This window comes from Triticum aestivum, chromosome 4D (genome assembly GCF_018294505.1).
Source record: "Triticum aestivum cultivar Chinese Spring chromosome 4D, IWGSC CS RefSeq v2.1, whole genome shotgun sequence".
NCBI classification, from domain to species: Eukaryota; Viridiplantae; Streptophyta; class Magnoliopsida; order Poales; family Poaceae; genus Triticum; species Triticum aestivum.
In genome coordinates, this window is record NC_057805.1 from 428542145 (window position 1) to 428614233 (window position 72089).

The 72089-nt window shown below is 44.9% G+C and overlaps 3 protein-coding genes across 3 annotated transcripts; 2 read left to right on the forward strand and 1 right to left on the reverse strand.

Moving 5' to 3' along the window:
- Nucleotides 1-11146: 11146 nt before the first annotated feature.
- LOC123098363 (endo-1,4-beta-xylanase 5-like) lies at nt 11147-15352 on the forward strand. Its single transcript, XM_044520334.1, has 5 exons — nt 11147-11376; nt 11486-11535; nt 13332-13554; nt 13644-13807; nt 13898-15352. Exons 1-5 carry the CDS (start codon nt 11298-11300, stop codon nt 15131-15133), a joined length of 1752 nt encoding a protein of 583 aa, XP_044376269.1. The 5' UTR covers nt 11147-11297; the 3' UTR covers nt 15134-15352.
- A 314-nt stretch (nt 15353-15666) lies between these two features.
- LOC123098364 (elongator complex protein 5) lies at nt 15667-24209 on the reverse strand. Its single transcript, XM_044520335.1, has 10 exons — nt 23921-24209; nt 23731-23823; nt 23285-23460; nt 23146-23192; nt 22531-22600; nt 22013-22239; nt 21826-21915; nt 21637-21712; nt 21250-21503; nt 15667-16060 (listed from the first exon to the last, which is right to left on the reverse strand). The coding sequence occupies exons 1-9, from the start codon at nt 24088-24090 to the stop codon at nt 21298-21300; spliced, it is 1155 nt and encodes a 384-aa protein (XP_044376270.1). The 5' UTR covers nt 24091-24209; the 3' UTR covers nt 15667-16060; nt 21250-21297.
- Nucleotides 24210-24222: 13 nt separating this feature from the next.
- On the forward strand, nt 24223-26795 carry LOC123098365 (yrdC domain-containing protein, mitochondrial). Its single transcript, XM_044520336.1, has 5 exons — nt 24223-24503; nt 25033-25254; nt 25650-25825; nt 25914-26205; nt 26337-26795. The coding sequence occupies exons 1-5, from the start codon at nt 24427-24429 to the stop codon at nt 26392-26394; spliced, it is 825 nt and encodes a 274-aa protein (XP_044376271.1). The 5' UTR covers nt 24223-24426; the 3' UTR covers nt 26395-26795.
- Nucleotides 26796-72089: the final 45294 nt, after the last annotated feature.

Below are 72089 nucleotides of genomic sequence, written 5' to 3' on the forward strand. Positions count from 1 at the left end.
TATTGATGTAAACATAACAACAATTATTCTCTGACTTAGATGAACTGTATTGCAATAAACATGATCCAATCATATTCATGCTCAACACAAACACCAAATAACATTTATTTAGGCTCAACACTAATCCCGAAGGTAGAGGGAGTGTGCGATGGTGATCATATCAATCTTGGAAACACTTCCAATATACATCGTCACCTCGCCCTTAACTAGTCTTTGTTTATTCTGCAACTCATGTTTCGAGTTACTAATCTTAGCAACTGAACCGGTATCAAATACCCAGGGGCTACGACGAACACTAGTAAGGTACACATCAATAATTTGTATATCAAATATACCTTTTTTCACTTTGTCATCCTTATTATCCGCCAAATGTTTGGGGCGGTTCCACTTCCAGTGACCATTTCCTTTGCAGTAGAAGCACTTAGTTTCAGGCTTGGGTCCAGCTTTGGGCTTCTTCATGGGTGTGGAAACTTGCTTGCCATTCTTCTTGAAGTTCCCTTTCTTTACTTTGCCCTTTTTCTTGAAACTATTGGTTTTGTTAACCATCAACACTTGATGCTCTTTCTTGATTTCCACCTTCGTCGATTTCAGCATCGTGAAGAGCTTGGGAACTGTTTTCGTCATCCCTTGCACATTATAGTTCATCACGAAGTTCTAGTAGCTTGGTGATAGTGACTAGATAACTCTTGTCAATCACTATCTTATCTAGAAGATTAACTCCCACTTGATTCAAGCGATTGTAGTACCCAGACATTCTGAGCACATGCTAACTGGCTGAGCTATTCTCCTCCATCTTGTAGGCAAAGTAATTGCCAGAGGTCTCATACCTCTCGACATGGGCATGAGTCTGAAATACTAATTTCATCTCTTGGAACATCTCATATGCTCCGTGGCGTTCAAAACGTTTTTGAAGTCCCGGTTCTAAGCCATAAAGCATGGCGCACTATTCTTTCAAGTAGTCATTATATCGAGCTTTATCAAACATTCATAACGTCCGCATCTGCTCCTGCAATAGGTCAGTCACCTAGAGGTGCATCAAGGAAATAATTCTCTGTGCAGCAATGAGGATAATCCTCAGATCACGGACCCAGCCCGCATCATTGCTACTATCATCTTTCAACTTAGCTTTCTCTAGGAACGCATTAAAATTCAGGGGAACGGTAGCTCGGGCCATTGATCTACAACATAGATATGCAAATACTATCAGGACTAAGTTCATGATAAATTAAGTTCAATTAATCAAATTACTTAAGAACTCCCTCTTAAATAGACATCCCTCAAGTCATCTAAGTGATACGTGGTCCAAATCAACTAACCTATGTCCGATCATCACGTGAGATGGGGTAGTCATCAATGGTGAACATCTCTATGTTGATCATATCAACTATATGATTCACGTTCGACCTTTCGGTCTCCAGTGTTCCGAAACCATGTCTGTACATGCTAGGCTCGTCAAGTTTAACCCAAATATTCTGCATGTGCAAAACTGTCTTACACCCATTGTATGTGAACGTAGAGTCTATCACACCCGATCATCACGTGGTGCTTCGAAACGACGAACTTTAGCAACGGTGCATACTCGGGGAGAACACTTTTACCTTGAAATTTAGTGAAGGGATCATCTTATAATGCTACCGCCGTACTAAGAAAAATAAGATGCATAAAAGATAAACATCACATGCAATCAAAATAGGTGACATGATATGGCCATCATCTTGTGCTTTTGATCTCCATCTCCAAAGCATCGTCACCGGCTCGACACCTTGATCTCCATTGTTGTGTCGTGGTCATCTCGCCAACTATTGCTTCTACAACTATCGCTAACGTATAGTGATAAAGTAAAGCAATTACATGGCGTTTGCATTTCATACAATAAAGAGACAACCATAAGGCTCCTGCCGATTGCCGATAACTTACAAAACATGATCATCTCATACAATAACGTATATCACATCATGTCTTGACCATATCACATCACAACATGCCCTGCAAAAACAAGTTAGACATCCTCTACTTTGTTGTTGCAAGTTTTACGTGGCTGCTACGAGCTTCTAGCAAGAACTGTTCTTACCTACGGAAAAAACCACAACGGTGAATTATCAATTTGCTATTTTAACCATCTTCAAGAACCGGCCGCAGTCAAATTCGATTCAACTAAAGTAGGAGAAACAGACACCCACCAGCCACCTTTATGCAAAACTAGTTGCATGTCTGTCGGTGGAACCGGTCTCATGTACGTGGACATGTAAGGTTGGTCCGGGCCGCTTCATCCCACAATGCCGCCGAATCGAAATAAGACGTTGGTGGTAAGCAGTATGAACATCACCGCCCACAACTTCTTTGTGTTCTACTCGTGCATATCATCTACGCATAGACCTGGCTCTGATGCCACTGTTTGGAATGTTGCATGGAAACCAAAAAAATTCTACGCACACGCAAGATCTATCCATGGAGATGCATAGCTACGAGAGGGGAGAGCATCTTCATACCCTTGAAGATCGCAAAGCGGAAGCGTTTATCAACGCGGTTGATGTAGTTGTACACCTTCACGATCCGTCCCGATCAAGTACCGAACATACGGCACCTCCGTGTTCCGCACACGTTCAGCTTGATGACGTCCTCGCCTTCTTGATCCAGCAAGACGGGTGAAGAGGTAGATGAGTTCCGGCAGCACGACGGCGTGGTGACGGTGTTTGTGAAGAACAATCTCACTACGGAAACTATGACGGAGGATAAACTAGAAGGGACGGGGTTGCCGGCACACGGCTTGGTGAATCTTGATGATCCTTGGGTGCTAGCCCTGCCCCTCTATTTATATGTTGAGCCTTGGGGTCGAAACTTGGATCAAAAGCCTCCTCATAGTCAGTTTTGCCCGAAAGGCAAGAGTCCTTCTCGGACTCCAGGGCTAGACGGCAGGGTTCCCGGCGTCTACCCCCTAGACGCCAAGGTTCCTGGCTTCTAGCCTCTGGTCTCCGCAAAACTCCCTTTTGCACTTTCCAAAAGCCTCATGTGCTTTGCCCTTTGGCCCAAATAAAGTGTTCTCGTACCCAAACATTTCGGGAAACATCCGGAACCCCTTCCGGTGAATTCCGGAACCCTTTCGGAGATCAAACACTATTATCCCATATATCAATCTTTACCTCCGAACCATTCCGGAGATCCTCGTTATGTCCGTGATCACATCCGGGACTCCGAACAACATTTGGTGACCAACATACATAACTCATATAATATTATATCGTCAACGAACGTTAAGCGTGCGGACCCTACGGGTTCGAGAACTATGTAGACATGACCGAGACACCTCCCAATAGCGGAACCTGGATGCCCACATTGGCTCCTACATATTCTATGAAGATCTTTATTGGTCGAACCTTATGACAACATATGTAATTCCCTTTGTCCATCGGTATGTTACTTGCCCGAGATTCCATCGTCGGTATCTTCATACCTAGTTCAATCTTGTTACCGGAAAGTCTCTTTACTCGTTCTGTAATACATCACCTTGTGACTAACTCCTTAGTCATTTGCTTGCAAGCTTATGATGTGTATTACCGAGAGGGCCCAGAGATACCTCTCCGGTACTCGGAGTGACAAATCCTAATCTCGATCTATGCCAATTCAACAAACATCTTCAGAGATACCTGTAGAGCATCTTTATGATCACCCAGTTACGTTGTAACGTTCGATAGAACACAAGGTATTCCTCCGGTATCCGGGAGTTGCATAATCTCATAGTCGAAGGAATATGTATTTGACATGAAGAAAGCAATAGCAATAAACTGAACGATCATTATGCAAAGCTAACGGGTGGGTGTTGTCCATCACATCATTCTCGTAATGATGTGATCCCGTTATCAAATGACAACACATGTCCATGGTTAGGAAACCTTAACCATCTTTGATCAACGAGCTAGTCTAGTAGAGGTTTACTAGGGACACGGTATTTGTTTATGTACTCACACATGTATTTAAGTTTTCGATCAATACAATTCTAGCATGAATAATAAACCTTTATCATGAATAAGGAAATATAAAATAACAACTTTATTATTGCCTCTAGGGCATATTTCCTTCATAACTTTATTATTGACTCTGCACATGCTCCACAAGTGTGCACAATATCACACTTCTTGATGCAGAAAGTTTTCTCACGAGCTATCTTAGAGGTAGTAATATAAAAGTCACATCCCTGGGCTCTCTCTGAGCACGAAACAATAATCCTATCTAGGGAATTTCTGTGGTATTGAAAATTCCTCAAAGTCCTAATGTGAAAATCCCTAAGTGCATCTCTGAACTCATAAACACTGGTGAAGCACAATCCCTTACAAAACAGTTCTTCTGGGTCTGGTAGTTTGGCATCAAACCATACCCATTCCTTCAACTTCATATTCCTTCTCTTCCTACCACTTGGTAGTTTATAGGCTCCTTCAGGCTCATCTTCTTCATCACTAATGCCATAATCACCAGGAAAACATTTTTCATCAGCTTCAGGCAACCAATCTGGGTTTTCCTTTTTCTCAACCTCATTGTGTGATCTAATGGTTGGACCAGGATTTCTCACTAGCTTCAGTTTCTGCGCCATTGGTCTATCTTCATCATCAGAGGAAGAAACTGCTTGTACTTCACATTGTTGCCATCTGAATGAGATAGAGATTCTGACACATCAGTGTCACCTTCAAAATGGTTGAGGCCAGCTTCTCTCTGAATAATACTTTTCTTAAGCTCTTCCTTTCTGTCCATGCTTGTATCCACCAACTTAGTGCAACTTTGTTGTGTGTTCATGCAATGATCAACAAAATAATTATCTATGTTCACAATCTTTTCATTTAGAGTGGAGCAACATCTGCTGCACATCATCTTCAAACGATATTTTCTCTAAGCCTTCTATTCCTTTATCATCATCACTAACATAGTGCATATAATCATCAGAGCAGCAACCCTCACTCCGAATAAGAGAAAGCAGAGTCACAAATGATATGTCTGACTGGTACATATTTCTAACCACAGAATCTCTGGCTTGGAAATGGAACCAAATTGCCCATTTTGGGTCATCAATACTGGACAATGATTGAATGAATTATTGTAAGTAATGCACAATGTTAAAGTTCCTAACAATTTACAATTACTCTGTTATCATACATTCTGGGAAACTGACCTAAAATACATCATAATTACCAATGTCAATAAAACTGAAAAAGGAGAAGAGATGTTGTACCTACCGCCTCCCGCACGAGGAAGCTTGCGCCGGCCGCGAGGTGCACTTCTTGTCATCGATGATGGTCGAGCCGCCGCCAACTCCTGGGATGGCTCAGATTCAGGCTGCTGCGCCACAAAGCTAGAGCTGCCTAGCCAGGTATCGACCTCCGACAGGTCGCCGCGGCCGCCAACCAAGTCAGGAGGTTGACCGCCAAACGAATCGCAGCTGGAGTTTGGATCCACAACCGCCATTACCACCGTTGCCTAGGAATAGAGTGGACAGAGCTTGGGGGAGAATGAGAGAGATGGGGTACGGCCGAGCCGGGCGACCGTTCTTATCTGGCAGGGCTGGTTCCGACCGAGCCGGGGCACTAACGGCCGCTAGAAGGGCGCCATTAGCCGTTAGGGCACCGTCGGCCTGCCATGTGGGCCAGCCATATCACGGAAACGATCAAAGTGGCTAAACGGTCATCAACACGACTTGGTAGTTTTTTGTCACAAAATTTAAAATTTTCGGTAATTATCAGTCACTTTTTTTAAACTGGTAGTTTAGTGGGACGGCAACCCATAATGTGGTAGTTTTTTGTCAAATACTCAAGATTGGAAGAAGAATGGGAAGCCACAAGACGGAAAACGTTGGTCCGGTTTAACGACCATAACTGCTGAGCCGAGCATGCATACGGTAATGGGAAGGCAGGACAATAGAGTCGAACAATCCCGGCAGGAGGAGTTTGACTATGTAAGGGTGACTCGTCTACCGAACATAGAATACAAAAGATAGAATCACATGAATAGGTGACTACACGTGGCCATTGCACTGGCACATTTGATATCCACCATGACTTGAATTTCCTCGCGCCTAACCTCTCCATTGCATACAACTTGCAATTAACTCTCATACTTTACTTTTTATGTTACTTGTTCTCTGCTCTTGCTACTTTATTTTACTCTTCAATTACTTGTCTTCTACCACCATCATAATCCCTGCAGATACCAAAAACGTTAACTCATATAAGACAGGTGACAACTTGTGTGCGACAGAAATATTCGCATTAACACTCGCCTCCCGCTCTTCGTTGGGAACGATACTATAATGGGATACTTATGTGAAGGTGTTACACTAACCTTGTGTGTCTTGCAGGTCATCACCATGTCGGAATGTGGTGAATACTCAAGGGCACCCCTTTCTGCGCAAGCCGCCGAACCACCCAAATGTCCTATGGTCAAACCACTCTAAGTATGTGTAAAAGCGCTTCCAACTAAACTCTTCGACTCTGATTGCCGGTCTACGCCCAAGGGCTATGATGGATCGTCGACAACAATAAGTGTCGACCTCGGCGTTGCCGAGCCAGTACCTTGCCGAATATGGGAACGATGCTATGAGCGGTAGTGAGCTTCGATTTCCCAGGCGGAGGCGAGGAAGTGGGTTGACCGTTGCCGGTCGAGGGGGTGTGTGCGGGGGCCGTCTCAGTTACTGGAGATCCGGGGGCAGCGTCCGCCAATCGCGGTGGACGGGGCGGGTCGTCGGTTGAAAGATGTGCGTGTGATCTGTGTTTTTTCTTAAAAAAAAGCCCTAGCTTTATTCATGAGAAATAACCATTACATCATTTATGATGATTGGTACAATTCCACTATTTGGCTCCTCGAATCAGTCAAATGAAAGAAAATCTAGCCAATTTGGCAAGTTTGTGAGCAACCTTATTTGCTTCTCTATTACAGTGCTCGAAACTACAAATAGGAAAATCACAAGCTAAATGAAAACAATCATCAAAAGTCCCGCCGCTGCCCCCGACAATCATCCTCGTTCCTTCATGGTATCAATCACCTCCATGTTATCTGAGTTAATAATAATGCGGTTGCATCTTGTCCTTTGCGCCAGCGGTAGACCCAATTTTAGGGCCAGAGCTTCAGCCATCATTACATTTGCACACTAGTCAATCTTACCATTTCCCCAGCAATAAATCTACCTCTGTCATCTCTTAAGATGCGTGATATGTTTGCGGGGAGAAGAAAATGGTTGGGAGGTTGAGGACAATCATCCATCCATCCATTTTGCATCAACAACTGAGATATTTGACTAACACTAAAAAAATGAGGTACATGAGATGTCAGCGGCTCCACATTTTTTCTATTCATGCGTTTCTAAAATCCTGTGAATCCAAGAGGCCCTCATCCTCTGATGAAGATTTGTGGCGTGCACGGGTTGGGGCACGTGGATTTTGGACCGCACGATTGCATCAAGTTTGGAAATTGGATTGGTCTTTGCATGGGCTTTATCCCTTAGTTACCTTCGATGGGGTCTACATGTACAACTTTTGGTAGCTCCATCCATTCCATCTCCTATGCCTTTTCCCACTTCCAAATTTGAATATATGATATCTTTTAAACCGAAAGTCAAATTTATATTTCGTTAGCATATTCGTGTTCGTTGTGACGAGTGCTTCGAAACAAGACCACTCTTGAATACGTTTTGACAAGTTCCAAGAACTTCACCAAGTTTCAACTAGTAAAACCTGATAGTAACAAATGATAAATTCACTAAGTTTCAAAAACTAAATCTTAAACCCTGAGCCCAAAACACTAAGCCGTAAACCCTAAAAGCACATGAAACTTGATGGAAGCTTATAAAAATTTAATATTACATCTATCAAGTTTTAATATTTAAAACTTAGTAAAATCTTAAAAGTTGTCAAAATGTATTCAAGAGTGATCTCGTTTGAAATTTCTCATCACAACGAAGACAAATATCCAAACGAAACGTAACTTCGTTGAAAAGTTCAAGCTAAAACAAGTTCGTGGATCGGGAAGCAATCGTGGCCGGGCAGTTCACCTAGGTGCCCCTGCCAGTTTCCGCCTTATCCTCGCAAGACAGTTCCTCTAGGATAGCTCCCAAGATAGACCACCCTCGTAGCACTGCCCATTTCCCAGCCCCTGGCCTGGTCCTTCGGTGTTCTCAGATCTATGACGAGATTTTGTAACAAAAAGGTCGTAGGATAAGATGGAAAAGGGGAAATGCAGTTATCTCCTTTCCTGGTCCTTGGGAGGTTTGGCGGAGCGGCTGAAACAGGGGCCCTGACGTCGATGCGGCTGCCCAACAGAACGGAGCGACGCAGCCGTTGCTGCATTCACGCAGATTCAGGTACCCCACGCGCGCGCGTCATGGCACGATCCCAGGATGGATAGTTTCGGCGGGACTCCCGTCCCCCTCCGCCTCCGCCCCCATTCCCTCCCTCTCCTCAAGCGCCGCCCGCCCGCACGCACGCACGTACGCGCGCCTCAAGGTCAATGGATCACATGCATTCATCAATTCCCGCCAACATACGTACTGGCTACTGAGAGTCTACACATACAGTGCTCTGATCCAGACAGGAGACGCACAGAAACGTATACTATGCTTGAAGCATGCTACGCCGGGGATTGGATAAGAGCCGTGCAGTCTGCAGTGATCCTGCAAGGATAGATTTATGTACAACTAACTAACACATGCATGTGCCATGCAGTCACCCTCCGTCACATTTCTCTAGTTTGCTTCTGGCTCACGGAACGGAACGCATCTCCTGGTAACGATCAGCATTCCACAGATTAGACTAGACGTACCCCCGCAAAATAAAAATAAAAAGACTAGAGTAGACGTACGCCGTGACCGGAAGGCAACTGGCCGGGACCAGAACGCCGGCCGCCGGCGGAACCTCATCCGGCCGGTCGCTTAACCGGGACATTTACTACCACCTACCATCGAGCTTGCTTGATTGCCGCTGCACCATACGTGCGGCCGATCGAGCTGCGACTTGATGGGCGGATTAATCGGGAGTGCAAGCAAGAGTGCGTCGATGGAGAACGTTGCCGCCGCCGGCACTCCACCCGCGCGCGCCGACGTACGGTCGACAGCCACGGCAACTAGCTAAGCTAGCTCGGGCGTGAAACGGGCTCGTGGTGTGGCGGCGGGCGGGCGTGGCTGATGTACTACCGTGCACGTTAACTCGTGCACCCGTCAGCAACCGTCGCCAGCAACTTGCAGCAGCGAGCTAGCCGTAGATTCTGCTGCACTAGTTTGTTAACCAGTAACCGCCATAAACAGGGCACGAAAGTTTCTCTGCCTAACGTCTGAAAAACGGGAGGGGCCAAAATCCCTTGCGCCGCCGGCATGATGGGCTGCTCATTTTATGTCCCGTTTTTTCCCTGGGGATGTGCATGTACCGTGTTTTTTTAAATCCAAAACATTAAAGGCTAATTAAGGACCTAATAATCAATCTAATACCGCACAATTTTTTTGGGGAAAAACTTCGCGTAATTTTCAACGGCTGTCATATTTATCTTGCACCAAGATAAAATTATATCGGTATACAAGGAGCAAACGTATGTGTGGCCTATGCATGCGATGTATTTTCTCTGTCCGGTTTATCGGTCTCCTTCGAGTTTTGTGGCTAAATTTGATCAGAAATTAGACCAACAAAATATGAGTTATATGCCTGAAAGTATATCATTGGATTCGTACTCAAAATGAGTTCCCACTGATATCATTTTCATGACATATAGCTCATAATTAGTCAAATTTTGGGTCAAAGGCTAACGTAAAATTTGATGGGAACTTATGGAAGAGAGACGAGGAGACCATTTGATGTCAGTCGGGATGGACATGAAATGGAATGGGGATAAGCTCTTGAAGAAGCAAACTTATTGCCCCATCCTTGTGACTATGAAAATCTCTAAGATTTAGGTCCATCATCTGTCTTTCTACAAGCAAGGCATCATGTGCGCCTTATTGTTTTTCCACCTTGACGCGAGGAAGAGGTTCATGGCTTCTATTTCGGTTGAGCCCCTTTGAGGCAAGCAGATGAACAAAAAGAGGCCGTGCGACCTAATATCTTAGGGTGGCGCTTGTCCGGCATAGTCGACTCATGCAATAGCCATTAGAAATTACCAGCTCTCGTGAATTTGTCCGGGTTAAGGGTGTGCCCAGCCCGCCAAGGTATCGTGAGGTTTGCACATCATAAAAACAAGTATAATAAAAGGCTTATGGCTCGCTTGACAAATTTTTTCTATGTGAAGGAGAGAAACAACAACAAAAATGAAAAGGCATGGGCCCTTATGCTCTACAAGTGCCGCAAACCAAACAGAATAAATATAAAGAAAGGGAGAAATTGGAAAAAAAATACATGTGTATTAGTCGACGTTAATAGTAGTTTTTTATGACGAAAAAGAATAATTAATGTTTTTTTATGACATGTCAACAACAAATGATCATCGGCTGATTATATAATTATCAGTCATGCTCTAAGTGACACGTCTTGCTAGGGCGGTGGAGTTACGGGGACGCATGTTGGAAACTTAATGCGAGCCGTGGATCAATTATCTCTGGCCTCTGGTGTGGTGCCACGCGTGTGTGAGCGCATGCATCCCCTTTCTAATCTGAAAACCGTTGCTAATCAAGCACTATTTTCCACCTCTATGTTAAGACGATACAAAAAAGATTAAGCAGCAAAGCGACCCTCTCCGGCCAAATCAGACGTTCTGACTTAACCAGAACCGGTCGCATGGACGACTGATGAGCCAGATCGATGAGTGGAGGCACCACGCACATACGAGTACGTACGAGCCAGGTCAAAAGGGGCCAAACGAGTTAGGATTAGTGCGTAGGGCGCCACACACACACACACACACACACACACACACACACACACACACACAGTGAGTTAATGCTTCCAGGGAGCCGTAGCAAATTAGTAGTTTATCACCACCGCGGCACGCACGCCCCGGCCGGCCGGCCCACGCACGGCGAGCTAGCCAGCCAGGGTCGTAGCTAGTCCCTTTCCGTTTGAACATAAAGTACTAGACGGAGCAACGACGCGGGAAAATGTGTGCTACGCCCTCTCTAGTCTAGCTCTAACAAGAAGTAAACCCGGCCCCCTCGCTCGGCCGCGCGCCTATATAAGCAGCTAGTGTGCCCACACACCGAGGCCACGGCATGCATGCAACGGCAACGGTGCAACTGCAACACACACTCAGCTTAGCCGCCGGAGCTGAGCCACCGTTATAAATATCTCTCCTCCTCGCTCATCCAACTCAAACCATCCTGGCCTTCGTCAATCGGTATAGAGATGAGAGCACCGATGGGGAGATCGCCGTCGTCGCCCGTGCTCTCCCTGGTGTGGGCTGCTGCTGCCCTGCTGCTGAATGGTAACTTGAGCTGGCCTTTGATCTTATGGCCGGTTAATTATCTCGAGCCTTTGATCTTACTGGTCAACCGCCTTGATTAACCACTCTTCCTCTTGCTTTCTCCACGCAGCCGCTCTCCTGGTGCAGTCGGTCCCTTACGACTACTCGTCAAGCTCCGAGGTACGTACGTACGTACGTGTATGTACACGTATGGTCACGTGCATGCAGCATATATTTCTGGCCGGCTGGGTTTTCTGTTGTGTTGCGTCAGCTTGATGCCTTTCGCAGCTCATGATCGACCGATGTCGTTGCTCACAAGCTATGGGCAGTGACACGTGTGCGCTAGCCCCATGCGTGTTGTGTGCACCGGCTATCGATCAGCACGGGGACAATCTCGTTGCCTCGTGGGATCGGTCTTTGCCGGCTGGCCGGCCGGAGTCCACTGATCCGGCCACTAGCGGGCGACGATCGAGACATGTGCATATTGCGTGCATGCGTTGGTACCTAGCTTAGCTTAGGTCTCGCGCGCACACACACACATCTAGCTAGCTAGTGATCGATGATGCCAGCTTAGAAAGGTCGTGACTAATGACTCTGCCCCATCATCGACCGCTACCTTTTCTTCTCCTCCTCCTCCTCCCATTTACTAATGTTCATCCGTCCATGTTGCTCAAACGGGTGATCAGATGGGAGCACTGCACCGGCGTGCATTGTGGAAACGAACCAAACAAATATCTAGGAAGTTAGGAATCGGAGTTAAAGCCGTGTGGAATGATGAGGTGACGCCAAGAAGAGGTCGATCGAGATGGCCGAAAGCCTCTACAGAGTCACGCCGAACTCATCGGCGTACCAGTCGCGCGCCACAGACAAACAGAGCTCCATCGCTCCGGCGTGCCGAACCCGCACCACACGCCGGGTCGTTTTGACCCTTGCTACGTTATTCCAGCGTGCTAGTTTGTTTCCAGCCTAACATTCAGTACATTTCCATGCACCTTGGTGGCTCTGGTGCCGTGGTGCGGTAGCAGCGTCTGTCAACAAGCCTCTCTCTACCTAAACTCTAATGTGGGTGACAGGAATTCCAGCTCCAGCAACTAGAAAATTGCACAGATCACACGCACTGCACGCAGTAGTATACCATTCATACATGCGTGCTGCTGACTTGTTCACGAATGCACTCACTATGAATGATCATGGAGTGGTTTGTGAACGCAACTTTGGGTGTGATCAGAGTTGAGTTGGGATCGATGATACATGGTGATGGCCATGCTTTTCGGCCAAGGCCACACAGGGGAGGGCGTGTGTAACCCAGTGTCCGCCACACACCGCGGCCGCATGCACGCCCTCCTTCCACTCACTTTTCCACTGCACCCAACGCAGAAATACTAATGCGCTTACTCGGGCACTTAGCTAGCTTTTGGTTTAACTTTTGCCGGTTGGTTGGTGAAGATAGTGTCATTAGCCCTCCTTCTGCATGTGTGAAATGTTCCATGCCAGGAGCTCAACCAAAGTCAAGTGCGCCCGAACAAGGGCCCAAGGCAATCACTAAGTGACTTATTTTACCTGTTGTTAAGTCTCATGTTAGGCGCTGTTAGATATGCGATCACCTGGACTTTTTCAGGCAAGTCGAACAATATTCTTCTAGGTCACTAGCGCCTGTGGTCAAGACGAAACTCGTAGGCAGCCAGCCAAGTGATAACTTACCAAACAAAAGATAATCTGGCATGCGCGTGCTTGTCTGAACACTCTGAATCCTCACGGTTTGGCGACGGTTACTATCAGCTGCAGTAGTTCTGAACGGTAACGACCTTTTGGTGACTTTCACCGAGACGTTGACATGTTCGGTTGGTAGTTTTGTCAGTTACTACTAGTGCTTTCTGCCGATTTTCTAATCTGGATTTCCGCACACTTTGACTTCATTTGTTACTGTTGGTAACTTTTTGTTGAGCTGACCTATGTATGATGGCGTGAATGCGCAGTGCTTGGCTGAGCCGCTGGAGGCTCACTACGGCGGCGGCGTGATCGTCAACTCGGACTTCAGCGCCGGCCTCCAGGGCTGGTCGGCCTTCGGGTACGGCAGCGTCACCGAGGGCGCGTCGCCGACGGGGAACAAGTACGCCGTCGCGGCGAACCGGACGCGGCCGTACCAGAGCGTCAGCCAGAAGGTGTACCTGCAGAACGACACGCACTACACCCTCTCAGGTCTGAATCTGATTGCCACTGCCACGTACACCTCTCTCTAACTTCAGAGTTTGTGGGGACTGTCGCTCACAAAGGACTTGTGGTTGCAGCTTGGTTGCAGGTTAGCGACCGGAGCGCCGACGTGATAGCCGTCGTGAAGACCGCCGACGACTTCATCCACGCCGGCGGGGTCGACGCCAAGTCCGGTTGCTGGTCCATCCTCAAGGGCGGCCTCACCGCCGCCGCCTCCGGCCCGGCCGAACTCTACTTCGAGGTAAACACAAACCTGAAGCAGTTGTTTAAAATGCTCTAGGGAAAATGAGTACGCACGATCGTTTACATGCTCTGCTTTTGGCGCGTACAGAGCAACGCGACGGTGGACGTCTGGGTGGACAACGTGTCGCTGCAGCCGTTCTCCAAGGAGGAGTGGAGCTCCCACCGGCACGCCGCCGTGAAGAAGGCCCGGAAGAGGACGGTGCGGCTGCGCGCCAGGGACGCGGCCGGCAACCCGGTGGCGGGCGCGCGGGTGCACGTCCGGCAGGTCCGGAGCGGCTTCCCGCTGGGGTCGGCGATGAGCAAGGAGATCATCACCAACGTCAAGTACCAGGAGTGGTTCGCCAAGCGGTTCACGGTGACCACCTTCGAGAACGAGATGAAGTGGTACAGCACGGAGTGGACGCAGGGGCACGAGGACTACACCGTCCCCGACGCGATGCTCCGGTTCGCGCGCAGCCACGGCATCGCCGTGCGCGGGCACAACGTCTTCTGGGACGACCCCAGCACGCAGCTGGGGTGGGTGAAGGCCCTGAGCGGCGACCAGCTCCGCGCGGCCACCGCGAACCGGATGAGGTCGGTCATGTCGCGGTACGCCGGCAAGGTGATCGCGTGGGACGTGGTGAACGAGAACCTGCACTTCGACTTCTTCGAGGAGAAGTTCGGGGCCGGCGCGTCGGCGGCATTCTACCAGAAGGCGCACGGCATGGACGGCGGCGCGCTCATGTCCATGAACGACTTCAACACGCTGGAGCAGCCCGGGGACCAGAACGGCCTCCCCGCCAAGTACCTCAACAAGCTGTCGCAGATCAAGGACGCCTTCCCCGGCAACGGCATCGGCGTCCGGATGGCCATCGGCCTGGAGGGCCACTTCGGCGCCACGCCCAACATCCCCTACGTCCGGGCGGCGCTGGACACGCTGTCGCAGGCCGGCGTGCCCATCTGGCTCACGGAGATCGACGTGCAGCGGGGGCCGGACCAGGCGTACCACCTGGAGCAGGTGCTCAGGGAGGTGTACTCGCACCCGGCCGTGCACGGCATCGTGCTCTGGACGGCGTGGCACCCGCAGGGCTGCTACGTCATGTGCCTCACCGACGACAACTTCAACAACCTCCCCGTCGGCGACACGGTCGACAAGCTCATCGCGGAGTGGAAGACGAGCTCGCACGTCGGCGTGGCGGACGCCGACGGGCACTACGAGGCGGAGCTGTTCCACGGGGACTACCAGGTCACCGTCACCCACCCGGCGGCGGCGGCCAACTCCACCGTGGTGCAGAGCCTCAGCGTCGACAGGGAGTCCGACAACGAGTACACCATACACGTCTAGTCTAGTAGTATGTCTGGGCGTCTTAGCTAGCGCCCATACGGTTATTTCAGATATGCCTGCCATTGATTGTTGTTGTTGATTTAGAGCATTGTTATTGGGATTTCATAGGAGCCCGCCCATGAGATTGAATTCTCAGTCCTGGAGAGGCGGTGGATCGTGTGTTCAATTTATAAATTATTATTAAATCAAGAAGAAGTTCGATTTGTTCTTCTTACTACTCCCCCCTATCCCAAATATAACTCTTTCCAGAGATTTCAACAAGTGACTACATACGGAGCAAAACGAGTGAATCTACGCTTTAAAATATGTTACATATATCCGTGTGTTGTAATCCATTTGAAATGTCTAAAAAAACTTATATTTAGGAACAGAGGGAGTACAAAAGTTTGCATGTCATTTCTGCCATCCTCGATAGTAAAATGAAGCATATGACGCGTTTAACGCTGGTTTAGTTCATGGAGATTCACCAAAGGCTGAACAATCGGTTTCTAGCCATCAAACATTAATCAACAGAAGTACATCCAGCAAACAAATACGTACGCAATTAGACGCCCCTCTGTATACTCTTATAACTGAAAAACAGTGTTACATCTCACATCCTCTTGTTCTGGACCTATATGAGCGATTGTGACACAGCATTCATCCACGTCACAAAAAAACACACACACTAGAAAATCGCATTGGGGGGATGACCTTTCACTCGATATGCTACCATCAACACATCTAGTCTTGAGCATTCAAGAAATTTCAAACCCCTACACAAAGGTTGCCCTCCAATGCTCTCGAAGCTATACACAATACATGTGCTTAAATTGTTCAACCATACATACTACAGGGGCTTAAATTGTTCAACCATAACTTTGCACTCGCTCAGCCGCCAAGGCAAAGTGAATCGCCTCCAAGAATTTCCGCGAGCACCTTATGTTCCTGACGAAGCAAAAAAAGGATTATTTTACATAAGCGCCCATCTAAGCAAAGATGCTGTTACATGCTCATACTATACAAAGGAGATATGAAGAGAAAAATGGAACTAAACGCCTAGTTGATGTGGGCAACCGAGAACTGCTGGGCAGACATCTACAGCTTGTAAATCACCAAATGCTAGCCCCTCTGTTCACTTTTATAAGATGTTCAAAACTTTTTTCTAAATCGGATGTATGTAGACACGTTTTAGTGTGTTTGTTGGAGACATTGGGACGATGCCGGTGGTGGAAAAAAAATACTAATTTTACGATTGATTTATCCAGAATAAATCATGATAATGACATATGCAATATTTAATCTTGTATTGATATTTAACCATGTAACCACGTACTAACCATACATCAGATATATCTACATAAAGAACAAGTACGACCAACATAGGAATAAATAAGAGAGGGATGAACGTATTACACCCTCCAGTTGGCCAGGTCAGTCGCGGCGGCGGCAACATGCTCGGTAGCCTTAAGTTCTGACACATGTCAAAGTCGGAGAGGTCGAGGACATAGTCAAAGTAGAGAACGAAGACGAACAGCAGCAAGCAGTCGCGTCAGAGACGCTCCCCAAGAACCTAATTGCCCTTCTCCTGGTGCAGGATCGCAAAGGGCAGGGTTCCAGAGGCCTGCTCTCTCGTACAATCATCCACACGGTTGACGGGATGGGATCGCCGAAAGCAGCCGCAACGAGCAAAATGACAGTGGGTTGTGCGCGAGGATGTAGAGCAGATGCGATCTAGGTGACAACTAGAGTTCCGACGCCTCCTATATATAGGCGATTGTGGCAGGGAGACGTGGGGCTAGAGTCGCTGGACCTACTCCTGAGTCGGCAACAACCCACGATCCGACGTCTTAGATTCATAGCAAGTTCAAGAATGACTCGTAATTAACTGCTAATTAATTATTTGTTCCTGACTGGCAAAAATTAAGCGCACACGTGACATAAGTTTCAGCTCAGCTCGGCTCGTTCACGACATGTGCTCGGGCGTGGTGAGGCGGGCGGCGGCGGAGCAACACGGGAAGCATTCCTCTTCTCAAGAGACACTCCTAAACTCACCTCATGAGTGGAGGGGTGTGGAGAGCCCCTTATAAGGGATATTCTTCTGCATGCTATTGGAGATTCAGATGAGAAGTGGTTCCCGCGCGCTCCTCCGCCGCTGTCAGCCTTGCCACGCCTGGCTGCGTGCGCGTCGGGTTTTGTGAACGAAACAAGCCAAGCTCAGATCTATGTCATGCGTGCGCTTAATTTTTGGCGGTCAGGAATGGATAATTAATTGGCAATTAATTATGATTCACTAATGACGCGCTACAAATCCGAGACGGCAGATCGTGGGTTGTTGCCGACTTGGACGTTGGTCCAGCCCCACGTCTTCCTACCACGACTGCCTATATATTGGAGGCGTCGACAACCCTAGCCGTCACCCAGATCAGATCGCATCTGCTCTACCTCATCACGCACAACCATTGTTCCGTTTGCTGCTGCTGCTTTCGGCGATCCTATCCCGTCAACCGGGTGCACAGCTATACAAGAGAGAGCAGGCCTCCGGAACCCCGTCATTTGCAATCCTACGCCGGGAGAAGGGCAATTAGGTTTTTGGGAAGCGTCTCCGGCGAGATTGATCCCTATTATTTGTCTTCGTCCTATACTTCGACTATGTCCTCAACCTCTCCGACTTCGACTTGGGTGAGAACTCTAAAGCCGCAAAGAAGAATGTTGCCAAGGATGCCGCGGCGGCGGCAGCTTTTGACCTTGCCAACTGGAGGTATAATCCGTTCATCCCTCTGATATTTATTCCTATGTTGGTTGCACTTGTTGTTTACCTAGATGCATCTGTTGTATTCTTAGAACGCGCTTACATCATAAAATATCATGACGAGATTAATACCGCATGTCATTAGCATGATTTATTTCTAGATTAATTTAATCGGAAAATTGCTAACTTATCCATCAATCCAAAAACCAAAGGTTTGTAGGCAATTGTCGATTCATGGCTTTGCTGCAACAATGAAACCAAACCGGATTACGGGTACACATTTTAAGCGTAGGTAGACCAAAACTACCTTGTGGCTCATAGCGATTAACGTCTTCTGGGTCGTTGACTTCTCTGATGAACCTGGCCTCGGGCAACTTGGAAATCTCCTCACCCATCGCGTGCCACTTAGGCTCGGAAAATCTGCGTGGGGTTTGCTTTACTGGTTGGAATCTAGGTTAGCTATTTATGGTGTGTAGTGAGTACCACTGGGGTTCCGAGCATGTCGGATGATTGCCACGCGGAAATCTCCCAGCTCTCACGAAGGAACACGTAGAGCGCTCTTTCTTATTTCGGATCCAGGTCGGCCCCGACATTCGTCGTCTTGGATGTGTTAGTGGGGTGGACCTGAATCTTCTTTGTATCCTTGCCAAGCTGGAACGCAGATGAAGATTTTTGCTTCTTAGCCATCGAGAGGCCGTCTGGGTCCACCGAAATGCGGATCTCCTCAAACTCGATGGCGACTAGTGCTTTCTCAACCACGGTCCTCCACATAGACCTCGCGACTCGTGATCTTCTGGGCTATCTTCGACTTCGTGGTGCAAAAGATCATATGAATGTTCTAGACCTCCACGGGGAATGGGTTATGCTGGGTTGTTGTCTCGGCTCTGCCGCAGGCACCGCCTCCAGCGCCATCGTGACATCTGCCACCGCCTCGGACGCCGCTAGGCGAATCCTTCCCGTCCTTGCTTCATTGCTGCCACTAACGCTTCTTTGGGCTCTAACTGGCGCCTTGGCGCTTAGCTCTGAATTCAGCGTTGACAAGGTCGGCGTCAGGTTCATCGTTCTTGCACTTTCTATTTCTGTTGTTGTTGTTGTTGTTGTTGTTGTTGTTGTTGCCTCATGGATGTCCACACTCGTGCATGGCGCCGGAGGTGTCGGCTCGCCGCGGGAGGTCATGGACTTCCTCGTCATCTTCTTAGTTTTCCAAGCCTTGTCACCGAAGGCAAACTCATTGGTGATCCTCATCAGATCGTTCCTTGTCTCGCGTGCGTCCATGAGGTTGCGTGTTGGGGTGCAGAAAGTTGCGAAATTGGCGGGAGTGGGACCGTAGATGGATGCACCCAGTCCAACCTCATCCCCTTCTCGCTAGAACCAACAAGTCGGCGCCATTCTTGGAGCCTGAAGTACTAAGTTTTGCTGATGTCACGCGTCTGGCCAAGTGAAGCGTCTCCATCATCAAGATTCAAAGTACTTCGCGGGAGATCGGCTTGCGGAAGCCGGCTTCGCAGTAAAAAAATATGCAGAGGTCAAATATCCACTTCAGCGACTCAAGGCCGAAGGTCGGTTGCCGCATCCCCGGTGGAACCGGCCTTGGAAGCCTCTGTCGACACGGAACCCATTTTTTGAGGAGCTTCATGAACCGGACAAGACCTCGTCATGCTAACAGAAGACGGCGCGCTCAGCTCGGCCTCAAACCAAAAGCTGGCAAGTCCATGGACCCGGTCAAGGGGCGGTGCTTCAAGTCACCGGAAGTCAGCCCACTAGGCCGGACCGAGACCTCCTAGGTCGCTACACGACCCTGATCATCAATCCGGCCTGTGGGCCCTCTATAAGGAAGGAAACAACATCCTTGGCATGCAAGACAAGCTCAGAACTCTGAGGACTCTCCAACCACCCTAGCCGACTAGGATTCATGTAACCCTAGGCCTCAACATCCTTTATAGCCGAGGTCGGGCTAGTCTTTAGGGCACCTTATCATCTTCCCTCGGTATACCTAAGATCCTTAGATCAACCTTGTACTACGTACAGTGTACACCCCATCAAATCAATACAAGAGCAAGAGTAGGGTTTACCTCCAAAGGGGAGGGCTTGACCCCGGGTAATTTCACTCCTTGTTTCCCCATTGAGCTTTCTGGCTAGTCACAACAGCCTACCGAGGGATCTACCGAATTTCACACCGACAAAGGGCATAGTGTTGTGGAGCGCCTACCATGCCAAGGGGTGCTACGTCATGTGCCTCACGGACAAAAACTTCAAGAACCTTCCTGTAGGGGATGTTGTTGACAAGCTCATCGCCGAGTGGAAGGTTGTGCCCAAGGACGCCAAGACCGATGACAATGGCGTCACTGAGGCTGAGCTCTTCCACGGTGAATACAATACAGTGAAGCACAAATTGCTCAAGGACCCCCTTGTGCATATGGCAGACCTCGACTCGAAGTCAGAGGCCACCATCAAGGCCAAGGAATAAACCACTGGCTGATGTGGCTAGAGGTACCAATTTTTATTTTTGCTATGTTGTTTTGTGAAGGGGAACCTTGGCGCAGTGGTAAAGCTGCTGCCTTGTGACCATGAGGTCACGGGTTCAAGTCCTGGAAACAGCCTCTTACAGAAATGTAGGGAAAGGCTGCGTACAATAGACCCAAAGTGGTCGGACCCTTCCCCGGACCTTGTGCAAGCGGGAGCTACATGCACCGGGCTGCCCTTTATGTTATTTTGTGATGTAGCTTTTACACTACCTTGGGATGTTACAGTATGACGGCCTTGTTCAATAATCAGTAATATGTTTTGGTTTGGGGGCTTGGTATTGCTTATGTTGCAGTAATCAGTAATATGTGTTGGTTTGGGGGCTTGGAATTGCTTATGTTGCTTGGTGGCAGGTGAAATTTTTGTGAGGCATGCGTCATTTGCTACATCCAAATTAATTTTACTATATCATTTGAACATGTCAGTTGTCAGATGTTAATTTCTATTAGTTGAAATACATTTTGGTGTTTCTTTTTTAGATAAGTAGATGGACACTTTTACTAACAATTCAAAACAGTGCAAACAAATTGAAGAACGTGTCAACAGCTTCCTTAGTGGGCCATCTGTGGTTCTAGGGCCAAATAGTGCCAACTCCTAAGATGAAATACATAGACACGGACTAGCCATGACTCGATTTGGTCTCCACTACGCTCCGCCACTGGGAGTGTGGGTAATATTCTTTTGATATTCCAGAACAGCGAGCTTTCTTTTGTGAGAAAAAGTAGCTTCTACGAAAACAACAACAGAAGACTTACTCCCTCACTCTAGCACTGTGAACGCTAAACATCTGTGATCAGCATAAGCAATAAGGAATGGAGAAGACCAATAACAACAAAATACCGCAATTCTCGGTAAGTGTTACCTTTGATTTGATAGCTGCCCACTAAGATAAACAGAGCTCATATTGTGGCTAAATATCCAAATCATCATCGGGGTCTTCATCCGAGTCAGGTCGCTCATCATCAGAGTCACGAAGGTAATGAATTTCACCCTTCGGGTTTGCAGATTTAAGAGCTTCTGTTTCATCCAGGAGAGCTGCCGTAGTTAAATTGGGATCTTGATGAGCCTCCGGGAGAGATCGCCGTCCATCGTATATACGGATTGGCTCGCCCTTTCCTGAAATTAAGGTAAGAGCAAGCAGCAATCAGTTACTGATTCTTCATCAATTCAGCTCAGGTAGCCAAATGTGACATATAAAACTTAAGACTGACACTAACTTTCGGTCAATAACTCCATTTTATGAGAGTACCTTGATGTTCGAAAGGAAGAACAACATTTGCCCTGTCACTGCGTTCCTTTTCTGACAACTCAAGATTGAACTGAACCTGTTCGCCAACATATCACAATTCATAACCAATATTTTTTACAGAAACCAAACCAAGTAATAAGGCAAATATGCTAATATTATTCAAATAGAGGTTGGGATGTATGAACAAACCTTAGGTAGTAGACTTTGGTTCACTTCGATACTTACAGAAGTAGCAGAAATAAATTTTACATCATATCCCTCGACACATAACTCCTCATACTGCATAGGTAGGGATAGTTTCAATCAAATATTATTCACAGTGTGGTATATTTAGAATAACTTGAAGTTTTGCCCAGCAAATGACCAAGAGCTTTACCAGATGCTTCACCCGTCCATTCCTTCGTTTCAGGCGCACATGGAACTTTGCTTTTGAATAGTTATGCTCAAGGAAAGACATGTCCCCCCTACGTTCTTCTCCATATACAGAATCTACAACTTCTGGCTCTACACAAGCAACCATGGTAGAAAGACATTCAAAAGCTCGGGAAAACTTGGTTTCATGGAGATCTGAATGCATTAGCCAGAAGATCGACGATATCTGATCTGAAATACAGAGGATAGTACACATTAATACTGTAAGCATCACATGAAGAATGGTATATCGACCTTTTAGACCATATGAATGCTTCATATTGATAGTATAGTCCATTTAGTTGGTGTGTTGCTCAAAATATCCTCAAGTGTGGTCCTTTAGTATATCCGTGTAGATTACAAGATATATACAGCATGCATTTTGTACAATATATGCTGCATCATTAATGTAAATGCTGAATTTCAATTGCATCTACTTTTTACCATGAGCACAAATGGAAAATATAAAAGAAGAAATAATACCATGGCTTCGAAGATTACTAAGAAGGCCTGAAATTGATTGCACTGAAGCATGCCTTAACATAGAGCTGATCTGAAATATCATGAAGGACTTTGCTGTTAAACATCAAAGAATTTAAATAATATTGTATAAGTGTGATGAACTTTTTTCGATCACAAAGAATGCAAAGACGGGTTTGCTTTACACAATATAAACAGTGTCAAGTTATAATCGTAAAATGCAAATGGTAGAATACTTGTAGGTGACATGTTGGTGTTATCCATATGTGGGTAAAGTGAGATATTGGTTTGATACCTTTGATTGATTGTTCCGGATGACCCAAAGCTACTGAAGTTCAATACACAAACTGCTAACTACAAGATTAAGGTGTACTGTTCAATTTTCACACGAACTTCCGGAATTCGCATTTTAATGCAGCCAGTTCCATAAGCATCAAGAGTACTAAACTATAGCAGAAGAACATATATATGGTAATTGTGGTGCAAAGCATGCCAGAGTTGCAATTAACACAATACAACCCAGTTTCATCTTTAGGGAGAACATACTTGGTACTGTATTAAAATCTGCCCTAAGTAAGCTTTCCATAGAAGAAAAAAAGTTTCCATCAAGATACATACTGAATCAACAGCAACAGAAAAATAGGTCTTGCCTTCTCCTTCAAACCCTGATATGCATAGCATACAGTGTGGCATTAGCTTCATGATGATAAATAAGGAAATTAACAAGTCAAAAAAGGTTATATGCTGGATTGTATACCTCTTCCAAGATCAATTATGGAGCACGACAACTTATCAACATCCTTCACACTTCTGAAAATTGTGATGGTGTCTTTGTTTGTTGAGCATGGTGTTCCACTGTCCTCTTGGTGCTGCTCACTTCGAATATTTTGCTTCCACCCCAGTGGGTCTGAGTAGCAATCCAATATCCGAACACTGTTGGAACAATGCAAAAATTCTAAAACAGGGTATTGCACATTCATGTAAACTCTACCATCACGAACATTTAAACTATGACCTGCATTGCGCCAACTTTGGCCTACATTAAGGAGATGCTATGTGAGGTTCACAGTAGAACATTTTAACAGAAAATAATCTCTGATTTCACAATCTAGCTCACACTTTAAAATGTCAACTCTACAAATTGTCTGTTATGCTAAAGCTCTGAATATGTTTTCCAATTTAAATTACTCTGCAAAGTCTTACCATCGACTCAGTGCATTTGAATCAAGGCCGTGCCGAAGCATGATATCCAGGTAAACTTCCGGGCTCCGATCAAACGCCACAACCACAAGTCCCCTGCACCACCACAATTTGCCAGCCAAACCAGCAACCCGCGTCATTATCCAGCCGAGGCCAAGCTAAAGCAGCATACCACAGAGGATCCCAGCAGTACCTGGCCTGCGCCTTCCCCGCGGCCGCGTTGGAGGCGACGGCGGCGGCGACGTGGAGCATGGCGCGCGCCGCGAGGGGGCAGCATTGGAGGGAGCCCTCCACGGCCAGCGCCGGCGCGTGCTCGCCGTCGAGGCGGCCGTCCCGGAGGCACCTCACCGCCGCGTCCGCCATCTCAGCTCCCCGTCGTAGTCGTCGTCGTCGCCGGCGGCGCCTCCCGACTCAAAGCCTTAAACCCTAGCGCGAGGGGATGGAGCTTTTGCACAAGGGCCCCTCCCTCCTAGCGCCTCTTCGCGGAACGCCCTCCCAGCTCGGACCTCGCAGAGCTCCCGGAAGCCAGGAGCGGCACGCGCCCACCTGTCAGGGAAACTCGGAGTGCCTTCCCCTGCTCATGTCGGATACGTTTGACTCCTCCCTTTGTTCTAAATAAAAGCTCAGGTTCTCCTGTTCCTCTGCTCGTTTCCTGCGCGGCGGCGGCGGCGAGAGGAGGGAAGAAGAGGAGCGGGGAAGATGCAGGCGTGCGCTAGGGCGGCGGGGGAGAGGCTCCCGCTGGTTCGTGCCCCCGCCAGGCAACGGCTGGCTCAGAGGTACGTATCTCTCTTCGTCTCTGCGATTCCTATCCGTTTGCTCCCCCTAATTGATGCCCCCGCTTGCCAAGAAATTTGCTAGGCAGCTTGTTGTTCCTATGGTACTGAATTCATATTGCTACTTGCAGTTGTATCTCTGCAATCAAATAATTCATTTGAATTAACATGATTACTGGGACTTGCTATATAAATTATCTGTTGTTTCTGCAAGCTCTTTTTTTAGCTTACTCGCGATATACTAGTATATTATCTGTTATTCACTGAAATCCCTTTTATTTAGCACATGAGAATTAGTATCTGTTAGTTTGATTAAGCTGTTATGGAATCCTCATAAGGGCAAGTACTTGCTCGTAATTGTCTTTTTTCAGCGCATTGGCGACATAAATTGTCTGTTGCTCTTTTTGTTTGGCATTTGTCTGCTGCTTACTGAAGTTGCTTTTTTGGAGCACATGAAAAATGTGTGTTTATTTTATTGAGGTGTTGTGAAATCCTCATTCGGGTTAATACCACTAACGCACTTTTTTTCCAGCTTTGTTAAGGTCAGCAGACTACCTTCTTTGCATGAGACAAATCGTGTAGTCTCCTGCTCGGCGAGGGTGTCAGAAAATATTTCACACAAAATAGAAGCCAGCACGGATCATATTCTTCCAGCATCGCAAGATCATGTCGTGAAAGCAATCGACGCAATTAATGGGGGGCAAGTGATTGCAGTGCCCACTGATACAATATACGGGTTTGCTTGTGATGCATGGTTAGTGTTTTCTTAATTTCTCTTTGCGCTAAGAGATTTAGTTTTTTTTGCCTTCTTTTAAACGTCGTGTTCATATTGATTCCAGATTAGAACTTGCCGCAGTGGTGCAATGTGGTTGTATAGCACAGAAAATCCGAAATTGCTTTCAGTAATTACTCCTGAATCAAGTTATGATAAATCTGTAGTCTTGTACCCATATCTAAATTACGCATGTGATGCAAACATCCAGAATAAATTTCAGAAACCTTCATTAGTTACTTTTGAACCTTGCTTTCACCAAGACTTAGACTTCCATTGCATCCTTCTAAGCTAAGACTTCCATTTTGGAGTTTCTGTCACTGAATTTCAGTTGGTTGGGTTCATCCATGATTCACTCAAAATTCTCGTCATGACAGTTCTGCAGAAGCAGTCAATCGGATATATGAAATCAAAGGACGCATACATACACGCCCTTTGGCGATCTGCGTTGCTGATGTCCCAGAAATATCACGGTTTGCCGTAGTGGATCACTTGCCCCATGGTTTGCTTCATAATCTTCTTCCTGGGCCTGTCACTGTTGTTTTAAAGCGAGGTGGGGATACTACACTACATTTCAGTTTTGTCAAGCTTCTTTGTTAAACTGCATGAGGTGCTGAATATATTCTTTATTCATTACATAGGTGAGAACAGTATACTGGAGAGATCACTTAATCCTGGTCTGGACAGCATTGGAGTACGTGTGCCAAAATTGGATTTCATACGATCCATTGCTCGTGGTGCTGGAAGTGCACTTGCGCTTACAAGCGCCAACTTAAGTGGTCGTCCTAGTAGCGTCAGTGTCAAAGATTTCGGGGATCTATGGCCACACTGTTCATATGTCTTTGATGGTGGTATACTTCCTTCTGGACGTGCTGGTTCAACAATTGTTGACCTAATAACACCAGGAGTCTACAAGATATTGAGAGATGGAAGGTAAGCTCAAGAATAGCAATATCAATTGTTAATAGCTCTTGTTAAATTATTCACATCCAATTGAGGATGGTATTGTCTTAAGTACAGTATCCAAATTGACATGAATCGCTGACACGGATACAATTGTGCAGTTCGAGGGAGGAAACAATGGCTGTGCTGGGAAAATTTGGCTTTGTTGAAGCTTCATAGCAGCTGGTGCCTTCACACTCATTTCCTGTTTAATTAGGTTGTAGCAGAGTATATGATGTTCTTTGTGATTTTACTCTTGCGTCACTGTAACTATTTGGTTGAAGCATTAGTTTTCTTCCTTGTAACAATATCCACGACAATGCCCTTACAGACATGCAATCTACTGTAACCTTCAGTTGGTACAGTTCATTCAGATATACGTAGTAAATTACAGTGGCACTCGTATGCAAGCTACAGGAAAGTGATCTTGATTGAGAACCTGAGATGGATTATGTGTAGTGAGGGACATGTTCACTAATTCGTGTAACATATTGTAATGATGCGATGTTTTAACAATATAACAGCAGAGTTGATGTTATTTGTTTGGAACGCAACATGGACTTCATTTAAGTTTCTTATAACCATGGTGGTATGTTGATTGGTTAGCACTTGGCATCTAGGGCGTTCTAGACAAGAGAATTGCTCTAATATTTTTTGGTAGCTTTTGCCATGGAGTAAGTATGTGATGATTTGTTTCAGAACAATAGTTGACTACTTTTCCAACAAAAGTTTGAAATATGAAGCTATGTGTACAGATCGACCAAAGCCCACTGCCTGTAGTATTTACTAGTGATTTCCTTGTGAAATATGTGAAATACATGTTGCATATGTTGGCTGCTCTCGTCCTGGTCTTATGGTTTTATATGAAGTTGTATATGCTAGTATATCTGAGTGTATAGTGAGTATGCTAGCACTACAATACACAGTTTGTTGCAGGAAATAAAATTGATGGTTACATCATATCACCTTAAACCGATTGAAGTGTTGAGAATGGCCATGGACAATTCCTCCTTGCTACAAGAATGCTTTCCAACAACTACGACGTCAGATGACATTTTACCAATCTTTGCTGGGCCAAAATTGTAGTTTGTGAATAATGTAATAAAAGAAATTTATTCTACATAACTACTAAGACTGGTCAATTTTACATTCAGCGCCGTATGTACAATCTTTAAGCGCTGGAGCTTGTAAGGCTGGACTTGGATTCTGGTGCTTTTAGCTCATGTCAGCTTATGGTTTGTGTTATGAAACAAATTCCTTCTTTATTATCAGCCTCACTTTATTATGTCAATTGTAGACACCGTTTTTAGAAGCTTTTTCATGTAGTACACTGTAAAAGTTTTTTTCTGTGTTGCAGTTTATATATATCTGTGCATTGGGTATCACCAGTCCGAAGATTCCAGCTCACAATGCCGTTAACGAACTGTTATATCGGGTTGGTCCGGACGTGTTTTGTCATCCAACGCCGTCCTGTATTGGTCCGCTCGGCGGTCCGGATGAACTTTTTTCCTCAAACCGGAGACCACCGGGGGGCGGGGCTTTGCGGGCATCAGAACCACTGCCACGTCCGCTTCTGACTGCCATGATCCACTAATAACCCATCCCTCGCCCCCGCGCGCTTCCTGTCCAGAACAGTCAGCGCCGGTGCCACATTCATGCCCGGCCACAGCGGACGCGACCTCTCACAGCTGCCGGATTGAAACGGTGTGCCGGCCAAGAGACCGCCACCCGTGCCGCTGCCCGGTGCACGCGAGTGCTCAGCGTTCAAACGACTCGCCCTACATTAATGATATGCGGTTGCCGAGGAACCTACTCTAGCGTCACCCGTCCGTCCGTCTGTCGCCCACCATTAATCTCATCATCGTGGCCCATTACCATCCGCCCGCTATATACACTCCAGCCCTGGGCATAGCCGCAGTCATCCTCCTACGGTCCCTTTCTCCTCCCCGCACCACGCTCGCCATGGTCTCCTCGCACTCCAAAGCCCTCTACAACATCCTCTCGTCAGAGCAGAAGAAGGAGATGGCCGCCATCGCTGCCGGCTGGCAGGTGATACGTCCATTTTGCATCATGTTTCCCTACTGTTATTTATAATGTTTTTATGAATAATAATGCTTTTTGGAGTATTTCTAATGCCTTTTCTCTCATAATATGCAATGTTTACACAAAGAGGGAGAATGCCGGTGGCTGGAATTCTGCACCTGAAAAAGCTACGTTAGAGTTACCTATTCTGCACGTCTCCAAATGAGTTGAAAATTTACAGAGAACTATTTTGCAATATATAAAAAATACTGGAGCAAATAACTACCAGAGGAGGCCCACCAGGTGGGCACAACCCACCTGGGTGCACTAGGCCCCCCAAGCGCGCCCTGGTGGGTTGTGTGAAGAAATATGCCCTAGAGGCAATAATAAAGTTGTTATTTATATTTCCTTATATCAAGGTAAATGTTTATTATTCATGCTAGAATTATATTAACCGTAAACTTAGTACATGTGTGAATACATAGACAAAACAGAGTGTCCCTAGTATGCCTCTACTTGACTAGCTCGTTAATCAAAGATGGTTATGTTTCCTGACCATAGACATGTGTTGTCATTTGATGAACGGGATCACATCATTAGAGAATGATGTGATGGACAAGACCCATCCGTTAGCTTAGCATTATGATTGTTTAGTTTTTATTGCTATTGCTTTCTTCATGACTTATACATGTTCCTCTGACTATGAGATTATGCAACTCCCGAATACCGGAGGAACACCTTGTGTGCTATCAAACGTCACAACGTAACTGGGTGATTATAAAGATGCTCTACAGGTCTCTCCGAAGGTGTTTGTTGGGTTGGCATAGATCGAGATTAGGATTTGTCACTCCGTGTATCGGAGAGGTATCTCTGGGCCCTCTCGGTAATGCACATCACTATAAGCCTTTAAAGCAATGTGACTAATGAGTTAGTTGCGGGAAGATGCATTACGGAACGAGTAAAGAGACTTGCCGGTAACAAGATTGAACTAGGTATGATGATACCGACGATCGAATCTCGAACAAGTAACATACCGACGACAAAGGGAACAACGTATGTTGTTATGCGGTTTGACCGATAAAGATCTTTGTAGAATATGTAGGAACCAATATGAGCATCCAGGTTCCGCTATTGGTTATTGACCAGAGATGTGTCTCAGTCATGTCTACATAGTTCTCGAACCCGTAGGGTCCGCACGCTTAACGTTCGATGATGATTTGTATTATGAGTTATGTGTTTTGGTGACCGAAGTTTGTTCGGAGTCCTGGATGAGATCACACACATGACGAGGAGTCTCAAATTGGCCGAGAGGTAAAGATTGATATATTAGATGAAGGTATTCGAACACCGAAAAGGTTTCGGGGCATTTCAGATATTTATCGGGGAACCGAGGGGTTACGGGAACCCCCCGGTGAAGTTATGGGCCTTAATGGGCCATAAGGGAGTAGGAGAGGGCAGGCCACAAGGTGGCGAGCGCCCCCCCTCCCAAGGCAGTTCGAATTGGACTAGGGGGAGGGGGCGCGGCCCCCTCTTTCCTTTCCCTCTCCCTCTCCTTCCCTCCTTCCCCTTCTTGGAATAGGAAAGGGAGTCCAACTAGGATTGGGAATCCTAGTTGGGCTCCCCCTTGGCGCGCCCCCTCATGGCCGCCGACCTCCTCCCTCTCCTCCTTTATATACGTGGCCAGGGGCACCCCAAAGGCACAACAGTTTGTTTCTTAGCCATGTGCGGTGCCCCCCTCCACAGTTTACCACCTCGGTCATATTGTTGTAGTGCTTAGGCGAAGCCCTGCGCGGATCACATCACCAACACCATCGCCATGCCGTCGTGCTGACGGAACTCTCCCTCGACCCTCTACTGGATCAAGAGCTCGAGGGACGTCATCGTGCTGAACGTGTGCTGAACACGGAGGTGCCATACGTTCCGTACTTGGATCGGTTAGATCGTGAAGACGTTCGACTACATCAACCGCGTTACTAAACGCTTCCGCTTTTGGTCTACGAGGGTACGTAGACACACTCTCCGTCTCGTCGCTATGCATCTCCTAGATAGATCTTGCGTGATCGTAGGAATTTTTTTGAATTACTACGTTCCCCAACAGTGGCATCCGAGCCAGGTCTATGCATAGATGATATATGCACGAGTAGAACACAAAGAGTTGTGGGCGATAATAGTCATACTGCTTACCACCAACATCTTACTTTGATTCGGCGGTATTGTTGGATGAAGCGGCCCGGACCGACATTACATGACCGCGTTCATGAGACTGGTTCTACCGACGTGCTTCACACATAGTGGCTGGTGGGTGTCTGTTTCTCCAACTTTAGTTGAATCGAGTTTGACTACGGCCGGTCCTTGTTGAAGGTTAAAACATCACACTTGACGAAAAATAGTTGTGGTTTTGATGCGTAGGTAAGAACAGTTCTTGCTAGAAGCCCGTAGCAGCCACGTAAAACTTGCAACAACAAAGTAGAGGACGTCTAACTTGTTTTTGCAGGGCATGTTGTGATGTGATATGGTCAAGACGTGATGAGATATAAATTGTTGTATGAGATGATCATGTTTTGTAAAAGTTATCGGCAACTGGCAGGAGCCTTATAGTTGTCGCTTTATTGTATGAAATGCAATCGCCATGTAATTGCTTTACTTTATCACTAAGCGGTAGCGGCAGTCGTAGAAGCAATAGTTGGCGAGATGACAACGATGCTACGATGGAGATCAAGGTGTCAAGCCGGTGACGATGGAGATCATGACGGTGCTTTGGAGATGGAGATCAAAGGCACAACATGATGATGGCCATATCATGTCACATATTTTGATTGCATGTGACGTTTATCTTTTATGCATCTTATTTTGCTTAGTACGGCGGTAGCATTATAAGATGATCCCTCACTAAATTTCAAGGTATAAGTGTTCTCCCTGAGTATGCACCGTTGCTACAGTTCGTCATGCCGAGACACCACGTGATGATCGGGTGTGATAAGCTCTACGTTCACATACAACGGGTGCAAGCCAGTTTTGCACATGCAGAATACTCGGGTTAAACTTGACAAGCCTAGCATATGCAGATATGGCCTCGGAACACTGAGACCGAAAGGTCGAACGTGAATCATATAGTAGATATGATCAACATAGTGATGTTCACCATTGAAAACTACTCCATCTCACGTGATGATCGGACATGGTTTAGTTGACATGGATCACGTGATCATTTAGATGACTAGAGGGATGTCTATCTAAGTGGGAGTTCTTAAGTAATATGATTAATTGAACTTTAATTTATCATGAACTTAGTACCTGATAGTTTTTGCATATCTATGTTGTTGTAGATCAATGGCCCATGCTACCGTTCCCTTGAATTTTAATGCGTTCCTAGAGAAAGCTAAGTTGAAAGATGATGGTAGCAACTACACGGACTGGGTACGTAACTTGAGGATTATCATCATTGCTGCACAGAAGAATTACGTCCTGGAAGCACCGCTAGGTGCAAGACCCGCTGCAGGAGCAACACCGGACGTTATGAACGTCTGGCAGAGCAAAGCGGATGACTACTCGATAGTCCAGTGTGCCATGCTTTACGGCTTAGAATCGGGACTTCAAAGACGTTTTGAACGTCATGGAGCATATGAGATGTTCCAGGAATTGAAGTTAATATTTCAAGCAAATGCCCGAGTTGAGAGATATGAAGTCTCCAACAAGTTCTATAGCTGCAAGATGGAGGAGAACAGTTCTGTTAGTGAACACATACTCAGAATGTCTGGGTACCATAACCACTTGACTCAGCTGGGAGTTAATCTTCCTGATGATGGTGTCATTGACAGAGTTCTTCAATCACTGCCACCAAGCTATAAAGGCTTTGTGATGAACTATAATATGCAAGGGATGGAAAAGACAATTCCCGAGCTCTTCGCAATGCTAAAGGCTACAGAGGTAGAAATCAAGAAGGAGCATCAAGTGTTGATGGTTAATAAGACCACTAGTTTCAAGAAAAAGGGCAAAGGGGAGAAGGGGAGCTTCAATAAGAACAGGAAGCAAGTTGCTGCTCCCGGGAAGAAGCCCAAGTCTGGACCTAAGCCCGAGACTGAGTGCATCTACTACAAAGGGACTAGTCACTGGAAGCGGAACTAAGAAGGATGGCAAAGTGAAAGGTATATTTGATATACATGTTATTGATGTGTACCTTACTAATGCTTGTAGTAGCGCCTGGGTATTTGATACTGGTTCTGTTGCTCACATTTGCAACTCGAAACAGGGGCTACGGATTAAATGAAGATTGGCTAAGGACGAGGTGACGATGCGCGTGGGAAATGGTTCCAAAGTCGATGTGATCGCCGTCGGCACGCTACCTCTACATCTACCGTCGGGATTAGTTTTAGACCTAAATAATTTTTATTTGGTGCCATCGTTGAGCATGAACATTATATCTGGATCTTGTTTGATGCGAGAAGGTTATTCATTTAAATCAGAGAATAATGGTTGTTATATTTATATGAGTAATATCTTTTATGGTCATGCACCCTTGATGAGTGGTCTATTTTTGTTGAATCTCGATTGTAGTAATACACATATTCATCATATTGAAGCCAAAAGATGCAAAGTTAATAATGATAGTGCAACTTATTTGTGGCACTGCCGTTTACGTCATATTGGTGTAAAGCGCATGAAGAAACTCCATGCTGATGGGCTTTTGGAATCACTTGATGCTTGCGAACCATGCCTCATGGGCAAGATGACTAAGACTCCGTTCTCCGAAACAATGGAGCGAGCAACTGACTTGTTGGAAATAATACATACTGATGTATGCGGTCTGATGAGTGTTGAGGTTCGCGGCGGCTGTCGTTATTTTCTGACCTTCACAGATGATTTGAGCAAATATGGGTATATCTACTTAATGAAACATAAGTCTGAAACATTTGAAAAGTTCAAAGAATTTCAGAGTGAAGTGGAAAATCATCGTAACAAGAAAATAAAGTTTCTACGATCTGATTGTGGAGGTGAATATTTGAGTTATGAGTTTGGTCTTCATTTGAAACAATGTGGAATAGTTTCGCAACTCACGCCACCTGGAACACCACAGCGTAATGGTTTGTCCGAACATCGTAACCATACTTTATTAGATATGGTGCGATCTACGATGTCTCTTACCGATTTACCGCTATCGTTTTGGGGTTATGCTTTAGAGACGGCTGCATTCACGTTAAATAGGGCACCATCTAAATCCGTTGAGATGACACCATATAAACTGTGGTTTTGCAAGAAACCTAAGTTTTCGTTTCTTAAAGTTTGGGGCTGCGATGCTTATGTGAAAAAGTTTCAACCTGATAAGCTTGAACCCAAATCGGAGAAATGTGTCTTCATAGGATACCCAAAGGAAACTGTTGGGTACACCTTCTATCACAGATCCGAAGGCATGATATTCGTTGCTAAGAATGGATCCTTTCTAGAGAAGGAGTTTATCTCGAAAGAAGTGAGTGGAAGGAAAGTAGAACTTGATGAGGTAATTGTACCTTCTTCCGAATTGGAAAGTAGTTCATCATAGAAATTAGTTCCGGTGATTCCTACACCAATTAGTGAGGAAGCTAATGATGATGATCATGAAACTTCAGATGAAGTTACTACCGAACCTTGTAGGCCAACCAGAGTACGATCCGCACCAGAGTGGTACGGTAATCCTATTCTGGAGGTCATGTTACTTGACCATGACGAACCTACGAACTATGAGGAAGCGATGATGAGGCCAGATCCCACAAAATGGCTTGAGGCCATGAAATCTGAGATGGGATCCATGTATGAGAACAAAGTATAGACTTTGGTTGACTTGCCCGATGATCGGCTGTAACATCCCAAATTTTCAATTTGGAATATTATACATAGGTCATCATATGCATATCATATTTTATTTGCATTTTGGTTTTGATCCTAGAAAATCTAAGCGACTCAAGGACCCACGGAGAGAGTTGGGGATTTCGTTTATTTTCATATTTGAATTTTCTCAAATATTGAAAAGAGGATCATTTTGGTTTTAATTAGTTTTCTCTCCAAAAAAATTTCTAATATAAAAATAATAATAAATGAGAGGAGATAATATGACTTCTCCAAACTAAAAGAAATATTAGAGGAAAAATGTTAAAATCAAATAAATAATTTTATTTGGATTTTATTGCTATTTTATTTGAATTAAAAAATATTCTTTTTGCAAAAATTGCATTTTTAGGCCAAGAAAATGTTCACTTTGTTCCAAAAAATTATTTAGACGGTGAAAATTGTTTTTGGCATTTTTAGAATTTTTATATATTTCTTTAGGATTTTTCTTCGGCGGAATCTATTAAAAAAAACTCCCGGACCGAACTGGGCCGAAGCCCAGCCGGCCCGTCGCGCGCTACCGCCTTCCCCCGCTCGTCCGCGTGCCCGAGCCGGACTTCGGCCGGAGTCCGGGATGCCCCCGCCGCCGCGGCTTGCCTCCTTCCCCAAGTCGGACCCCTCCCCCTTTATATGCCGCCGCCCCTCCTCTCCTCGTCCCGCACCCCGCCGCCGTGCCGCAACCACCGCCACCTCGCGTCGCCGCAGCCGCCGCCGCCCGCCGCGCCTGCTGCCGCCGCCGCCCCGCGCCGTCGCCCGCCTCGTCGAGCCGCTGCCTCGCCGGACTCGCGCCGCCGCCGTCGGATCCGAGCCGCCGCCGTTGTTTTTTTTCGGTTTATGTAAAAGCCGATCGATTTTTTTAAACCATGGATTAGTTTTTTTCTTTTAGATCGGTTCGGTTTTCTCGGTTTAGTTCATCTGCGAATGTTCGTTCATTCATTTTAACGAACGAGTTTCGCCCGTTTGTCTCTATTAGCAGACGTTCGTCCGATAGATTTTTCTTTTTCTGTTTTTTTGCCAGGGACCTATCCGCGATTATTTTTATCACAGATTAGCGCCTGATCTTCAAACCCTCGCCGTTTCTAAACCGTTCGTCCAAATCCAGTGAAACCAACGCCAAAATCTTCGCCTCGAGCCCCTCTTTCTGTTTAATCAAATTGAACAAGGTTTTGACAATTTAAAATTTGGTTTCAAGCAGATTTGAATTCGAAGTTCTTTTGACCGTAGTTTCAGTTCCGTAGCTCCGATTCGATTGATTCTTTTTGCAAATCGAATCTCTTCAGTTGGATTTTCAGATTTGATCTTCTTATTTGAGTTTTACTCTTGCATATATGCTTGAGTGCTTATGTATGCTATTGTTTGTTTGCGATAGAATTCCCGGAGCGCGAAGCGTGCTACTACGAGTCTCTAGGGTTTGCGGATCGTCAGCAAGGCAAGTAACACATTGATCATACCCCTTTATTACCTAGTTTTTATGCATTAGTTACAATCCTCAAACACTGCATGATTAGGTTGTGATTAACATGTGGGTATTGGGAAGTAGTTGATGAGGTAGAACCTATTGCCCTTTTATTATCAAACCCTTGGGAGTTACTTCTACGTTATGCTTATATTGCCATGCTATGCTCGTAGACCTGGATTGGGTTTGAGTGTATCCATGGCAGATGTGAGATTATTATTTAATGGTTAACTTAAGGTGGCTACTTAAATACACATCTGGGTGGATTGGCTGCGGGCACCTGGAGAATCCAGTGTTGTCCTAGGATATCCCGGAGTACCCGTGTGATTATCCTATGGTTAGCCACCCAGGCTCAAAGGGATCATAAGATTATTCATGCTAGAAACTTCCGTGTGCAGCCACAAGCTATTATGGGCTCTAGCATAGTTGAGTATGTTGCATGACCTCTTTCAGTGGTGGGCTAGCAGATGTAGGGGAAAGTAGGTGTAACTGTCCACCCAGCGTAAAGAGTTAATGTTTCTGAAAGACTGTGTCTCGGTCATCCGTTTCTCAAACTTCATGTAGTGCGAGAAATTCAACGGAGGAGATCGAGTCTTGTGGGGAAAAGTGCGCAAACCTCTGCAGAGTGTACAAACTAATCATGGTTAGCCGTGTCCCCGGTTATGGACAACTTGAGTATCTGGTTCTTGGATTATCATGTTGATATCATCACTCTAAATTAATTTGTTGGGTTATTAATACTGCTTAATTGGGATTGAGTTGGAGGAACCTTCTCAATGTTTAACAACTACCATGATAGTTAAACAAAATATATTCCTTTGTTGTAGGAAAATTTTGGCTTTTCGCAAAATATTATAACCATAGAGCCTCCACCAGCCATATATGCATGTAGTGATAGCATTTATCCTGTTCATTGCTCTACTGTGTTATATTACCTGCATATTCCATGTGCTGACCCGTTTCGGGCTGCAACATATCATGTTGCAGACTTTTCAGACGAAGAGTAAGGTGCGCTAGGTCGTTGTCGCGCACTCAGCTATGCCGTCGGAGTTGATGGACTCACTTTATCTTCCAAGTCTTCCGCTGTTATCTTATTTAGATGGCCTTAAGCCATATTTATTGTAATAAGTTCTCTCTTGAGACTATCGATGTAATAAGTGTGTGATTGCTACACTGTTATAAATCCTTCAAGTACTGTGTGTGTCAGCATTACCGATCTAGGGATGACACTTATGCACAGAGATTTGACCGTCTGAGGTCGGATGGCTACATCGGCAAGCCATAGAGAATAAATGGATCTTCAAGAAGAAGACTGACGCTGACGGTAATGTTACTGTCTACAAAGCTCGACTTGTTGCGAAAGGTTTTTGACAAGTTCAAGGAGTTGACTACGATGAGACCTTCTCACCCGTAGCGATGCTTAAGTCTGTCCGAATCATGTTAGCAATTGCCGCATTTTATGATTATGAAATTTGGAAAATGGATGTCAAAACTGCATCCCTTAATGGATATCTTAAAGAAGAGTTGTATATGATGCAACCAGAAGGTTTTGTCGATCCTAAAGGTGCTAACAAAGTGTGCAAGCTCCAACGATCCATTTATGGACTAGTGCAAGCCTCTTGGAGTTGGAATATACACTTTGATAGTGTGATCAAAGCATATGGTTTTATACAAACTTTTGGGGAAGCATGTATTTACAAGAAAGTGAGTGGGAGCTCTGTAGCATTTCTAATATTATATGTGGATGAAATATTGTTGATTGGAAATGATACAATATTTCTGGATAGCATAAAAGGATACTTGAATAAGAATTTTTCAATGAAAGACCTCGGTGAAGCTGCTTATATATTGGGCATCAAGATCTATAGAGATAGATCAAGACATTTAATTGGACTTTCACAAAGCACATACCTTGATAAAGTTTTGAAGAAGTTCAAAATGGACCAGTCAAAGAAAGCGTTCTTGCCTATGTTACAAGGTGTGAAGTTGAGTCAGACTCAATGCCCGACCACTGCAGAAGATAGAGAGAAAATGAAAGTCATTCCCTATGCCTCAGCCATAGGTTCTATCATGTATGCAATGCTGTGTACCAGACCTGATGTGTGCCTTGCTATAAGTATAGCAGGGAGGTACCAAAGTAATCTAGGAGTGGATCACTGGACAGCGATCAAGAACATCCTGAAATACCTGAAAAGGACTTAGGATATGTTTCTCGTTTATGGAGGTGACAAAGAGCTTGTCGTAAATGGTTACGCCGATGCAAGCTTTGACACTGATCTAGATGACTCTAAGTCACAAACCGGATACGTATTTATATTGAATGGTAGAGCTGTAAGTTGGTGCAGTTCCAAGCAGAGCATTGTGGCGGGATCTACGTGTGAAGCGGAGTACATAGCTGCTTCAGAAGCAGCAAATGAAGGAGTCTGGATGAAGGAGTTCATATCCGATCTAGGTGTAATACCTAGTGCATCAGGTCCAATGAAAATCTTTTGTGACAATACTGGGGCAATTGCCTTGGCGAAGGAATCCAAATTTCACAAGAGAACGAAACACATCAAGAGACGCTTCAATTCCATCCGCGATCTAGTCAAGGAGGGAGACATAGAAATTTGCAAGATACATACGGATCTGAATGTTGCAGACCCGTTGCCTAAGCCTCTTCCACGAGCAAAACATGATCAACACCAAGACTCCATGGGTGTTAGAATCATTACTATGTAATCTAGATTATTGACTCTAGTGCAAGTAGGAGACTGAAGGAAATATGCCCTAGAGGCAATAATAAAGTTGTTATTTATATTTCCTTATATCATGATAAATTTTTATTATTCATGCTAGAATTGTATTAACCAGAAACTTAGTACATGTGTGAATACATAGACAAAACAGAGTGTCCCTAGTATGCCTCTACTTGACTAGCTCATTAATCAAAGATGGTTAAGTTTCCTAGCCATAAACATGTGTTGTCATTTAATGAACGGGATCATATCATTAGAGAATGATGTGATTGACAAGACCCATCCGTTAGCTTAGCACTACGATCGTTAAGTTTATTGCTATTGCTTTCTTCATGACTTATACATGTTCCTATGACTGAGATTATGCAACTCCCGAATACCGGAGGAACACCTTGTGTGCTATCAAACGTCACAACGTAACTGGGTGATTATAAAGATGCTCTACAGGTGTCTCCGATGGTGTTTTTTGAGTTGGCATAGATCAAGATTAGGATTTGTCACTCCGATTGTCGGAGAGGTATCTCTCGGCCCTCTCGGTAATGCACAACACTATAAGCCTTGCAAGAAATGTGACTAATGAGTTAGTTACGGGATGATGCATTACGAAACGAGTAAAGAGACTTTCCGGTAACGAGATTGAACTAGGTAAGGTGATACCAACGATTGAATCTCGGGCAAGTAACATATCGATGACAAAGGGAACACCGTATGTTGTTATGCGGTTTGACCGATAAAGATCTTCGTAGAATATGTGGGAACCAATATGAGCATCCAGGTTCCGCTATTGGTTATTGACAGGAGATGAGTCTCGGTCATGTCTACATAGTTCTCGAACCCGTAGGGTCCGCACGCTTAACGTTCGATGACGATCGGTATTATGAGTTTATGTGTTTTGATGTACCGAAGGTTGTTCGGAGTCCCGGATGTGATCACGGACATGACGAGGAGTCTCGAAATGGTCGAGACATGAAGATTGATATATTGGAAGGTTATGTTTGGACACCGGAAAGGTTCCGCTATTGGTTATTGACAGGAGATGAGTCTCGGTCATGGCTACATAGTTCTCGAACCCGTAGGGTCCGCACGCTTAACGTTCGATGACGATTTGTATTATGAGTTATGTGTTTTGGTGAACGAAGTTTGTTCGGAGTCCCGGATGAGATCATAGACATGACGAGGAATCTCGAAATGGTCGAGAGGTAAAGATTGATATATTGGACGAAGATATTAGGACACCGGAAAGGTTTTGGGACGTTTCGGATATTTATCGGGGAACCGAGGGGTTACCGGAACCCCCCAGTGAAGTTATGGGCCTTAATGGGCCATATATATGGGAGTACGAGAGGGCAGGACACAAGGTGCCCCCCCCCAGGCAGTCCGAATTGGACTAGGGGGAGGGGGCGCGGCCTCCTCTTTCCTTTCCCTCTTCCTCTCCCTCTCCCTCTCCTTCCCTCCTTCCCCTTCTTGTAATAGGAAAGGGAGCCCAACTAGGATTGGGAATCCTAGTTGGGCTCCCCCTTGGCGCGCCCCCTCATGGCCGCCGGCCTCCTCCCTCTCCTCCTTTATATACATGGCCAGGGGGCACCCCAAAGCCACAACAATTGTTTCTTAGCCGGGTGTGGTGCCCCCCTCCACGGTTTACCACCTTGGTCATATTGTCGTAGTGCTTAGGCGAAGCCCTGCGCGGATCACATCATCAACACCGTCGCCACGCCGTCGTGCTGACGGAACTCTCCCTCGACCCTCTACTGGATCACGAGCTCGAGGGACGTCATCATGTTGAACGTGTGCTGAACATGGAGGTGCCGTATGTTTGGTACTTGGATCGGTTGGATCGTGAAGACGTTCGACTACATCAACCACGTTACTAAACGCTTCCGCTTTCAGTCTACGAGGGTACGTAGACACACTCTCCCGTCTCGTTGCTATGCATTGAAGGAAATATGCTCTAGAGGCAATAATAAAGTTGTTATTTATATTTCCTCATATCATGATAAATTTTTATTATTCATGCTAGAATTGTATTAACCGGAAACTTAGTACATGTGTGAATACATAGACAAACTAATTATCACTAGTATGCCTCTACTTGACTAGCTCGTTGAATCAAAGATGGTTAAGTTACCTAGCCATAGACATGAGTTGTCATTTGCTTAACGGGATCACATCATTAGAGAATGATGTGATTGACTTGACCCATTCCGTTAGCTTAGCACTTGATCGTTTAGTATGTTGCTATTGCTTTCTTCATGACTTATACATGTTCCCATGACTATGAGATTATGCAACTCCCGAATACCGAAGGAACACTTTGTGTGCTACCAAACGTCACAACGTAACTGGGTGATTATAAAGGTGCTCTACAGGTGTCTCCGATGGTACTTGTTCAGTTGGCATAGATCAAGATTAGGATTTGTCACTCTGATTGTCGGAGAGGTATCTCTGGGCCCTCTCGGTAATGCACGTCACTATAAGCCTTGCAAGCAATGTGACTAATGAGTTAGTTGTGGGATGATGCATTACGGAACGAGTAAAGAGACTTGCTGGTAAACGAGATTGAACTAGGTATTGAGATACCGACGATCGAATCTCGGGCAAGTAACATACCGATGACAAAGGGAACAACGTATGTTGTTATGCGGTTTGACTGATAGAGATCTTCGTAGAATATGTAGGAACCAATATGAGCATCCAGGTTCCGCTATTGGTTATTGACCGGAGACGTGTCTCGGTCATGTCTACATAGTTCTCGAACCCGTAGGGTTCGCACACTTAAAGTTCTGTGACGATCGGTATTATGAGTTTATATGTTTCGATGTACCGAAGGTAGTTCGGAGTCCCGGATGAGATCGGGGACATGACGAGGAGTCTTGAAATGGTCGAGACGTAAAGATCGGTATATTGGACGACTATATTCGGACATCAGAAAGGTTTCGAGTGATTCGGGTATTTTTCGGAGTACCGGGGAGATACGGGAATACGGGAAAGAAGTATTGGGCCTCATGGGCCAAGTGGTGGAAGAGAGGAGGCAGGGCAAGGCAAGGCGCGCGGCCCCCCTAGCCCAAACCGAATTGGACTAGGGGCCGGCCCCCCTTTCCTTTCTCTCCTCCCTCTCCTTCCTTCTTCCCTCCTTCCCTTTGGTGGACTCCTACTAGGACTTGGAGTCCTAGTAGGACTCCACACTTGGCGCGCCCATAGGGGCCGACCGGCCTCCCCTCCTCTCCTCCTTTATATACTGAGGCAAGGGGCACCCCATAGACACACAAGTTGATTATTGATTTCTCCCAGCCATGTGCGGTGCCCCCTCCACCATAATCCACCTCGGTCATATCGTAGCGGTGCTTAGGCAAAGCCCTGCGACGGTAGCTTCATCAACATCGTCACCACGCCATCGTGCTGACGAAACTCTCCCTCGAGTTCTACTAGATCGTGAGATCGCGGGACGTCACCGAGCCGAACGTGTGCTGAACACGGAGGTGCCGTACGTTTGGTACTGAGGATCGGCCGATCGTGAAGACGTACAACTACATCAACCGCGTTGTCATAACGCTTCCGCTTAACGGTCTACGAGGGTACGTGGACGACACTCTCCCCTCTCGTTGCTATGCATCACCATGATCTTGCGTGTGCGTAGGAGTTTTTTTGAAATTACTACGTTCCCCAACAGTGGTATCAGAGCCAGGTTTATGCGTAGATGTTATATGCACGAGTAGAACACAAGTGAGTTGTGGGCGATACAAGTCATACTGCTTACCAGCATGTCATACTTTGGTTCGTCGGTATTGTTGGATGAAGCGGCCCGGACCGACATTACGCGTACGCTTACGCGAGACTGGTTCTACCGACGTGCTTTGCACACAGGTGGGTGGCGGGTGTCGGTTTCTCCAACTTTAGTTGAACCGAGTGTGGCTACGCCCTGTCCTTGAGAAGGTTAAAACAACACTAACTTGACGAACTATCGTTGTGGTTTTGATGCGTAGGTAAGAACGGTTCTTGCTCAGCCCGTAGCAGCCACGTAAAACTTGCAACAACAAAGTAGAGGATGTCTAACTTGTTTTTGCAGGGCATGTTGTGATGTGATATGGTCAAGGCATGATGCTATATTTATTGTATGAGATGGTCATGTTTTGTAACCGAGTTATCGGCAACTGGCAGGAGCCATATGGTTGTCATTTTATTGTATGCAATGCAATCGCCCTGTAATTGCTTTACTTTATCACTAAGCGGTAGCGATAGTCATAGAAGCAATAGTTGGCGAGACGACAACGATGCTACGATGGAGATCAAGGTGTCGCGCCGGTGACGATGGTGATCATGACGGTGCTGTGGAGATGGAGATCAAAGGCACAAGATGATGATGGCCATATCATATCACTTATATTGATTGCATGTGATGTTTATCCTTTATGCATCTTATTCTGCTTTGTTTGACGGTAGCATTATAAGATGATCTCTCACTAAATTTTAAGATAAAAGTGTTCTCCCTAAGTATGCACCATTGCCAAAGTTCGTCGTGCCGAGACACCACGTGATGATCGGGTGTGATAAGCTCAACGTTCATCTACAACGGGTGTAAGACAGTTTTGCACACGTAGAATACTCGGGTTAAACTTGACGAGCCTAGCATATGCAGATATGGCCATGGAACACTGAGACTGAAAGGTCGAGCGTGAATCATATAGTAGATATGATCAACATAGTGATGTTCACCATTGAAAACTACTCCATCTCACGCGATGATCGGTTATGGTTTAGTTGATATGGATCACGTGATCACTTAGATGATTAGAGGGATGTCTATCTAAGTGGGAGTTCTTAAGTAATATGATTAATTGAACTTTAATTTATCATGAACTTAGTCCTGATAGTATTAGCATATCTATGTTGTAGATCAATAGCTCGCGTTTAGCTCCCCTGTTTTATTTTTTGATATGTTCCTAGAGAAAACTAAGTTGAAAGATGTTAGTAGCAATTATGCGGATTGGATCCATGATCTGAGGATTATCCTCATTGCTGCACACATAAATTATGTCCTTGATGCACCGCTAGGTGACAGACCGATTGCAGGAGCAAATGCAGACGTTATGAACGTTTGGCAAGCTCGATATGATGACTACTTGATAGTTTAGTACACCATGCTTTAGGGCTTAGAATCGGGGCTTCAAAGATGTTTTTGAAATGCCACAGAGCATATGAGATGTTCCAAGAGTTGAAATTAGTATTTCAGACTCATGCCCATGTTGAAAGGTATGAGACCTTTGACAAGTACTTTGCTTACAAGATGGAGGAGAATATCTCAGCTAGTGAGCATGTGCTCAGAATGTCTGAGTACTACAATCACTTGAATCAAGTGGGAGTTAATCTTCCAGATAAGATAGTGATTGACAGAGTTCTCTAGTCACTATCACCAAGTTACTAGAACTTCGTGATGAACTATAATATGTAAGGGATAACGAAAACAATTCCCAAGCTCTTCGTGATGCTGAAATCGACGAAGGTAGTAATCAAGAAAAGCATCAAGTGTTGATGGTTGACAAGACCACTAGTTTCAAGAAAAGGGCAAAGGGAAGAAGGGGAACTTCAAGAAGAACGACAAGCAAGTTGCTGCTCAAGTGAAGAAGCCCAAGTCTGGACCTAAGCCTGAGACTAAGTGCTTATACTGCAAAGGGACTGGTCACTGGAAGAGGAACTGCCCCAAGTATTTGGCGGATAAGAAGGATGGCAAAGTGAACAAAGGTATATTTGATATACATGTTATTGATGTGTACTTTACTAGTGTTTATAGCAACCCCTCAGTATTTGATACTAGTTCGGTTTCTAAGATTAGTAACTCGAAACGGGAGTTGCAGAATGAACAGAGACTAGTTAAGGGTGAAGTGATGATGTGTGTTGGAAGTGGCTCCAAGATTGATAAGATCATCATCGCATACTCCCTATACTTTCGGGATTAGTGTTGAACCTAAATAAATGTTATTCTGTGTTTGCGTTAAGCATGAATATGATTTGATCATGTTTATTGCAATACGGTTATTCATTTAAAGTCAGAGAATAATTGTTGTTCTATTTACATGAATAAAACCTTCAATGGTCATACACCCAAGGTGAATGGTTTATTGAATCTCGATCGTAGTGATACACATATTCATAATATTGAAGCCAAAAGATGCAAAGTTAATAATGATAGTGCAACTTATTTGTGGCACTTCCGTTTATGTCATATTGGTGTAAAGTGCATGAAGAAACTCCATGCTGATGGGATTTTGGAATCACTTGATTATGAATCACTTGATGTTTGCGAACCATGCCTTATGGGCAAGATGACTAAGACTCCGTTCTCCGGAACAATGGAGCGAGCAACTGACTTATTGGAAATAATACATACTGATGTATGCGATCCGATGAGTGTTGAGGCTCACGGCGGGTATCGTTATTTTCTGACCTTCATAGATGATTTCAGTAGATATGGGTATATCTACTTGATGAAACATAAGTCTGAAACATTTCAAAAGTTCATATAATTTCAGAGTGAAGTGGAAAATCACCCTAACAAGAAAATAAAGTTTCTACGATCTAATCGTGGAAGAGAATATTTGAGTTACGAGTTTGGTCTTCATTTGAAACAATGCGGAATAGTTTCGCAACTCACGCCACCTGGAACACCACAGCGTAATGGTGTGTCCGAACATCGTAACCGTACTTTATTAGATATGGTGCAATCTATGATGTCTCTTACCGATTTACCACTATCGTTTTGGGGTTATGCATTAGAGACAGCTGCATTCACGTTAAATAGGGCACCATCTAAATCCGTTGAGACGACACCATATGAACTGTGGTTTGGCAAGAAACCAAAGTTGTCGTTTCTTAAAGTTTGGGACTGCGATGCTTATGTGAAAAAGTTTCAACATGATAAGCTCGAACCCAAATCGGAGAAATAAATCTTCATAGGATACCAAAAGAAACTGTTGGGTATACCTTCTATCACAGATCCGAAGGCAAGATATTCGTTGGTGAGAATGGATCCTTTCTAGAGAAGTAGCTTCTCTCGAAAGAAGTGAGTGGGAGGAAAGTAGAACTTGATGAGGTAATTGTACCTTCTCTCGAATTGAAAAGTAGCTCATCAATGAAATCAGTTCCAGTGATGCCTACACGAATTAGTGAGGAAGTTGATGATGATGATCATGAAACTTCAGATCAAGTTTCTACCGAACCTCGTAGGTCAACCAGAGTAAGATCCGCACCAGAAGTAGTACGATAATCCTGTTCTGGAAGTCATGTTACTAGACCATGACGAACCTGCGAACTATGAGGAAGCGATAATGAGCCCAGATTCCGCGAAATGGTTTGAGGCCATGAAATCTGAGATAGGATCCAAGTATGAGAACAAAGTATGGACTTTGATTGACTTGCCCGATGATCGGTGAGCCATTAAGAATAAATGGATCTTTAAGAGGAAGACGGATGTTGATAGTAGTGTTACTATCTACAAAGCTCGAATTGTCGCAAAAGGTTTTTGACAAGTTCAAGGTGTTGTTTACGAAGAGATTTTCTCACTCGTATCGATGCTTAAGTCTGTCCGAATCATGTTAGCAATTGCCGCATTTTATGAAATCTGGCAAATGGATAACAAAACTGCAATCCTTAATGGATTTATTAAAGAAGAGTTGTATATGATGCAACCAGAAGGTTTTGTCAATCCTAAAGGTGCTAATAAAATGTGCAAGCTCCAGTGATCCATCTATGGACTGGTGCAAGCATCTCGGAGTTGGAATATACGCTTTGATGAGTTGATCAAAGCATATAGTTTTAGATAGACTTACGGTGAAGCTTGTATTTACAAGAAAGTGAGTGAGAGCACTACAGCCTTTCTGATAAGTATATGTGAATGACATATTGTTGATCGGAAATGATGTATAATTTTTCTGGAAAGCATAAAAGGAGTGTTTGAAAGGAGTTTTTCAAAGAAAGACCTCGATGAAGCTGCTTACACATTGAGCATCAAGATCTATAGAGATAGATCAAGAACGCTTGATAAGTTTTTTCAATGAGTACATACCTTGACAAGTTTTTGAAGTAGTTCAAAATGGAACAGTCAAAGAAAGAGTTCTTGCCTATGTTGCAAGGTGTGAAGTTGAGTAAGACTCAAAACCCGACCACGACAGAAGATAGAGAGAGAATGAAAGTCATGCCCTATGCCTCGGCCATAGGTTCTATAAAGTATGCCATGCTGTGTACCAGACCTATTGTATACCCTGCCTTGAGTTTGGCAAGGGAGTACAATAGTGATCTAGGAGTAGATCACTGGACATTGGTCAAAATTATCCTTAGTGGAATAAGGATATGTTTCGGTTATGGAGGTGACAAAAAGGTTCATCGTAAAGGGTTATGTCAATGCAAGTTTTGGCACTGATCCGGATGACTCTAAATCTCAACCTGGATACATATTGAAAGTGGGAGCAATTAGGTAGAGTAGCTCCATGCAGAGCATTGTTGACATAGAAATTTGCAAAATGCATACGGATCTGAATTTGGCAGACCCGTTGACTAAACTTCTCTCACAAGCAAAACATGATCACACCTTAGTACTCTTTGGGTGTTAAATCACATGGCGGTGTGAACTAGATTATTGACTCTAGTAAACCATTTGGGTGTTGGTCACATGGCGATGTGAACTATGGGTGTTACCCACATGGTGATATGAACTATTGGTGTTAAATCACATGGCGATGTGAACTAGATTATTGACTCTAGTGCAAGTGGGAGACTGGAGGAAATATGCCCTAGAGGCAATAATAAAGTTGTTATTTATATTTCCTTATATCATGACAAATGTTTATTATTCATGCTAGAATTGTATTAACCGGAAACTTAGTACATGTGTGAATACATAGACAAACTAAGTGTCACTAGTATGCCTCTACTTGACTAGCTCGTTGAATCAAAGATGGTTAAGTTTCCTAGCCATAGACATGAGTTTTCACTTGATTAATGGGATCACATCATTAGAGAATGATGTGATTGACTTGACCCATTCCGTTAGCTTAGCACTTGATCGTTTAGTATGTTGCTATTGCTTTCTTCATGACTTATAAATGTTCCTATGACTATGAGATTATGCAACTCCCGAATACCGGAGGAACACTTTTTGTGCTACCAAACGTCACAACATAACTGGGTGATTATAAAGGTGCTCTACAGGTGTCTCCGATGGTACTTGTTGAGTTGGCATAGATCAAGATTAGGATTTGTCACTCCGATTTTCGGAGAGGTATCTCTGGGCCCTCTCGGTAATGCATGTCACTGTAAGCCTTGCAAGCAATGTGATTAATGAGTTAGTTGCGGGATGATGCATTAGGAAACGAGTAAAGAGACTTTCCGGTAAACGAGATTGAACTAGGTATTGAGATACCGACGATCGAATCTCGGGCAAGTAACATACCGATGACAAAGGGAACAATGTATGTTGTTATGCGGTTTGACCGATAAAGATCTTCATAGAATATGTAGGAACCAATATGAGCATCCAGGTTCCACTATTGGTTATTGACCGGAGACGTGTCTCGGTCATGTCTACATAGTTCTCGAACCCGTAGGGTCCGCACGCTTAAAGTTCTGTGACGATTGGTATTATGAGTTTATATGTTTTGATGTACCGAAGGTAGTTCGGAGTCCCGGATGAGATCGGGGACATGACGAGGAGTCTCGAAATGGTCGAGACGTAAAGATCGATATATTGGACGACTATATTCGGACATCAGAAAGGTTTCGAGTGTTTCGGGTATTTTTCGGAGTACCGGGGAGATACGGGAATACGGGAAAGAAGTATTGGGCCTCATGGACCAAGTGGTGGAAGAGAGGAGGCAGGGCAAGGCAGGGCGCGCGGCCCCCCTAGCCCAAACCGAATTGGACTAGGGGGCCGGGCCCCCTTTCCTTTCTCTCCTCCCTCTCCTTCCTTCTTCCCTCCTTCCCTTTGGTGGACTCCTACTAGGACTTGGAGTCCTAGTAGGACACCACACTTGGCGCGCCCATAGGTGTAACGCCCACGATGCGGCTATATCTCCCACGTGTCGTGGGCGTTACAATAGGGGCCGGCCGGCCTCCCCTCCTCTCCTCCTTTATATACTGAGGCAAGGGGCACCCCATAGACACACAAGTTGATCATTGATCTCTCCCAGCCGTGTGCGGTGCCCCCTCCACCATAATCCACCTCGGTCATATCGTAGCGGTGCTTAGGCGAAGCCCTGCGACGGTAGCTTCATCAACATCGTCACCACGCCGTTGTGCTGACGAAACTCTCCCTCGAGTTCTACTAGATATCGCGGGACGTCACCGATCCGAACGTGTGCTGAATGCGGAGGTGCCGTATGTTCGGTACTGAGGATCGGTCGACCGTGAAGACGTACGACTACATCAACCGCGTTGTCATAACGCTTCCGCTTAACGGTCTATGAGGGTACGTGGACGACACTCTCCCCTCTCGTTGCTATGCATCACCATGATCTTGCGTGTGCGTAGGATTTTTTTTGAAATTACTACGTTCCCCAACATGCATCTCCTAGATAGATCTTGCGTGATCGTAGGAAATTTTTTGAATTACTACGTTCCCCAACATTGTGCTCTCCTCGGCCCACCTCCGGTGCCCATCTTCTGGTATATAGGCCATTTTGACCTAAAAAAAATCAGGAGATGACTTTCGGGACGAAGTGCCGCCGTCTCGAGGCGGAACTTGGGAAGGAGCACTTTTGCCCTCCGGTGAAGCGATTCCGTCGGGGAACTTCCCTCCCGTAGGGGGAAATTATCGTGATCGTTATCACCAACAACCCTCTCATCTTTGGGAGGGCCATCTCAATCAACATCTTCAACAGAACCATCTCCTCTCAAACCCTAGTTCATCTCTTGTGTTCAATCTTTGTACCGGAACCTTAGATTGGTACTTGTGGGTGACTAATAGTGTTGATTACATCTTGTAGTTGATTACTATATGGTTTATTTGGTGGAAGATCATATGTTCAGATCCATTATGCTATTTAATAACCCTCTGATCTTGAGCATGATTATCATTTGTGAGTAGTTAATTTTGTTCTTGAGGTCACGGGAGAAGTCATGTTGCAAGTAATCCTGTGAACTTTATATGTGTTTGATATTTTGATGATATGTATGTTGTGATTCCCTTAGTGGTGTCATGTGAACGTCGACTACATGGCACTTCACCATATTTGGGCCTAAGGGAATGCATTGTGGAGTTGTTACTAGATGATGGGTTGCTAGAGTGACAGAAGCTTAAACCCTAGTTTATGCGCTACTTCGTAAGGGACCGATTTGGATCCAAAAAATGCTATGTGTCGTGGAATTGTCACGGCAGATGTCCTTAGTGTGAGTACTTAGTCGCGAGGCCAACGCATCTATGTGGTAGCTTGAGAGGGGTTGGGCGGAATCGAGAGACGCAACATAAGACAAGGATTTAGACAGCTTCGGGCCCCGGGAAACATCATCCGGTAATAACCCTACATGCTGTTTGTGGCTAGGTCTCATTATGATCACGAGAGAGTCGCCGGTAAACCGACTCTTTGTGTCTAGCCCTAGAGATTGTTTCTTCTTGCTTGTCCCTCTTTGGGGAGCCCTGCCCCTCCTTATATATGTTGAAGGGGCGGTTTACATGACTAGTCCTAGTTGGATTAGGATTACTCTATTATAAGTGGAGTCCTAGTCTTGCTTCCTTTGTAGGAGAATATTCCTTGTGCTTTCATCATAAACCTGTTGGGGATCGTAGCAGAATTTTAAAATTTTCTACGCATCACCAAGATCCATCTATGGAGTATACTAGCAATGAGGGTAAAGGAGTGCATCTACATACCCTTGTAGATCGCGAGCGGAAGCGTTCCAATGAACGTGGTTGATGGAGTCGTACTCGTCGTGATCCAAATCACCGATGACCGAGTGCCGAACGGACGGCACCTCCGCGTTCAACACACGTACGGTGCAGCGACGTCTCCTCCTTCTTGATCCAGAAAGGGGGAAGGAGAGGTTGATGGAGATCCAGCAGCACGACGGCGTGGTGGTGGATGTAGCGGGATCTCGGCAGGGCTTCGCCGAGCTTCTGCGAGAGGGAGAGGTGTTGCAGGGGAGGAGGGAGGCGCCCAAGGCTGTAATGTTGCTGCCCTCCCACCCCCCCCCTTTTATATAGCCCCCCTGGGAGGGGGGCGCCGGCCAAGACCCATCTACATGGGGGGGGGGGGGCGGCGGCCAAGGGGAAGGGGGTGGCTCCCCCCCCAAGTCAAGTGGGGCGCCCCCCACCCTAGGGTTTCCAACCCTAGGCACAGGGGGAGGCCCATGGGGGGCGCCCTAGCCCACTAAGGGCTGGTTCCCTTCCCACTTCAGCCCATGGGGCCCTCCGGGATAGGTGGCCCCACCCGGTGGACCCCCGGGACCCTTCCGGTGGTCCCGGTACAATACCGATAACCCCCGAAACTTTCCCGGTGGCCGAAACTGGACTTCCTATATATAATTCTTCACCTTCGGACCATTCCGGAACTCCTCGTGACGTCCGGGATCTCATCCGGGACTCCGAACAACTTTCGGGTTTCCGCATACTCATATCTCTACAACCCTAGCGTCACCGAACCTTAAGTGTGTAGACCCTACGGGTTCGGGAGACATGCAGACATGACCGAGACGCCTCTCCGGTCAATAACCAACAGCGGGATCTGGATACCCATGTTGGCTCCCACATGTTCCACGATGATCTCATCGGATGAACCACGATGTCGAGGATTCAATCAATCCCGTATACAATTCCCTTTGTCAAACGGTATGTTACTTGCCCGAGATTCGATCGTCGGTATCCCAATACCTTGTTCAATCTCGTTACCGGCAAGTCTCTTTACTCGTACCGTAATGCATGATCCCGTGGCTAACTCCTTAGTCACATTGAGCTCATTATGATGATGCATTACCGAGTGGGCCCAGAGATACCTCTCCGTCACACGGAGTGACAAATCCCAGTCTCGATCCGTGCCAACCCAACAGACACTTTCGGAGATACCCGTAGTGCACCTTTATAGTCACCCAGTTATGTTGTGACGTTTGGCACACCCAAAGCACTCCTACGGTGTCCGGGAGTTGCACGATCTCATGGTCTAAGGAAAAGATACTTGACATTGGAAAAGCTCTAGCAAACGAACTACACGATCTTTGAGCTATGCTTAAGATTGGGTCTTGTCCATCACATCATTCTCCTAATGATGTGATCCCGTTATCATTGACATCCAATGTCCATAGTCAGGAAACCATGACTATCGGTTGATCAACGAGCTAGTCAACTAGAGGCTTACTAGGGACACGTTGTGGTCTATGTATTCACACATGTATTACGATTTCCGGATAACACAATTATAGCACGAACAATAGACAATTACCATGAACAAAGAAATATAATAATAATCATTTATTATTGCCTCTAGGGCATATTTCCAACAGTCTCCCACTTGCACTAGAGTCAATAATCTAGTTACATTGTGATGAATCGAACACCCATTGCGTCCTGGTGTTGATCATGTTTTGCTCTAGGGAGATGTTTAGTCAACGGATCTGCTACATTCAGATCCGTATGTACTTTACAAATATCTATGTCTCCATTTTGAACACTTTCACGAATGGAGTTGAAGCGACGCTTGATATGCCTGGTCTTCCTATGAAATCTGGGCTCCTTCGCAAGGGCAATAGCTCCAGTGTTGTCACAGAAGAGAGTCATCGGGCCCGACGCATTGGGAATCACCCCTAGGTCGGTAATGAACTCCTTTATCCAGACAGCTTCCTGTGCTGCCTCTGAGGCCGCCATGTACTCCGCTTCACATGTAGATCCCGCCATGACGCTTTGCTTGCAACTGCACCAGCTTACTGCTCCTCCATTCAAAATATACACGTATCCGGTTTGTGACTTAGAGTCATCCAGATCTGTGTCGAAGCTAGCGTCGACGTAACCCTTTACGACGAGCTCTTCGTCACCTCCATAAACGAGAAACATATCCTTAGTCCTCTTCAGGTACTTCAGGATATTCTTGACCGCTGTCCAGTGTTCCATGCCGGGATTACTTTGGTACCTTCCTACCAAACTTACGGCAAGGTTTACATCGGGTCTGGTACACAACTTGACATACATAATAGACCCTATGGCCGAGGCATAGGGGATGACACTCATATTTTCTCTATCTTCTGCCGTGGTCGGGCATTTAGCCATGCTCAATTGCACACCCTACAATACAGGCAAGAACCCCTTCATGGACTGATCCATATTGAACTTCTTCAATATCTTGTCAAGGTACGTACTCTGTGAAAGACCAATGAGGCGTCTTGATCTATCTCTATAGATCTTATTGCCTAATATATAAGCAGCTTCTCCAAGGTCCTTCATTGAAAAACACTTATTCAAATAGGCCTTTATACTTTCCAAGAATTCTATATCATTTCCCATCAATAATATGTCATCCACATATAATATGCGAAATGCTACAGAGCTCCCACTCACTTTCTTGTAAACACAGGCTTCTCCATAAGTCTGTGTAAACCCAAACGCTTTGATCATCTCATCAAAACGAATGTTCCAACTCCGAGATGCTTGCACCAGCCCATAGATTGAGCGCTAGAGCTTGCATACTTTGTTAGCATTCTCAGGATCGACAAAACCTTCCGGCTGCATCATATACAACTCTTCCTTAAGGAAGCCGTTAAGGAATGCCGTTTTGACGTCCATCTGCCATATCTCATAATCATAGTATGCGGCAATTGCTAACATGATTCAGACGGTCTTTAGCTTCGCTACGGGTGAGAAAGTCTCATCGTAGTCAACCCCTTGAACTTGTCGATAACCCTTAGCGACAAGTCGAGCCTTATAGATGGTCACATTACCATCCGCGTCCGTCTTCTTCTTAAAGATCCATTTGTTTTCTATGGCTCGCCGATCATCGGGCAAGTCAGTCAAAGTCCATACTTCGTTTTCATACATGGATCCTATCTCGGATTTCATGGCTTCTAGCCATTTGTCGGAATCCGGGCCCGCCATCGCTTCTTCATAGTTCGAAGGTTCACCGTTGTCTAACAACATGATTTCCAGGACAGGGTTGCCGTACCACTCTGGTGCGGAACGTGTCCTTGTGGACCTTCGAAGTTCAGTAGTAACTTGATCTGAAGCTTCATGATCATCATCATTAACTTCCTCCCCAGTTGGTGTAGGCACCACAGGAACATCTTCCCGCGCTGCACTACTTTCCGGTTCGGAAGGGGTGACTATCACCTTATCAAGTTCCACTTTCCTCCCACTTAATTCTTTCGAGAGAAACTCTTTCTCCAGAAAGGACCCGTTCTTGGCAACGAAGATCTTGCCTTCGGATCTGAGGTAGAAGGTATACCCAATGGTTTCCTTAGGGTATCCTATGAAGACGCATTTTTCCGACTTGGGTTCGAGCTTTTCAGGTTGAAGTTTCTTGACATAAGCATCGCATCCCCAAACTTTTAGAAACGACAGCTTAGGTTTCTTCCCAAACCATAATTCATACGGTGTCGTCTCAACGGATTTCGACGGAGCCCTATTTAAAGTGAATGCGGCAGTCTCTAAAGCATAGCCCCAAAATGAGAGCGGTGGATCGGTAAGAGACATCATAGATCGCACCATATCCAATAGTGTGCGATTACGACGTTCGGACACACCGTTTCGCTGAGGTGTTCCAGGCGGCGTGAGTTGTGAAACGATTCCACATTTCCTTAAGTGCGCACCAAATTCGTGACTTAAATATTCTCCACCACGATCTGATCGTAAGAATTTTATTTTTCTGTCACGTTGATTCTCAACCTCACTCTGAAATTCCTTGAACTTTTCAAAGGTTTCAGACTTGTGTTTCATTAGGTAGACATACCCATATCTACTTAAGTCATCAGTGAGAGTGAGAACATAACGATATCCTCCGCGAGCCTCAACACTCATTGGACCGCACACATCGGTATGTATGATTTCCAATAAGTTGGTTGCTCGCTCCATTGTTCCGGAGAACGGAGTCTTGGTCATCTTACCCATGAGGCATGGTTCGCACGTGTCAAATGATTCGTAATCAAGAGACTCCAAAAGTCCATCTGCATGGAGCTTCTTCATGCGCTTGACACCAATGTGACCAAGGCGGCAGTGCCACAAGTATGTGGGACTATCGTTATCAACTTTACATCTTTTGGTATTCACACTATGAATATGTGTAACATCACGTTCGAGATTCATCAAGAATAAACCATTGACCAGCGGGGCATGACCATAAAACATATCTCTCAAATAAATAGAACAACCATTATTCTCGGATTTAAATGAGTAGCCATCTCGAATTAAACGAGATCCAGATACAATGTTCATGCTCAAAGCTGGCACTAAATAACAATTATTGAGGTTTAAAACTAATCCCGTAGGTAGATGCAGAGGTAGCGTGCCGACGGCGATCACATCGACCTTGGAACCATTCCCGACGCGCATCGTCACCTCGTCCTTTGCCAGTCTCCGCTTATTCCGCAGTTCCTGTTTTGAGTTACAAATATGAGCAACCGCACCGGTATCAAATACCCAGGAGCTACTACGAGTACTGGTAAGGTACACATCAATTACATGTATATCACATATACCTTTGGTGTTGCCGGCCTTCTTGTCCGCTAAGTATTTGGGGCAGTTCCGCTTCCAGTGACCACTTCCCTTGCAATAAAAGCACTCAGTCTCAGGCTTGGGTCCATTCCTTGACTTCTTCCCGGCAACTGGTTTACCGGGCGCGGCAACTCCCTTGCCGTCCTTCTTGAAGTTCTTCTTACCCTTGCCCTTCTTGAACTTAGTGGTTTTATTCACCATCAACACTTGATGTTCTTTTCTGATCTCCACCTCCGCTGATTTCAGCATTGAATATACCTCAGGAATGGTCTTTTCCATCCCCTGCATATTGAAGTTCATCACAAAGCTCTTGTAGCTTGGTGGAAGCGACTGAAGGATTCTGTCAATGACCGCGTCATCCGGGAGATTAACTCCCAGCTGAGACAAGCGGTTGTGTAACCCAGACATTCTGAGTATGTGCTCACTAACAGAACTATTTTCCTCCATTTTACAGCTGAAGAATTTGTCGGAGACTTCATATCTCTCGACCCGGGCATGAGCTTGGAAAACCATTTTCAGCTCCTCGAACATCTCATATGCTCCATGTTTCTCAAAACGCTTTTGGAGACCCGGTTCTAAGCTGTAAAGCATGCCGCACTGAACGAGGGAGTAATCATCAGCACGTGATTGCCAAGCGTTCATAACGTCTTGGTTCTCTGGGATTGGTGCTTCACCTAGCGGTGCTTCTAAGACATAATCTTTCTTGGCAGCTATGAGGATGATCCTCAGGTTCCGGACCCAGTCCGTATAGTTACTGCCATCATCTTTCAGCTTGGTTTTCTCTAGGAACGCGTTGAAGTTGAGGACAACGTGGGCCATTTGATCTACAAGACATAGTGTAAAGATTTTAGACTAAGTTCATGATAATTAAGTTCATATAATCAAATTATTCAATGAACTCCCACTCAGATAGACATCCCTCTAGTCATCTAAGTGAAACATGATCCGAGTTAACTAGGCCGTGTCCGATCATCACGTGAGACGGACTAGTCAAGATCGGTGAACATCTCCATGTTGATCGTATCTTCTATACGACTCATGCTCGACCTTTCGGTCCTCCGTGTTCCGAGGCCATGTCTGTACATGCTAGGCTCGTCAAGTCAACCTAAGTGTATTGCGTGTGTTCCGAGGCCATGTCTGTACATGCTAGGCTCGTCAACACCCGTTGTATGCGAACGTTAGAATCTATCACACCCGATCATCACGTGGTGCTTCGAAACAACGAACCTTCGCAACGGTGCACAGTTAGGGGGAACACTTTCTTGAAATTATTATAAGGGATCATCTTACTTACTACCGTCGTTCTAAGCAAATAAGATGCAAAACATGATAAACATCACATGCAATCAAATAGTGACATGATATGGCCAATATCATTTTGCTCCTTTGATCTCCATCTTCGGGGCACCATGATCATCTTCGTCACCGGCATGACACCATGATCTCCATCATCATGATCTCCATCATTGTGTCTTCATGAAGTTGTCACGCCAACGATTACTTCTACTTCTATGGCTAACGCGTTTAGCAACAAAGTAAAGTAATTTACATGGCGTTATTCAATGACACGCAGGTCATACAAAATAATAAAGACAACTCCTATGGCTCCTGCCGGTTGTCATACTCATCGACATGCAAGTCGTGATTCCTATTACAAGAATATGATCAATCTCATACATCACATATATCATTCATCACATCTTCTGGCCATATCACATCACATAGCACATGCTGCAAAAACAAGTTAGACGTCCTCTAATTGTTGTTGCAAGTTTTTACGTGGCTTGTATAGGTTTCTAGCAAGAACGTTTCTTACCTACGTAAAACCACAACGTGATATGCCAATTTCTATTTACCCTTCATAAGGACCCTTTTCATCGAATCCGTTCCGACTAAAGTAGGAGAGACAGACACCCGCTAGCCACCTTATGCAACTAGTGCATGTCAGTCGGTGGAACCTGTCTCACGTAAGCGTACGTGTAAGGTCGGTCCGGGCCGCTTCATCCCACAATACCGCCGAAACAAGATAAGACTAGTAGCGGCAAGAAGAATTGGCAACATCAACGCCCACAACTGCTTTGTGTTCTACTCGTGCATAGTAACTACGCATAGGCCTGGCTCATGATGCCACTGTTGGGGATAGTACCAGAATTTTAAAATTTTCTACGCATCACCAAGATCCATCTATGGAGTATACTAGCAACGAGGGTAAAGGAGTGCATCTACATACCCTTGTAGATCGCGAGCGGAAGCGTTCCAATGAACGTGGTTGATGGAGTCGTACTCGCCGTGATCCAAATCACCGATGACCGAGTGCCGAACGGACGGCACCTCCGCGTTCAACACACGTACGGTGCAGCGACGTCTCCTCCTTCTTGATCCAGCAAGGGGGAAGGAGAGGTTGATGGAGATCCAGCAGCACGACGGCGTGGTGGTGGATGTAGCGGGATCTCGGCAGGGCTTCGCCGAGCTTCTGCGAGAGGGAGAGGTGTTGCAGGGGAGGAGGGAGGCGCCCAAGGCTGTAATGTTGCTGCCCTCCCTCCCCCCTTTTATATAGGCCCCCTGGGAGGGGGGGGGCGCCGGCCAAGACCCATCTACATGGGGGGGGGGCGGCCAAGGGGAAGGGGGTGGCTTCCCCCCCAAGTCAAGGGGGCCCCCCCCCACCCTAGGGTTTCCAACCCTAGGCGCAGGGGGGAGGCCCATGGGGGGCGCCCCAGCCCACTAAGGGCTGGTTCCCTTCCCACTTCAGCCCATGGGCCCTCCGGGATAGGTGGCCCCACCCGGTGGACCCCCGGGACCCTTCCGGTGGTCCCGGTACAATACCGATAACCCCCGAAACTTTCCCGGTGGCCGAAACTGGACTTCCTATATATAATTCTTCACCTCCGGACCACTCCGGAACTCCTCGTGACGTCCGGGATCTCATCCGGGACTCCGAACAACTTTCGGGTTTCCGCATACTCATATCTCTACAACCCTAGCGTCACCGAACCTTAAGTGTGTAGACCCTACGGGTTCGGGAGACATGCAGACATGACCGAGACGCCTCTCCGGTCAATAACCAACAGCGGGATCTGGATACCCATGTTGGCTCCCACATGTTCCACGATGATCTCATCGGATGAACCACGATGTCGAGGATTCAATCAATCCCGTATACAATTCCCTTTGTCAATCGGTATGTTACTTGCCCGAGATTCGATCGTCGGTATCCCAATACCTTGTTCAATCTCGTTACCGGCAAGTCTCTTTACTCGTACCGTAATGCATGATCCCGTGGCTAACTCCTTAGTCACATTGAGCTCATTATGATGATGCATTACCGAGTGGGCCCAGAGATACCTCTCCGTCATACGGAGTGACAAATCCCAGTCTCGATCCGTGCCAACCCAACAGACACTTTCGGAGATACCCGTAGTGCACCTTTATAGTCACCCAGTTACGTTGTGACGTTTGGCACACCCAAAGCACTCCTACGGTATCCGGGAGTTGCACGATCTCATGGTCTAAGGAAAAGATACTTGACATTGGAAAAGCTCTAGCAAACGAACTACACGATCTTTGAGCTATGCTTAAGATTGGGTCTTGTCCATCACATCATTCTCCTAATGATGTGATCCCGTTATCATTGACATCCAATGTCCATAGTCAGGAAACCATGACTATCGGTTGATCAACGAGCTAGTCAACTAGAGGCTTACTAGGGACACGTTGTGTTCTATGTATTCACACATGTATTACGATTTCCGGATAACACAATTATAGCATGAACAATAGACAATTACCATGAACAAAGAAATATAATAATAACCATTTATTATTGCCTCTAGGGCATATTTCCAACAAAACCGCCCCACCATTAACATGAACCGGCCTTCTGGGCCTTGGGCCTTGGGCCTTGTCATCCGTCTGACCCGCCCGCCGGGTCACCAGTGAGTTATAATGACCAGGCGGGTTGCTTGTAAACCACCAGGTCAGGACGGGTCTCAAGTAAACCGCCAAGTCCGGCCGGGTTGTACTTTCGGCCGGTTTACGCCACGGGGTATATCCCCGACATTAGCCCCCAGTTTAATTTGGATTTATCCATGTTAAACTGATCCTGTAAAACAAATATAAGAACAAATTTGACAGATTATGCTCTGGTTTAAGAATTCTTGTAAACCGGCATCTGATCATCCTTAAGTCCTTGTCATTTCCTCCTTCTGAAAAATCCGAGTCAATAGACCAGCTTCATAATCAATTTGCTTGTAGAAGATATTTCGTAAATAAAGAGTCCATTTGAATCGGCCTTCAATGCTCTGATTTGAAAAAATATTGGTCTTCAAATATTCAACTGTTATCAGCCGGTTTGAAAATATAGAACTTGCCGGGTTATCATTGCCAAAATTGCCGGTTTATAAATATTGATGGCACCGGGTCATAATTGTTGCCGACGCCGGGTCATAGTTATTGGTGACGCCGAGTCATGATTGTTGGTAACGCCGGGTCATGATTGTTGCAGACACCGGGTCAATCTAGTTTGCTCAAAACTGAAAATTGAAAGATATTTCTCACTTATATCCATATTACCTGTAGCCCCCAAGTCTTGAGCAGAACAAAGTGATGGTTTAAGACTTGCTTCAATATAAATACTGCCACTTTTGAAGAAATCCATGTTGTTCATCCCAGTCACTTAGTAAAAACTGAATACTCCATATTATGTAGCCCCCAAGTGCCAGGTTGTCTTACTTGCAGCAACCTGGGACTTGAAATTTCCTTATGCTCATAAAAACTTCAACCAGTGTAGCCCCCAAGGGTCGGGTCATTATGCAATAACGAGCAGGGACTTTGTAAATATAATCATGTAGATTTGAGTAGTGATGTGTAGCCCCCAAGGGCTGGCTCATTAAGGTATACTGAACTGGGACTTGATATATACTTCAATGAAAATAACATCTTATAATGTAGCCTCCATCGTAGGGCTTGAATTTTGACAGGAGCAATTGGCAGCCCCCAAGTGTCATGGTGCATGCCTGCAGCGACATGAGACTTGCATATTTGATATAATCTCAACTTTGAATAATGTAGCCCCCAAGTGCCGGGTCGTAAGCCTGCAGCGACTCGGGACTATTCCTTCCATTGCAGAATAAATCATATTCATCGATAAAATAATATCCATTGCGCTAAAGCGACTTTGAAAACCTCAATCATAATATTGATAACCATAATAAAAATCCAGCCATGTTGGCTATTTGAATAATATAACCCAATGATTTATAAGCGCATGATTCCAATGGCGTAATCCAAATATATAATGGCGACTTATAGTCCAAAGCCAGGTCGGGTTAACAAACACCGGATAATTTCTCATCATACACTGGCGACTTATCATCTTAAAGCCAGGCCGGGTTAATAAACACCGGTGATTTATAATTATGCTTTATTCAACCTGTTTCTGCATACAACAATTTTAAAGTGTCCTGTGACATTAAATCACATCATTGGTTGGCCAACTTTATTGTAGTAAAGGTGATAACCCCAATCTTGAGTACTGATAACTCCTTCCATATTGTGCCGGTTTATGATAAAACCGTGCCAGGTTGCGATAAACAGCGGATTAACCATATATAATACTGGCGACTTGTAGGTAAACCAGACCGGGTTAATAAGCGCCGAATTATGACTGATCATATACTGACAACTTGTAGTTGAAAGTCAAGCTGGGTTAATGAACGTTGGTTTATCAAAACAGTAGAAATCTCATCCAAGGAGAAAAACTTAGCAAATAAAAGCAAATGAAACCCTTGTAGTCGAGGCTTTTCACGGGCTGCCAGGCCCCAAATTCGAGGCTTTTCATGGGCTGCCAGGCCACCGAGTTAAACCATTTTACAAAGCCTTTTAAGATGGTCCTCAATCCTTAACCAATCATCATTTTAACTTGACAAGTTCAGGGTCCTTTTTTGGAGTAACTTGTCAAAGTTCGAAGGGTCATACCAGGTTTACCTGGGCGGAGTGACTTACTTAAATAGGCAGGCTAACCCGGGGTTTTAGGTGTATACACCAGGCTTCCAAGCCATGGCTTGATAGCCTATTACAAGTGTAGATTCTTTGTTCATTGCGAGAGCAAAGAATCCCCAAGTAATATTTTGAGATGTGCTCAGTGGGTGCCTATGTTTGAGTTGTTGTTTTACAACACTCTCTTTGGCCCCGGAGTAATTTGGCTTTGAGCCGATCAAGAGGTGTGACTATGGTTCGGAGACGACCAAGCCCCCAAGTGATGTTGTGGCATTGCGCCGATCAAGAGGTGTAGCTATGGTTCGGATACAACCAAGCCCCCAAGTGATATTGTAGAAAGCTTTGATAAGCTGAATCAAGGGGTAAACCGGACGCCGCTTTATAAGTAGAAGCCCCCATGTGATCAATAATATGACTGGCCAATAAGGCGGGATACCCATGTTTGAACCGCACATCATGGCAACAGGTCCTCTTCGGCTACCTTTAAATTTTTGCAAGAGATAAATTCTTCTTGAACTGGGATTTTGAACCGGATATTGAGAGCTTCAGAGCTTTGTGGGAGAACAGATTTCCCTTGAACCGGATTTTAAATCGGCATTCTTTATTTTGAACCGGAAATTTTCTGATGGCCTTCAAATTGTCATCAATATGGTAGTAGCCTCCGGGACCGGGTTATCTTTCCCTCCAACGTCCTGGGGTCCTTGACTTCACTAAAAACCGGCATATAGCTGAATCATATCATTGTAGCCCCCGAGTCTCAAGGTGACTCGAGGAGTTGTCTTGAGATTCTCCGTGTTTGACCATAGTAGAATGTGTATATCATTGATGTTGATAACGCGATGTGAATCAATAGAAAGTTGAGGTGATTGCGGCGGGTTATAAATGATCCCGTACGAGCCGTGTCAGCAACTCGGCCAATGGTTCCTTCCAACTGGCAATTTGAAGTTAACCAAAACTGTAGTGGCGGCGACTTGTGCGCCTGCCCATTGAGCCATCTAGTGCAAACGGCGGTTGATGATAATTTGCCTCCAATTTGAAAGAAAACCGGGCTACCCAAGTTGTGACTTGCTCATACCCAATAAACAGCTCATGCAGACAGGTGCGGCCCGGTATGCTGATGTAGACCAGGCCGTGAGAGACGGACGACAAGGACAACCGCAACATCAGAGGCGGCACAGATAAATGAATCGGCCGTGACATTATAAGCCAGTGCGGACGCGTAAATCGACCGTATGTTAATGTAGACCGGACTGCGGGGGACGGCGGCCTGTGCACGCTTTATTGGGTAATTCGCACGGTCCTGACGAGTTGATGCGGATTGGATCGCGATATAAACCGGCATGGGTTATCCAATAGCTCAGCGATATAATAATCCCTTTTTACAATAGACAATTTGTTCTGCATTGGAAAACTTGCAAGCCAGAGTAATTGCTTTTTTTAAAGAAAGCAATATATAATATGAAAATATAATAGATGGATTTCACCTGATATGTTAGCCAGAAAATATCCACCGCGGAGTTCATGATCGCCACGGTGAAACTGAAATCAATCACGAGTGAGTCGGCCATGCGAGCAGACGGATGAATCGGCCGCGGCGTTGTAAACCGGTGCGGACGAGCAAGTTGTCCTCCGCGTTGTAAACCGGCACGGACGCATGAACCGGCGGCGAGGGCGGACGGGCGAGTCGTCTGTGGCATTGTAAGGTGGTGCGGACGGGCGAGTCGGCCGGCGCGTTGATGTAAACCGGACCGCGATACGCGTGTCCGTGAAGCTGCGCGGCACAGCCGAACATGCCTCTGCTGTATAATACCACCCCTTTTTCTTTTAATAGCCGTCCTACATAAAAATATTACAGGCCAGAGTAATTGTTCTTTTTAAAGAATAAAAATGTATCCATAAAAATTTACTGGACAAATTTCACCTGGTATGTTTGGCCGAAATCTATCCACCACGGAGTTGATGATCACCTTGCCCCCCCTTTTTTACCAGGGGGTGCGTCAGCGAAGCGGACGGTGACTAATGGCCGCAGGGGTGAAGCGGTGACATGAGGCCAAAGCGGGGCGGCTCACGGCAAGTGCGGGTGAGCGAGCCACGGCGGCGGAAGAGTTGAGGCCGCACGGGGCGTTTAGTGACCCGGAGCAGAGGCGGAGTCGTGGCCACGCGGCAAAAGCGGAGGCGGCTCAGCTGCACGGTCAGAGCAGCAAGGAAGGTCCGCGAAGGCGGTTTGGTGATGGTAACACAACCCACTCAGCCGCAGACGACCAGCGCCGCCTCGCCTGCTCCCAGCGTCTTCTGCACCATGGCTCAAGGTGCGCGGCAACAGGCGCTCGAGGCGAAGATGTCAGGCTAGTGGTGCGAAGTCTGTCAGGCTAGGCTGCGGAAGGCTGTGGCCCTGGAGTCTTTAGTCTCGCAACTTGCGTCCCCAACTTGTCTATCTGCTATCACTTTGCATGTACGTACAAGGGATAAACTGGATTTTCTTAATTTAGTACTCACGTACATAGCCATCCGAGTTTGAATCATATCTGTCTCAGATTTGACCAGCCAGTTTCCTTTGTCTCTTCGTGATGATGTATAACTCTCAACTCAACTAATCCATCACCCATAGGGAACCGTGCCAAAGCTAGCACCTTTCGCTTGAACAAGTCTGAGGTGTTGTATGGGAACTAGTACTAATTTTGAGGTTTGATGCAAACAGCCATCTAGCACGTCAATCCCTCCCCGGAACTTGAAACAGGGAGTAGCATCGACTCTGTAACGCAGCCGTCTTGGTTTGAAAAAACATGGCGGTAGTTTCTGGGTGATCCGGACATATACGGACAAACTCCTGCCTATCTCGATGTAACGCGCCGTGTGCTGTCGCAGAAAAATTTGATGTGTCCTCAGATTGACAGATCGTCAGAGACACGTGTGGCGGTGCATAAGCCGTAACCCTAATTTCTTATGAACTTAATTTTTGTCCTTGTGAGTCCAACTGATTATTGTTGATGTAAACTCTTCCTTGCCGGCTATTGCTCATCCGGCGGGTCGTGGCTTCTCGATCCTTAAAAAGATCCCTCCAAGAACTCAACACCACCCTGCGCAATCCCCATGGTGGGCGCCAACTGTCGTGGAATTGTCACGGCAGATGTCCTTAGTGTGAGGACTTAGTCGCGAGGCCAACGCATCTATGTGGTAGCTTGAGAGGGGTTGGGCGGAATCGAGAGACGCAACATAAGACAAGGGTTTAGACAGCTTCGGGCCCCGGGAAACATCATCCGGTAATAACCCTACATGCTATTTGTGGCTAGGTCTCATTATGATCACGAGAGAGTTGCCGGTAAACCGACTCTTTGTGTCTAGCCCTAGAGATTGTTTCTTCTTGCTTGTCCCTCTTTGGGGAGCCCTGCCCCTCCTTATATATGTTGAAGGGGCGGTTTACATGACTAGTCCTAGTTGGATTAGGATTACTCTATTATAAGTGGAGTCCTAGTCTTGCTTCATTTGTAGGAGAATATTCCTTGTGCTTTCCTCATAAACCGGCCCACCATTAACATGAACCAGCCTTCTGGGCCTTGGGCCTTGTCATCCGTCTGACCCGCCCGCCGGGTCACCAGTGAGTCATAATGACCAGGCGGGTTGCTTGTAAACCGCCAGGTCAGGGCGGGTCGCCAGTGAATCGCCAAGTGTCAGCCGGGTCTCAAGTAAACCGCCAAGTCCGGCCGGGTTATACTTCCGTCCGGTTTACGCCGCGGGGTATATCCCTGACACTATGGTTATATTTTATCTTAATACTTTTCTCGTAGTTGCGGATGCTTGCGAGGGGGTTAATCATAAGTAGGAGGTTTGTTCAAGTAAGAAGAATACCTAAGCACCAGTCTACCCACATATCAAATTATCAAAGTAGCGAATACAAATCAAACCAACATGATGAAAGTGACTAGATGAAATTCCCGTGTACCCTCAAGAACGCTTTGCTTATCATAAGAGACCGTTTTGGCCTGTCCTTTGCCACAAAGGATTGGGCTACCTTACTGCACTTTATTTACCGTTACTGTTACTTGCTCGTTACAAATTATCTTGCTATCAAACTATCTGTTACCGACAATTTCAGTGCTTGCAGAGAATACCTTGTTGAAAACCACTTGTCATTTCCTTCTGCTCCTCGTTGGGTCGACACTCTTACTTATCGAAAGGACTACAATTGATCCACTGTACATGTGGGTCATCAAGGCTCTTTTCTGACGCCGTTGCCGGGGATTGTAGCACTCTTGGTAAGTGGAAATTAGTGAGGAAAAAGTATTACTACGTGCTGAAATTTATTGTCACTTGTCACTATGGAGAATCATCCTTTAAGGGGTTTGTTCGTGGTATATTCACCTCGACCGGAACCACAATTAGTTGCCCCTCAACCTATTGCACCTACTGAAAATATTGGTTATGAAATTTCTTCAGGTATGATAGAACAACTACTAGCTAATCCTTATGCAGGAGATGAAACTGAACATCCTGATATGCATTTGATATATGTGGATGAGATTTGTGGATTATTTAAGCTTGCAGGTTTATCCGGAGATGAAGCTAAGAAGAAGGTTTTCCCTTTATCTTTGAAGGTAAAAGCATTGACATGGTATAGGCTATGCGATGATATTTGATCCTGGAACTAGAACCGATTGAAATTTGAATTTCACCAAAAAAAAATTATCCTATGCATCTAGTTCATCGTGATCGGAATTATATATATAATTTTTGGCCTCGTGAAGGAGGAAAGTACCAATCTAGCTTGGGGGAGGCTTAAGTCAATGTTATATTCATGCCCCAATCATGAGCTCTCAAGAGAAATTATTATCCAGAATTTTTATGCTTGACTTTCTCGTGATGATCAATCCATGCTCGATACTTCTTGTAATGGTTCTTTTATGAAGAAGACTATTGAATTCAGGTGGGATCTTTTGGAAAGAATTAAACGCAACTCTGAAGACTGGGAACTCGATAAAGGTAAAGAGTTAGGTATTAAGCTCAAGTTTGATTGTATTAAATCTTTTATGAATACCGATGCTTTTCAAAAGTTTAGCACTAAATATGGACTTGACCCTAAGATAGTAGCCTCTTTCTGTGAATCTTTTGCTACTCATGTTGATTTCCCTAAGGAGAAGTGGTTTAAATATCACCCACCTATTAAATAAGAAATTAAAGAACCACTCATAGCTAAATATGAAACTATTATTTACTATGTTGACCCAGTTGTCCCTACTACTTATATTGGAAAACCACCTTTCCCTATTAGGATAAAGGAACATGCTAAGGTTTCAACTGTGGTTCGCAAAAGTAATATTAGAGCACCTAAACCCGCTGAACAAATTAAAGTAGAACCTAGTGTTGCTATGGTTAAAGATCTCTTGGCAGAAAATATTGACGGGCATGTTATTTACTTTTGTGATGAAGCTGCTAGAATTGCCAAACCTGATGAAAAAGATAAACATAGACATGTTGTTGGCATGCCTGTTGTCTCAGTTAAAATAGGGGATCATTGTTATCATGGTTTATGTGACTTAGGTGCTAGCATGAGTGCTATTCCTTTTACCTTATATCAAGAAATTATGAATGACATAGCACCCATTGAAATAGAAGACATAGATGTTACTATTAAACTTGCTAATAGAGACATTATCACACCACTTGGGATTGTTAGAGATGCTGAAGTCTTGTGTGGGAAAATAAAATATCCTACTGATTTTCTTGTTTTTGGTTCCCCACAAGATGACTTTTGTCCCATTATCTTTGGTTGACCTTTCTTGAACACTGTCAATGCTACTATAGATTGTCATAAACAAACTGTCAGTGTTAGCTTTGGTGATGAGTCTCATGAATTTGATTTCTCCAAGTTTAGTAGACAACCTCATAAGAAAGAATTACCTAATAAGGATGAAATAATTGGTCTTGCTTCTATTGTCGTGCCTCCTACTGATCCACTAGCACAATATTTGCTAGACCATGAAACTGATATGCATATGCATGAAAGAAATGAAATAGATAAAACAACCACTGCTAAAACGCCCATTGAAACTCTAGGAGATCCTCCTCCACCTAAGGTGATCCTGTGTTTGAATTAAAATAGTTGCCTGACACTTTGAAATATGCTTTATCTTGATGAGAAAAAGATATATCATGTTATTATTAGTGCTAACCTTTTAGAACATTGATACGTCTCCAACGTATCTATAATTTATGAAGTATTCATGCTGTTTTATTATCATTCTTGGATGTTTTACAATCATTTTATAGCAAATTTATATCATTTTTTGGGACTAACCTATTGACCCAGTGCCCAATGCCAGTTGCTATTTTTTGCTTGTTCTTTACATCGCAGGAAATCAATATCAAACGGAGTCCAAACACCACAAAACTTTTTGTGGATTTTTTATGGACCATAAGACCACCAGTGGGCCAGAGCAGCACCTGGAGGGTGCCCCGAGGGGGCACAACCCACCAGCGTGCCTAGGGGCCCAGGCGCGCCCAGGTGGGTTGTGCCCACCTCGGTGGCCTCCCGCACCCCCTCTTTACCCTATAAATTCGCAAATATTCCGAAAACCCTCGGGGTTAACCTAGATCAGAAGTTTCGCCGCTGCAAGGCTCTATAGCCACCTAAAACCAATCTAGACCCCATTCTGGCACCCTGCCGGAGGGGGGAATCATCATCGGTGGCCATCTTCATCATCCCGGCGGCCACCACGATGAGGAGGGAGTAGTCCACCCTTGGGGTTGAGGGTTTGTACCAGTAGCTATGTGTTTAATCTCTCTCTCTCTCTCTCATGTTCTTGAGATGTCACGATCTTGATGTATCATAGGCTTTGTTAATATAGTCGGATCATATGGTGTTTTCCCCTCTCTATCTTGTTGTGATGAATTGAGTTTTCCCTTTGGGATTTTGTTGTTATCGGATTGAATACTTTTATGGATTTGAGAACACTTGATATATGTCTTGCAATTGAATACTCATGGTGACAATGGGGTATCGTATTGATTCACTTTATATATGTTTTGGCACTCAACTCGCGGATTCCCGAGGTGACATTGGGGTAATCTATGCATAGGGGTTGATGCACGTTCTTGTCTTTGTTTCTCCGGTAGAAATCTTGGGGCACTCTTTGAAGTTCTTTGTGTTGGATTGAGTATTATGAATATGAATTTGCTTTGGTGTTATTTTAGTACGAACTCTAGGATAGATCGAACGGAAAGAATAGCTTTGTGTTATTTTAGTACGAACTCTTGAATAGATCGAACGGAAAGAATAGCTTTAAGGTGGTTTCATACCCTACAAAAAATTTATTCTTATGTTCTCCACTAGATAGGAACTTTGGAGTGATTCTTCATCGCACTTTGAGGGGTGGTTATATGATCCAATTATATTAGCATTGTTGAGAGATTGCACTAGTGAAAGTACGGACCCTAGGCCTCATTTTCAAGCATTGCAACACCATGTTTGTGCCCGTTTACTATTTGCTACCTTGCTGTTTTTATTTATTCAGATTATAAAAATATATTTCTACCATCAATATTACACTTTTATCACCATCTCTTCGCCGAGCTAGTGCACCTATACAACTTGCCATTGTATTGGGTGTGTTGGGGACACAAGAGATTTCTTGTATTTGGTTGCAGGGTTGTTTGAGAGAGACCATCTTCATCCTACACCTCCCACGGAATTATAGTCATCCACTTGAGGGAAAATTGTTATTGTCCTACAAAACTCTGCGCTTGGAGGCCTAACACGAGTCTACAAGAATAAAGTTGCGTAGTAGACATCAAGCTCTTTTCTGGCGCTGTTGCCAGGGAGGCTAGGTAAGCGGCACTCACATCCCATCAACGGAGCTCTTTTCTGGTGCCGTTGCCGGGGAGGTGAGTGCACGAAGGTATATCTTTAGATCTTGCAATCGATTCTTTTAGTTTCTTGTTTTATCACTAGTTTGGTTTATAAAAGAAAACTACATAAAAATGGAATTGAGGTTGCATCAAATTATTGATCATATTTATAATGTCTTTCTTGAAAATGATGGAAAGGAAAATTTTGCTCAATTGATAGAAGAAGAATTCAATAGAATGTTTGGTATAAATGATGAGCATGATTGCAATGTTGTTAGTATGAATTCTTTGAATATCCATGATCCTAATGATATGCAAAGCCATAAGCTTGGGGATGCTATGATTGATGAAGATGATATTTTTAGTCCCCCAAGATTTGATGTGCAAATTTGCTATAATGATTGCATGCCTCCTATTTATGATGATTATATTGATGGAAGTGGATTTGGAGAGGTCATGACTTTATTTAGTGATGAATCCACTATTTCGGAAGAGGATTCAATTGATTATTATGAGAACAAGGTTGCTACCTATGGTGATTATGGTGATGACATGTATGATATAAAGAATAATGATAACCATGAAACTTATCATCATGATTTTAATTTTCACTCTCATGATAGTTATTTTGTTGAGTTTGCTCCCACTACTATTCATGAGAATAAATTTGCTTATGTAGAGAGTAATAAAATTTCTATGCTTATGCATCATGAAAAGAATGCTTTATGTGATAGCTATATTGTTGAATTCATTCATGATGCTACTGAAAATTATTATGAGGGAGGAACATATGCTTGTAGGAATAGCAATAATGTCATGTTTCCTCTCTATGTGTTGAAAATCTTGAAGTTGTGCTTGTTTTGCCTTCCTATGCTAGATGATTCTTGTTCCCATCAATTATTTGCTCACAAAATACCTATGCATAGGAAGTGGGTTAGGCTTAAATGTTCTAGTCATATGCTTCATGATGCTCTCTTTGTGTTTCAATTCTTATCTTTTATGCGAGCATCATTGAAATCATCATGCCTAGCTAAAAGGCATTAAAGAAAAGTGCTTGTTGGGCGACAACCAACACTTTTACCTACTGTTTTTGCGTGTTCACATGATTATGCTACTGTATTGATCATGTTTTATTGCTTTTTTTTCAATAAAGTGCCAAGTAAGACCTTTGGGATGACTTACGGTGATAGTTGATTTGATCTTGCTGAAAAACAGAAACTTTTGCGCTCACAAAAAAAATTCTCATTTTTAACAGAAGAGTGATTTTGAGTTGGTTCTTTTTGCATAAGATTAATATACAAATTGATCACGTGGTCCTAATTTTTTCGTAATTTGTGGAGTAGCAGAAGTATGGTTTGAGTACAGATTACTACAGACTGTTCTGTTTTTGACAGATTCTGTTTTCAATGCATAGTTTGCTTGTTTCCTAGTTTCTATGGCTTATATTTCTCAATATAAATTGTGGAAATGATATGGTACATTAGTCATTGTGTGGAAACAATTATGAATATTGTCTTTGACATTACCAAAGTGAAATGGTGTGCTCTTTATCATGCTAACCTATCTCACGAAGTTCCGTTAAAGTTTTGTGTGATTGAAGTTTTCAAGTTTTGGGTGAGATGTCGATATGAGGAGAATAAGGAGTGAAAAGACCCTAAGCTTGGGGATTCCCAAGGCACCCCAAGTTAATATCCAAGGAGGATCCAAGAAACTAAGCTTGGGGATGCCCTGGAAGGCATCCCCTCTTTTGTCTCCAACAATATCTGTAACCTCACTTGGAGCTATATTTTTATTCGTCACATGATATGTGTTTTGCTTGGAGCGTCAATTTATTTTGTTTAGATTTGCTTTCTGTTATTTAGAATAATGTTTTTCATCTTTCTTTTCAATAAAAATGTCAAGGATAGCCTTTGTCATGCTTATTTTGCAAGTATACATGTTTCTGTTTGAAAACTGAAAGTTTACCGCTATTGCAAAAATTCCCTAGAAAAGTCAGAATGTGATGAAATATTGAAACTTTTTGCAAAATAAGCTCTGATAAATTTTATATGGTGGTAAATTTTCATAATCTTTGGAGTTTAAGAAGTATTGATACTCTTGCATTCTTTACAGACTGTACTGTTTTGGCAGATCGCTGTTATGTTTGCATATGTTTGCTTGTTTAATGATCCTATTTGAGGATAGGAGTATTACATATGTAGAGGCATCTAGTATGAAATGTTGAATAATAATTTTAGTGATTTGCTACAGTAGAGAGTGATAAGGTTTTTGCGGTGGTTTATACTAACTTATCTCACGAGTTCTTGTTGAGTTTTGTGTGGATGAAGCTTTTGAGATTTAGGAAAACCATGATATGAGAGGAATTAAGGAGATGGAAAAGCTCAATCTTGGGGATGCCCAAGGCACCCCAAGATAATATTTTAAGGAGTCTCAAACATCTAAGCTTGGGGATGCCCCGGTAGCCATCCCACCTTTCTTCTTAAACAATTATCAGTTAGTATCGGTTGAGCCTAAGTTTGTGCTTCTTCACATGATGTGTGCTATTCTTGGAATTGCATTTTATTTTGTTTTGCTTGCTGTTTTAATAAAATTCTTAGATCTGAAAGTTTTTAAATAAGAGAGAGTCCACAATTAGCTACCTATTTACTTAACTACTCGCTTGATCCTCACTTATATCTTTTTGAAGTAGCTTGTCATTTACTCTTGTGCTTCACTTATATCCTATGAGTAAATTGTTGAATAAGTTGAATGTCATGAAGTTGAAATCATATCATGCCTAGTGGTAGCTTCACATTGAGTTTAGAAAGTGAAATCTTTTGAAGCTTGACAATCACAGTATTGGTCATACAAGCAATTCATGAATAATTAGTATAAGGAAGAGAACTTTCACATGCAAATACACTATCTTGGAAATCTTTTGTGATTGTGAGCCCCCATCAAAATATTATATTCCAAAATTGTTGACGTTGACAAGGAAGACAGCGTAATGGTTTATGTTTGTTCATATTCACATAGAATTTATATTGTCATAGATCCTTCAACAAGTGGTGCTTGCCCCCCATCTTTGCTAGCCAAAAATTCCGCACCAAGTAGAGATACTACTTGTGCATCCAAAAAACCCTTAAACCCAAATCTTATCTTCAAGAGTCCACCATACCTACCTAAGGATTGAGCAAGATCCTTCAAGTAAGTTGTCATCGGTGCAATAAGGCAATAAAAATTGCTCCTAAAAGTGTTAGATCATTTAGTGTAAGTGAAAATTGTGCATTGTACGAACTTGTGATGGCAAAGAATA

What these genes read in the sequence shown, in the direction of transcription:
- LOC123098365 (XM_044520336.1), top strand. Translation starts at nt 24,427, where the DNA reads ATGCAGGCGTGCGCTAGGGCGGCGGGGGAGAGGCTCCCGCTGGTTCGT. An exon ending in AGGCAACGGCTGGCTCAGAG is followed by an intron (nt 24,504 to 25,032) that starts GTACGTATCTCT and finishes CTTTTTTTCCAG; the next exon opens with CTTTGTTAAGGTCAGCAGAC. An exon ending in CACTGTTGTTTTAAAGCGAG is followed by an intron (nt 25,826 to 25,913) that starts GTGGGGATACTA and finishes TTCATTACATAG; the next exon opens with GTGAGAACAGTATACTGGAG.
- LOC123098364 (XM_044520335.1), bottom strand. Translation starts at nt 24,090, where the DNA reads ATGGCGGACGCGGCGGTGAGGTGCCTCCGGGACGGCCGCCTCGACGGC. An exon ending in TTTCTGTTGCTGTTGATTCA is followed by an intron (nt 22,601 to 23,145) that starts GTATGTATCTTG and finishes ATGATATTTCAG; the next exon opens with ATCAGCTCTATGTTAAGGCA. An exon ending in TCTTCCTTTCGAACATCAAG is followed by an intron (nt 21,504 to 21,636) that starts GTACTCTCATAA and finishes CCTTAATTTCAG; the next exon opens with GAAAGGGCGAGCCAATCCGT.
- LOC123098363 (XM_044520334.1), top strand. Translation starts at nt 11,298, where the DNA reads ATGAGAGCACCGATGGGGAGATCGCCGTCGTCGCCCGTGCTCTCCCTG. An exon ending in TGCTGCCCTGCTGCTGAATG is followed by an intron (nt 11,377 to 11,485) that starts GTAACTTGAGCT and finishes TTCTCCACGCAG; the next exon opens with CCGCTCTCCTGGTGCAGTCG. An exon ending in ACTACTCGTCAAGCTCCGAG is followed by an intron (nt 11,536 to 13,331) that starts GTACGTACGTAC and finishes GTGAATGCGCAG; the next exon opens with TGCTTGGCTGAGCCGCTGGA.